The 59,782-nt window shown below is 48.8% G+C and overlaps 7 protein-coding genes and 2 pseudogenes across 12 annotated transcripts; 5 read left to right on the forward strand and 4 right to left on the reverse strand.

The window, feature by feature from the left end:
* Positions 1 to 5: 5 nt before the first annotated feature.
* Positions 6 to 2,434, forward strand: LOC121601953 (annotated as a pseudogene).
* An 88-nt stretch (positions 2,435 to 2,522) lies between these two features.
* Positions 2,523 to 3,621, forward strand: LOC121601950. The gene is made up of 2 exons (XM_041930748.1): positions 2,523 to 2,533; positions 3,126 to 3,621. Exons 1-2 carry the CDS (start codon positions 2,523 to 2,525, stop codon positions 3,619 to 3,621), a joined length of 507 nt encoding a protein of 168 aa, XP_041786682.1.
* A 498-nt stretch (positions 3,622 to 4,119) lies between these two features.
* On the forward strand, positions 4,120 to 4,692 carry LOC121601951. The gene has a single exon (XM_041930749.1). The coding sequence runs from the start codon at positions 4,120 to 4,122 to the stop codon at positions 4,690 to 4,692; it is 573 nt and encodes a 190-aa protein (XP_041786683.1).
* Positions 4,693 to 5,027: 335 nt separating this feature from the next.
* On the reverse strand, positions 5,028 to 6,097 carry LOC121601956. Its single transcript, XM_041930757.1, has 2 exons — positions 5,935 to 6,097; positions 5,028 to 5,817 (listed from the first exon to the last, which is right to left on the reverse strand). Exons 1-2 carry the CDS (start codon positions 5,945 to 5,947, stop codon positions 5,285 to 5,287), a joined length of 546 nt encoding a protein of 181 aa, XP_041786691.1. The 5' UTR covers positions 5,948 to 6,097; the 3' UTR covers positions 5,028 to 5,284.
* Positions 6,098 to 6,618: 521 nt separating this feature from the next.
* Positions 6,619 to 10,996, reverse strand: LOC121601955 (annotated as a pseudogene).
* A 1-nt stretch (position 10,997) lies between these two features.
* On the reverse strand, positions 10,998 to 20,873 carry LOC121601954 (mitochondrial uncoupling protein 4-like). 6 transcript variants are annotated; one of them, XR_006006228.1, is made up of 7 exons: positions 18,460 to 18,788; positions 14,674 to 14,936; positions 13,997 to 14,106; positions 13,422 to 13,907; positions 13,120 to 13,338; positions 11,252 to 11,558; positions 10,998 to 11,139 (listed from the first exon to the last, which is right to left on the reverse strand). XR_006006228.1 is itself a non-coding variant. In XM_041930755.1 (6 exons), the coding sequence occupies exons 3-6, from the start codon at positions 14,884 to 14,886 to the stop codon at positions 13,164 to 13,166; spliced, it is 984 nt and encodes a 327-aa protein (XP_041786689.1). In that variant the 5' UTR covers positions 14,887 to 14,936; positions 19,231 to 20,158; positions 20,292 to 20,873; the 3' UTR covers positions 11,765 to 13,163. The 6 variants fall into 6 exon arrangements, 5 of the variants coding, with proteins under 5 accessions (XP_041786689.1, XP_041786687.1, XP_041786686.1 ...); XM_041930755.1 differs by lacking the exons at positions 10,998 to 11,139; positions 11,252 to 11,558; positions 18,460 to 18,788 and adding exons at positions 19,231 to 20,158; positions 20,292 to 20,873 and having other exon boundaries at positions 11,765 to 13,338; XM_041930753.1 differs by lacking the exons at positions 10,998 to 11,139; positions 11,252 to 11,558; positions 18,460 to 18,788 and adding an exon at positions 19,231 to 20,873 and having other exon boundaries at positions 11,765 to 13,338.
* Positions 20,874 to 21,226: 353 nt separating this feature from the next.
* Positions 21,227 to 22,160, reverse strand: LOC121601957. Its single transcript, XM_041930758.1, has 3 exons — positions 21,767 to 22,160; positions 21,573 to 21,674; positions 21,227 to 21,442 (listed from the first exon to the last, which is right to left on the reverse strand). Exons 1-3 carry the CDS (start codon positions 22,013 to 22,015, stop codon positions 21,302 to 21,304), a joined length of 492 nt encoding a protein of 163 aa, XP_041786692.1. The 5' UTR covers positions 22,016 to 22,160; the 3' UTR covers positions 21,227 to 21,301.
* Positions 22,161 to 22,686: 526 nt separating this feature from the next.
* On the forward strand, positions 22,687 to 31,177 carry LOC121601959 (zinc finger protein swm-like). Its single transcript, XM_041930759.1, has 2 exons — positions 22,687 to 24,378; positions 26,671 to 31,177. Exons 1-2 carry the CDS (start codon positions 23,554 to 23,556, stop codon positions 29,779 to 29,781), a joined length of 3,936 nt encoding a protein of 1,311 aa, XP_041786693.1. The 5' UTR covers positions 22,687 to 23,553; the 3' UTR covers positions 29,782 to 31,177.
* A 990-nt stretch (positions 31,178 to 32,167) lies between these two features.
* Positions 32,168 to 35,677, forward strand: LOC121601952 (exosome RNA helicase MTR4-like). Its single transcript, XM_041930750.1, has 3 exons — positions 32,168 to 32,471; positions 32,536 to 32,646; positions 32,712 to 35,677. The coding sequence occupies exons 1-3, from the start codon at positions 32,335 to 32,337 to the stop codon at positions 35,572 to 35,574; spliced, it is 3,111 nt and encodes a 1,036-aa protein (XP_041786684.1). The 5' UTR covers positions 32,168 to 32,334; the 3' UTR covers positions 35,575 to 35,677.
* The last annotated feature ends 24,105 nt before the right edge of the window (positions 35,678 to 59,782 follow it).

Here is a 59,782-nt window from a genome sequence, read left to right on the forward strand (position 1 = left end):
CCACGTTTATCGAAAAGAACGCAGCAGTATATCTGAAACCGCACGAACTACACGACACAAATCTCGTGATCGATGTCGACAACCTGTGCGTGCAGCTGTTCAAAAGATCTCAAAAGGTTGGGCTCGCCTTGGGCGGCAACTACGACGCGTACTACGCACGGTGGTGGACTTTTTCGACAAGCTGCAGCTGGTGAACGTGGTCCCGTACGTGCTGCTCGACGGTGGCTACGAGTCGCGCAAGATCGCCATCGTGCGGTACCGGATGCAGCAGCGCATACTGAAGATGAAAGGCTTTCACGTGCCCGCGATCAACAGCGCAACGCCCCAGATGCTGCGAGAAGTGTTCGTCGACGCAATGCGCGAGTCGGGCGTTGCGTTCATGCTGCGCGCGTTCGAGGCGGACGATGAGGTGGCCATCCTGGCCGCAAGCTCGGCTGTCCCGTGCTGAGCTACGATTCGGACTTTTACATCCACGACGTGCAGTACATCCCGTACGTGACGCTGTCGAGCAAGGTGTACCGCAAGGTGTCGGACAGGGAGGGTGAAAACTTTAAGGTTGGCATTGTGGAGCGAAAGCAGACGAAAAAGGCGCGACAACGGGGCGATGGGGTAAAGTATATCGCTCAGTGCGGCGATCAGGACGTGGTGGAAGGTGAAGGAGAGGTGGAAACGTACTCCTACCTCGACTGTTGCCTGTACACGATCGACAATTTGACTGGGGCCGCACGACCAGCTAGGGAAAGAGATGATCCCACTGTTTGCCGTCCTGCTGGGGAATGACTACATCGAACGGAATGTGCTACGGGCGTTTTATGAGGCAATAAGTACTGGCCGGGTGAACCGGAAAATCAATCAGCAGGAGCGTCGTCTGAAGGTGATTCTGAAGTGGCTGCAGAACCACACGTTTGAATCTGCAACGCGGGCGATCATACGACACATTAAGGGCGAGCAAAAGCAGCAAGTGTACCGGCAGATACTGACGGCGATCCGTGGCTACAATTGTGAGGATTGCGTCGCGTTGCATTATTTCGTTTGCAGGATCAAACAGCGCAAGAAACGCCACTGGAAGACGATGAGATTGAAAAGGATCTTCAACACGTTTGGGAGCGATTGCTGATGGCGAAGAAACGATGGAAACGGTCGACGAGGCAAGCTTTCTCGATAGTGAGGAAGAGGAGGAGGAGGAGGAGGAGGAGGAAGCTGCATCGAACGAAGGACAAAAGGAGAAAAGCAAAGACGACCAGGAAGATGAATTGTCACGACACAACTCCTGTGATGAGGAGCACGACAAGGATGAAAATGATCTCGTACAAGAAGAATCTGACGCGGAAGAGATCATTATGGACGGACATGAGCCGTTGATTGGCCGGAGCTGAAGCGCAACAAGTTCACCGACCGGAACTGGCCGGACTGGTTCAAGCGCATCTATAGCGCGGCCCAAGTGCCACGCTTTTTGGCCGATTTGATCCTTCGAATTTGTACATCAACTATCCCCAGATCGAGGACGTTAAGCGGCAGGACAGTAACAGGCTAAGCGGTCCTATTTTGCGAACCGTGTTTGCGATCCTCAAACAAGCTTTAAAGTAAAAACGACCGAGTTTAAGTACGTTACGCGACGGGTGCCCGGTACGGTGTGTGGTGAACGCTACCGTTACCGATGCCTGTCTGCCCGCAGGGGTCGTATACGATCCTGCCAAGCTGCCAAACGTTACCATCCTGCGGAAGCTGTTCGAAGCCGCTGGGATCGAAAAGTGCGACGAGCTGTTTGAAACGATCCGCAGCGTGCCCAGCAATTTGCGGCTTTACTTTCTGGCGATCATCTACTGGGCGAAGAACTGTCCCGACGTAAACTTGGCGCACGTGCATGCGCTCGTGGTGTGCATTTTGCAGCTTCAATTGTGGATAAGGCGCTGAAAAGTTTGAACCGAAACGTGGACCAGTTTCGCCAGGCGCATCGGGAGTATTTGGAGCAACAGCGACAAACAAGCAAAACGACGAACAGTCTACAGGGAAGCCGGACGTGGCATTTAATCGAACGTTCTACAATAAGCTAGCGAGCGGAACTTCCCGTGCGTCGGCATTGCTCGCTTACGACCATTTGATACAACACTTTTCGTACAAAGAAGAGGAGGTCAGGGGAAGGCGTAAGATGTGGATCGAGGCCGGCACCATGCACACACTGGCCAGCTTCCAGTCGGTTTGCTTCAATCTGTACGCTCTCACGCCGTTGCTGGGCTATCCGGTGGAAAATCTACGCATGCACGAGCTGTACAACACGCTGTTCGTGTACAACGTGTACGAAGGGATGAAGAACCGGGCGGACCTTGGTGAGTACGAGCGTACGGTGATATTCCGCCACTCGCCAACACTTTACCGCGGCGGTTTGCGTGATGGTGCGGTTTGTGGAAACCTACGTACCGGAGCTGAAGAGTAGAACGGTGAGGGCGAAGACGGGAAGGCAGCGAAACGGAAGGAACAGTCGGTAGCGCACGTGCAACCGATCACGGTTCCACCGGCAAATGATGGGACGAAGGCAAGAAGGACGAGTCGAGCGAAAGCGATGATGGGGAGGGGTTCGTTGATGTGAACAATAAATTCAGTCAGCTTCTATTGGCAGGTTGAACTTTAGAAACAAAGTTGGGTGTTGTAAATTATATAGAAAACCGTTAAATTAAGTAAAAATTAAAAAAGATTTGTTTATATATTTTTTGAAAATTTTGTCGGTTAGTAATACGATATTTTCCATATTTAATGAAGCCCCTCAAATGTGTTTTGAATTTAATTAGGCAAAACGAAAATTATAAATGCGCATGCAACGAAGAGCATGAACACGTGAAGCCGCATGACCACGTGCTCTGGAATTTAAAACCGCTGTGAAAGGCCCTCCCCTCCCTCTATCATCAAAGCAACCGCGATGAGCATATTAGCAACGGTCGGTGGGGGGATGCAAGCATGCAGGGCATGCTGCCCGAGCGCAACATACATTTTGGGGGGTGTGCGTGCTTATTTTGGGGAGTGCGCATTTGATGGTGCTGTGTGTGTGTGTGTGTGTGTGTGTGTGTGTGTGTGTGTGTGTGTGTGCGTGTTATTATTGAACCAAAATTGCGACATCGCGGCGCCATCAGTCTGACATTCAGTGTGCGCTTGTGTTGGGAGGGAACGGAACGCATCCGCACCAGAAGAGATCCCCGAACGCCAGAGCAGTGCAGAGGCTATGTGGGGCGTAGTGAGCCACCACCGCTGTATCCGTCCTACGGCTACAACGACTGCTACAACTGGAGCGGTGCCCGGTGGGTACTGGCAGCGGAAGGTGTCGTACCGCCGGAAGCGGTCGTTGCAGGCTACGAGGGCGAAACGACCTACATCGGAAGGGCCAAGCATCGGAAAGCGATTGTCCCGGGGCGGGTGATACCATCGAAGAAGGCCTGTCTGATCGTGTCCGAGGGGTTGGAGCACGTCGTTCACGACTATCAGGTGCTGTGCGGGTACGACGGGCGGTTCGTGCAGACGAGCGGCGGGTACTGTCCGATAGGGTCCCTGCAGGGTGGCGTGACCAAGCGCGGCAAACCGATATTCATCGGGTTGGTGCGCATGGGGCTGGTGACGGTGTCGGAAGCATAGTGCCGGACGAGTTTTGCTGCCAGGCCGTATTAATGAATTCTGAGAAGATTCAACGATTACGAAATTTTCGTGTCCAAAGCGAAGTATAAGGGTGCCTTTGATGAGTCTTAAAAAAAGGGGGCGTTTGTGGTTCGTGTCGAACAAAAACACATTTAATATGCTTAACGGTGCAGTGCTAAGTGTAATCAAAATGTTTATTTAAAGACAAAATGCGAGTTGGTTTTTACAACCCCTAATTTCATAAATATCCCCTGACTCTGTGTTTGTGTGTGTTGAAGGCAATGCAAAATCTGCAACAACCAAAGCGAAGAAATATTCTCAACGGCGATAGTATGTGTGATATGTTTTCGCCGAATTCCACATATACATGTACCAAAAGAAGGATTAATGACGGCTTGATGGCTTGATCTTCTTGATACTCGTGCAACGAACAACATTGCTTAAGCGTGAACAAGTGTACTTTGATTGCGAAGTGTGAAACTTCCCCAGCAATTAACCATGTGTAACCGCCAGTTCACGCTCACTTTACGTACAACGTACAACCGTCGCAGGGGTACACCGAGCACGCCTACCTCGATAATGCCCGCTGGGTGCAGGCGGCCGAAGGGCTGGTACCGCCCGATGCGGTCGTCGGGGCTACGAAGGCGAAGTGACGTTCATCGGGCGGGCGAAGCATCGCGGCTCGATCGTGCCGGGCCGGATCGTACCCTCGAAGAAGGCGTGCTGCGTCGTGTGGGGTGGCGAGGAGCACACCAATCCGACTACCAGGTGCTGTGCGGGTACGAGGGCCACTTCGTACACGTCGGTGGCGGCTACATCCCGAACGGAGCGCTGCGGGGCGGTGTGTCCGAGCACGGCAAGCCGCTCTACATTGGGCTGGTGCGCCTGGGATCGACGACGGTCGTTGGCAAGGTGCAGCCGGAGCACTCCTGCTGCTACATCGCGGTCGGTGGGGTCGAGAAAGCTTTCCGCGAGTACGATGTTTACGTTCCACTGCCGGCTTTAATCAACCAGTGCCTGGGCGCTGAAAGCGCAACGTTTTCACGTCCACCCTCCGGGAACATGACATGACACCGGGAACACGACTACCTCCTCTGCTGCATTTTTTTGAATGATAAACCGTTTCGCGTCACCATACAACCAGCTTGTATTTAGCGTGCAGTTTAATAGTTTACAAATAATCTTTTGTTTTCTTTCTCCAGTCCCCAGTCCCTACAGCCGATAGTGCGCTATGCGTTTCACTATCTGGTTTGAAAATTTTTACACAGCCATTATCTAAGTTTCCCTTTTCGGTGGTGGCAACCTTCCATCCGATGCGATTTTATCGGACATTGCTGTCATACGCCATTTCGGTTAATATTGTGATTATTTGGATAATTTTAATATTTTAAACATTATAAAAAAAACTGATACTGTTCCTACATAACTTACACAATTACGATGACAGATAAGATCAGATGCGACGATCCGACGGAATCAAGGAGTTTTGATTCCGTCGTACGACGAAATCGCACGCCCGACATTATCGGTCAAATCCCATATAAATTTCGTCCGTTAAAATCGCATCGCATGGGCCAACGCCACCGCCCCCTTAAGCGTAATTCGTCACCGACATCGTCGCCGCACGAGTATAATATATCTATGTACCAGTCGGTGCCGTGTTTCACTGCTGAGATTTGATGAACACTTCAAAGTTGACGTGCGGTTCCTCCTTCCTGTTGTACGGTATGTAGCAGACGGAGTGCGATCGCTGCACCTTCCCGCAGACCAGCTGCCCGTCCACCGCTACCCGCCCGATGTACAGCGGTTCGCCCTGCTCGGACACACCGGCCGGCGTTGCCCGCAGCAGCACGTTCGTCTCGGTGCACGGCACAAACTCCCCGGCGGTGCACAGGATCTCGCACACCTTCTTCTCGTGCGCCTTGCCGCCCCACGGAATGTAGCACACCTTCTTGGCCGGGTTGATGAAACCGGGCGTGACCGAGCCGGCATGTTCGGCCCGGCCCAGGTACAGCTTCGTGCGCTTGCTGTTGCCACACTCGACGGCACTGGGCGGTAGCGGGCCACTGTCCTGGTACGGTACCCATTTCATGCTGTGCAGCGCGTCCCACCGGTGGAGCTGCTGCTTGCGGGCGGTGCGCGGGTACCGGTCGTCATCGTGAATGTCGTAGAAGTGGATGTGCCGCGGCGTGGACGCTGCAAAACGAATAGGTTAGCGGTGAGTCATCAGTCCACTACTCAGGGAAAGGTAACAGGCGCCAGGCACGGAGTTTTTAGCAATGGAAGAAACATAAAGCGAAGCGAAACACTTACTGTAATTCACCATGTTGTAGAATAAAGGCTACGGGTTTTGTTAGAACGCCCTTTCCGGAACGATCCTTAGGATTGCTTGATCAGCGCTCACTGCACCTGCATCGCAATTTCATGCACAACTTTTGCACAACTGGACATTCCACCTTGCGACGGCTGCTTTGAGATGATCGGAAGGGGTGAGCGCGCACTGTCATAACAAGTGAGCACGTCGTGAGTAAAGTCGATGCAGTGAGAAGCTTTGCTCATGGCAGGTGCAACAGGTTGGAATGGTATTTTGAGCTTTTATTAAATTACATTTTTTTTACGTGTGGCTATTTTGCTGTATTCTTACTACTTTTTGATAACTAGACACTAAAACTAGCCTGTTTATAAATTGTATGTTCATGAGCATTGCGGTGAGTTGCACTCATGAGTGAATGTAAACAAATGAGGAAGATGTAACTCACTCGTGAGCAATCGCCGAACGTTTGATTTGACCGTTATGTCGACAAAGTATTAGAGTTGGAGTGCATTGTGGATTGTTTGTAAATGTTTACATTTTGTTGACTAATAGAAACACGTATTTATATCCTTTTAAAGCCATTTCTTCTGATAAAGAGATTCTGTTTTATTATTTCCTTCAATGTGTGCATGCATTACACAAAAAGTGTGCTCACTGGCCAACAAAAATAAATAAATGCGCCGTTCCTGTTACTTTAGATCATTTATTTTAACGAACTGCCTCCCTGCTACTGCACTGAAAAGGGTTATTATACTGTTATCTCGTTGTGGGGTATCATAAATATCTAAAGCTACATCGCTTATAACATTTGCAGGCATGCGCTTTTTAAAAGTAAGCTCGACCCCGTTGCTCTGCTTCTCCTCCGACTTGACTATGTGTGCGTGTTTGACTGTGCGTTTAACTGCGTGCTGCGCCATGTTTACATGTAAGATGTGTTGGTGTGTGGGTGTATGTTTAAAGCATAATTCTAAAACATCTCCCTCGCCACCCCCTGCAAAGGCAGTGGCGCAAAGGGTTAACGCATATTGGTAACGGACCTCCCTGTGCCGCTTTGGACGCCCCCCCTAAGGACTGACGAAGATCTCGTACTCGGCGAACGCAAGCTCCTGACCGCCGTACGGAATGTAGCAAACGCCGTGGGACGGCTGCACCTTGCCCACCGTCACCGTGCCCTCGTGCGTCACCCGCCCAATGAACAGCGGCTCACCGTCCTCGGACTCGCCGGCCGGCAGGGCCGTGGGCGGAATGTCGCTACCACTCGCCGGCACAAACTCGCCCCCGAAATCGCACAGCACCTCGTACTCGGCCTTCGGGTTCTCGGCCCCACCCCACGCAATGTAGCACACACCGTGCGAGGCGACCACCTTGCCGGGGATGATGCCACCCTCGTGCTGGGCCCGCCCAATGTACATATCCTCACCGTCCGAACCACCGACCACTGCGTTCGGTGGAATTTCCCCATTAGCCGCCGCAACCCAGCAGGCAGCACCACCAGCACTCAGGGCGGCGGCCGTCGGGGCCGATGGGCTCGCCTGCTCCGAGGCCGGTTCAATCAGCCACGATCCGGTCGCACCCCAGCCCGTACAGAAACCGACACAGTTGATCGGGAACGGTTCCGGGTTCTCGTACGACAGGAAGGCAGCGGCCGATCCTTCATTACCGACCGTAACCACCTGAAAGGGAGGAGGAAATTTAAATTAACATTTATTTTGCTTCGATTCGACGCGACAAAACCGAAACTCACATTATCCTGCCAACGGATCCAGAAGCCCCGGAACTCGCCCGCATTCAGAATGTCGGGCGTTTCCACCTCCGCCACGTCCGGCTTGGTGCGGTTCTTGCGAATGACCGACTTGGTGTTCTTCCAGCCACCAATAAACACCTCCAGCATCGGGTCCGACTCCTCCGGTTGGTGGTGAGCGCGATGTGGGCATCGTTCGGTGCGCGCACCTTGAAGTTGACCACCCCGTTGCCGGTTGGCACGAAGCGGTACTCCAGCTTGTCCTCCGTTTCCAGCTCTAGGTAGTTTCGCAGTTCAGATGGTATGGAAATAGAAAAAAAATGGAACGGTTGTGGAACGATATTAAAGGGGCCGTGTCGGAGAAGGGAGAAAAGGGGGAAAACCTGCACAGTAGCACCTCATTCTCAGTTCCCATACATAAATCAAGCTACACAAGCGAAACTGTTAAAATCGCCACAAACCCCTCATAAACCTTTCTATATTTATGTTGCACCCTCAGGCACCATTAAACCGCCCCTGTATTGGCGCATTGTGTGTGTGAGAGACGAACGAAAAACGTACACGCGATCTACTTACCGATCGGGTCACGTCGTTCGATTGGTGCACCGGAAACAGTTTCAACGCTACCCCCCACTGGACAGCTTTGTTTGTGGTTGCTGTTGCTGTTCCAATGGTTCCTCCTCTACCACCGCTGCCTTTGCCGTCCCGTCATGCTCTTCAGCCACGTGGCCATCGTCACCGGCATCGGCAGCAGTACTAGCAGCAGCATGGTTAGTTACAATCTTTTTCTCCTTGTATCGACGGTGCGCAACCGGATCTTTTGCGATGTGTGGGTGCAGTATTAGATGATGAACAAGATGTGGATGATTTTTGCGACCAAATTGAAAACGGGAAGCGTTAGACAAATTTTGAATAAAAAGCGCCCACGTGGTGATGGTTGAAATGGTTTCAAAATCGCTCAATCTCTCTTTGGCTAGGTCTAGTACATTCCAGCAAACGGACCCATCATTGTTGACCTTATCTTAGTCAAAGCTAGTTTGTAACAATTGAAGGTGCTAATTGACCGTTTCTCCACCGCTTGCCGGCTGCCCAAGCATGAGTCGCTCGTTAGCGCGCGCATTGCTTTTGCGCTAAGCAGTCGAGTACTGTGTAAAATGTAACACCTAAGTGTATTGTTGTTATTCTAACTTTCTAACATGATGGTAAGGAAGAACATTTTTTCTTTTTTTTTTGTTAATAAAAAACTCGGAATCTGATTCATGATGTTTGGCACCGAACTTGGCACCACTTTCCAGAGAACGGAGCTTCTCATTCTGCGGTCCCCTTGCATACGCTCGTAAAATGGCACACTGGTACACACGCTTGGTTGGGCACAGCCGAAGTAGAACAGAGATTGTTTTCTTCTGCGCGTACTTTTGCATTTTTTTGTTCGATGTTTCTGACTGAAAATAGTTTTTTCTTCGTTCGTTCCCACTTTCCTCTTGATTGATTCAAAGCAAAGGGTCAACAACAGGTTATTGCTTCGTGGACCTCTTATTTCTATACACGAAACAGTACTGGCGAAATCGATACAAAAGCAAAACCTTAAAGGAATTTCTCCCAACAAAAACTCCAAAAACAAAACCGTCGCATTGCATCATCATCACCAAACCAACCGGTGAGATAAAAACTGGTGAACAAAAATCGATCGATTTTTGGGCATGTCGTCGTTTCGTGTTGTATTTTTCCTCTACGTTAGCTGCATAAATGAAAATAACACATCGTGTCCACATGGATTATCTTCTTTCGCTACTTTAAACTTCTTCTTCGAGATTGGCCATTAACATATCGATGTTGCGAAGTTTTTGGTATGCGGCAGGTGCAACCGGCCAGTTCCCCCAACTGCCCGGTGTCCATTTGGTCAACCATAATCGGCGATGGTGCGTACGAAGGAGGGAAAGGGAAAATATGCGCTTACCGGTGCACTTTCGGAATAATTTAGCCATTTTAGCGCTAGCCGCTAGCCGACTAACAACGATCACCATTGCACCGCACCGGGTTGTGGAACCATGATGATGACGACGATGAGGCAAAGGTAATGCTATAGCGTCATACCGACCGACCTTTTCCATAAAAAAAAGAAAAAAAAAACGTTCTCGAATAACAACCGCATTTTATTAGCAACGGGGGCCGCCAGCCACGCCAAGGAAAGTGGGAGTGCTGTGGGGCCACGTATTCCACAAAGCCCACAATAGTGGCTTGGTTGTGCAGTGGCGGCGGGGGAGTGTGATGGATGCCTACACCCGCGTTGAGCAGTGCACTATTCATGGCGACTTACTAGAGCCGCCTAGCACGAACGTGGAAGACGACGGTGACATCATCAACGTCATCATGGTCATCAAGGGAAAGAGATTTGATCGTATACAAGCAGTCACACGGCAGTCGTTCGACGATCGTGGGCAAATGTGGAATGTTTCGCGACGATAAGCCGGCAGGGAGAGGGTAGAGAGAGGTTGTTGTTGATTAAATTCAACTGCCGCTGACCTCATCGCGTTAAACAAAAATAACGCTTCGATGACCTTCCAAACAGACAAACAAGCAAAACAAAGTAGAAGGGCGACCCCATACGAGGGGAGGGCAGGATGATGTGCATACTTTCGATCGATAGCATCTTCCTACGGTTGGCGTTACCTACCACCGCAAGCTGTGCGGAAACTGTTTCCCTTTCTACCAATCCATATGCACTCGAGCTGACTCATTTGTCTGCAGCGAAAAATCACAAAATTCGCATTTATTTTAGAAACATCCACCTACAGCGGAATGGTGTTTTGTCGTTTTGTTCGGCCCCCCCCCCCCCCTCTCTCTCTCTCTCTCTCTCTCTCTCTCTCTCTCTCTCTCTCTCTCTACTACTTTCACCAAAATGCCGGTCGGGTGACTAGTGTGAAGTGGCCTCTGGGAAACATCTTGAGCGATGGAAGCTCGTTTGTGTTTTTCACACCTTACAAGTGGAAAGCCATCTGCATCATCTGACTCACTTAACTGCGTGATCTTTTTGATCCCTAATTCACTTAACCTAAAGCAGTTTTTCGTTTGTTCACGCTTTTCTGCCACGTTCAATCGACCACTTCCTTCCTTATAAAGCAGCAAACTCTCTCGTAGGTTAGTTCCCCTTTTGCTACTTACCAATGTTGGCCATATTTGTAGCGGTTGGAAAGAAGCTTCTTACGACGACACAATGTAATGGAACGCGCGGGTAGCAGGCAGCAGTGACAACACGACGACAACGCAAAACGAATACACCGACCGGCGTGTGGTTGCGATGTATGTACGAGACTATAACTGTTCGGCGGCTACAGTCGTAATATCCGTTACACTGGGGTTCGTTTTATTTCGCGGGTTAGAGAGAACCGGTCCCGGTGCGACACAACGGCCGCGCGGTAATGCACGAGGTGGCAAAAATCGACGAACGTTGGGATTGTTGTGGCTGCAACGGGAGATGAAAAGATAAATTGTTAGAAAATATTCAAATTCTCACATTATTTTTTCCTTAAATTAAATGGCTTATCTCTAGTATTAATGGTTTACAAGTATCTTACCAGTATCTAAAAATGTTAAAATCTTCGGGTTGATTTTTGATCATAGTGCGGATTGAACGGATTCACGAAATTAGCCATTCAGGTCAAAAGTATCTCTCGTTTTCTACCGCTCTGCCTTGCAGCTGGGCGCATTTTGCTCTCCGTAAAATGGCCCGTAGTCTCTCTGGTCAGCGCTCTGAACCGGCAACATACAGTGTTGTTCAAAAGATTCGCTTTGCCGTTCAATCCGTTCGGACTACGATCAATTATTTTCATGTTGATTTTTGACTTTGTATTATCCGCTTATGAGTAATTTTATGCTTTCTTTCTGAAAATTATACAACATTATATGAGTAAGTTTTGCGATAGCGTAATAAATAATTAGAATAAAAAAGTAATCTTGCGCAAATAAATCAAATATTGGCAAAATCACATCTAGTATACTACTTTAAGTTAGGAATAATGAAAATTAAAACAGAATCTTTAACACAGATGTGATATTCACTAAAGTTGCAATGGAATGTAAGCTCACCATTGGCTATTATTTTCATTTATTTGTCGTACGTTTTACTTCTCTATGTTGCAACCATTTCAAAACTGTAAACCCCTATCCCGTAGGTTGTTGTTGTTGACTAAAGTAATAATTAAACTGCACCAAAGTTCGCTTTATCTAACCTACTCTATGTACAATTTACAATAGTTTCGAGAAGATTCTATATACACGGCTAGTTATGGTTGTGTATAGTAAGGAGTTGATCGGTTGTTTTGGGGACAAACATAACGAATGTCTTCCGTTTCTTAGAGAAGAAGTGATCAGTGATAGCGCTAGATTTATCAACTTGCTTTTGGGCATACTATCGATTAAAACCAAACGATGGTCGTTTGCTAGATCTCACTACTTGCTTTTACCAAAATCCTCATTATTGCTACATGATACTACAGTAGTAACGCTCGTGTAACGAGTTCTGTGCCTTTTTATGCCTGCACCCTTTCCACCGTAAAACATTTAATGCTACATTTTATCGTACAAGGTTTGGTATTGTCGTCGTTGGTTTTCCTTTTTTTATCGTGGGAGTTTGCTAAGAGCTACATTAGGAGATGGTTCTTCCACTCACCGCAAGAAGGCGTAAGGTTACGATTACATATTTGCACATATGCTCGAAGGGTTAAGGAACTTTTAGGAAAAAAAAACATTCTTGCAGAGGAGGAGTGTTTTCGATACAATTTTCATTTTAGTTGACCGTTTCTTCGAGAGGATAGAGGAACATTACTGTTTTGTTTTACTGTACTCCCTGAGCCGTATTGATGTATGACCGGAGAGACGGTGATGATGAAAAACGGACGAATCGACCGCACTTCCAGATGCTGATACGCACATACCAATAATAAACGGAGCAGCAGTTAGGTGTGCTACTGTCGAGGTGAAACCAAAACTTTAATCCAAACACAATTAACCGTACACTAATTGGGACCAAGTTACCATCTACGGCAGCTACCATCAGACCGGCACCGAGCCGGTGCGCCCTTTCTACAAAGAGTCGTTGCTTGTTTTCTCTGACCAAACTATACTCTCTAAATCACAGTTTCAAATAAGAAAACAGCTGAACAACGATAGCTCTCGTTCGTAATTGAAAATGTAGCGAGGAGCTCCATAGCGTGTGGGGACATGCACACGTGAGCTGACAATAATATTTACAACTCAAAACACGCACAAAAGGACATAATACATATAATTAGCTAAAGGCTAAACGATGAAGAACAACGAATGGTGTAACGGAAATGGCACAAAAACGGAAAAATGTGCCAGACAAAAGGGAGCTACTAATCTGTTACTTCGGGATATTTCTGCGAAAAATTGAACGATCGGGAACAGTGTTTAACAAACCTACACTTTGTGCACTTTGTAGTAGCTGTGGTTTTCCTGCTCCTAATCCTAATATCCACTAGCACCAAGGCTGGCCCGTATCTGCTCGAACGAAAGCCAAAACGTTAGCGACCACGGTGCCATACGGATCCAGACAGGAAGGAACCCTTTGTACAGTGCGAAAAAGCCTTCCTTTCCGATGGTTTGCTGCAGACAATCGATCGAACCCTTGTACAGCAGTCCCCTGCAATGAAGCGCGCAATGGAATTAGTGCATGAAATCAGCGTGTGTGTGTGTGTGTTTTTTTTTAAATCTATATCAACTTACCTGCCACTAGCATCCGTCGGTTGGTTCATGATGCGCGTCTTCACGACATCCGCCGGCGTGCCCATCGTTGCCGCCACCAAACCCGCACAGATCGACGACATGATGTGCACCACGTGGCAATCGGGCAGTCCGGTTTTGTGCATGATAAAGTGTTTCACCGTGTCGTAGGTAGTCAGGTCGCCCAGATTCACCAGCGCGGCGCGCTGCACATTCGGCACGCTACCCTTCCACAGCCCAAACACACCGCCGCGGCTAACTATTTTGCGGAACGCGTGTGCCGCACTGTGCACGCGTGGTTCCAACCCCATCGCTCGCCGTTTGCCCTCCATCTGCACGTGCACCTTCACGAGATCGGCGGGCGAAGCGAGCCACTGGGCGAGTGCACCCGCCCCAACGCCGGACAGGGCCGACTGCCAGAGGGAAAAGGTTTCCTTCCCATTGCGCAGCTTCTTGCGGAGGGCGTCGTACGTTACGATGCGAACGCCGCTGGAAGAAAAGAAGATAAAAGTGTTATTTCGTGTTGCGACTTACTATTGCACTGTCCGCTGCAGACTGTTTGGCAGCGCAGTCCCTACCTGTACACAAGATGCCGGTATAGGGCGGGCGTGATACCTTGCCAAAGCTTTAGCGCTCCTTCCTCGCGGATGATGCCGGTAGCGGTTGCAAACATACCACGGTATTTGAGCTGGAAGTGGGAAGATATTGAAAATTCAGATTGTTATTTTGAACTACAAAGCAGGAGTAAGGTGTGGCCTTCTTCAAGAAATTTATCGTTTGACCTTTGACCTACATAAAAAGTCTAGAAAATTGGATTCAAAGTTCAGATAAAGCATAAAAATGTTTGATACATTTTCCAAAATTTCTTCAAAACAAATATTTTTGCCTAATTCTCCAAACAATCTCTACCTATCGTCATAGATCACGTTTTTGTTATTTCAGTTGATTAGGAACATGTCGCCAATTGACAAAATAAATAGTTACAATTGCACCCTTCTAGAACTTCTCAAAAACATCTTATCTCAGTTCCTCCGGGCAACATTGTACTTACTATCCAACATTTCACAATGCTAAACAACACAAACCTATCTCTAATTCTCATCTCTGTCTAAACCTATTGGCCACTTTATCTCGAACGAGTTTGCCCGATAATACGCCACAAAACAGCTCCACAACACAGCACCAGCCAGATTAGATAGGGCACGCGACAGCCACACACTTCGCACTCACACACACACACACACCACCTTCGTACCTTCTTGACGGCACCCTCGGCATCGACCGCTGTTGCCGCCGCCTCGCCCTGTATCTGGAGGCGCGTTTTGGTCAGATCGAGCGGGTAGGTGACCGTTTCGGCAATGCTGGCCGCAAACACCGACACCAGGTAGGTGCACCAGAACGAGTCGGCGTAATGGTACTTGACCGGACGCATCTCCGTCCGGCCGGTGGCCGCCGCCGTCTGCTGCATCGTCGTGTCGCCGTCGCTCGCTGCTGCAGCTGCCTCACCGGTCGATGGTTCTGGTAGGGAAGAAATTGAAAGCAACATATTAGAAGGATTGTTTCAATTATTTGTATCAAATAACTTCAAGCTTCACGTATGTATAAGAAAGGGAATTACGGTATTAAAGTGGTCACGGAATAGAGCGCACGGAAAGCGAACTTGAAGCCAGTGTATTTTAGCGACCTTTCAGACGCAGTGGGTTCATTATCACAGCTGATTCTTCGAGCAGCATGATAATTGCTTCATCAATAATAATGCCTCCACAATAGTGATGGGGAAAATGAAGATTTCGTCGGAATCAATTCCGGCTAGCTCCGAAATTTTATGGAATCGATTCTGGATAGTAGGTCCGGAATCAGTCTCCAGAATCGATTCGGGAACCAATATCGGAATCGGCTTCGGAACCAACTCCGAGATCGGCTCCGGAATTGGTTCCGGAATCGGCTCCGAAATTGGTTCCGGAATCGGCTCCGGAATTAGTTCGGGAATCGGCTCCGGAATTGAAATTGGAATCGGTTCCGGAATTGGCTTCGGAATCAAAATCGGTTCCGACATCGGAATTGGCTCCGAAATCAGAATTGGCTTCGAAACGGAGTCGGTTTGAGCATCTTCATAGTAATGGGCGTTTGGGTCCAATGATCCTATGTGTTGATAGCGACAGCGAAATAAAAATTTACTTGTAAATGATCTATTCACATGAAGACTCGCGGACTTATTTCGCTTTCCACACTTCTTATTTCAATTCAAACCATTCCATTTCTGGAGTCATGTTCTGATTCCGGAGCCGATTCCGATCCTGGAATCGATTTCGGAGTCAAATCCGGAGCCAATTCCGATCCTGGAATCGCTTCCGGAGTTAACTCCGGAATCGATTCCAGAATCGACTTTGGAATCGGCTCCGGATTCAACTCCGGAGTCAGCTCCGAAATCAACTCCGGAATAGGAATCGATTCCAGCATCGGAATCGGCTCCGAAATTGATTCCGAGCACGGAATCGGAATCGGGTAGGTCCGATTCCGAGCTCCCACCACTACTCCACAATCAAACCTTACAACCGAATGCTCTTCTCCGTCGGTGTCGACTTACATCTCGCAAGGTAAAGCCAAATTCCGGCGCAAATGTTCACGCGGACGCGCCACCCAGCACCCAGCCGGCACGGAACGACGGTGATAACTGCTTTGGTAGTGGTTGTATCATCGAGCTAGAGTTACTGTTTGTTGGTTACACACGCGATCGTTTGCCAATTTCATTCGACTCCTCTCCCTTGTATTACAAAACGCCACCCCGCGGAAAGGTGATAAGCCCAAGAGATGGGCGGACAAGGTGCGGTCTGTGTCGCGCGGGCAAGTGATAATGTGCATGAATGCTTTTCGAAAGCGGTAATATGTTTCGTCAATTAAGCTAATACGCAGATTTCGGTGAGATAATAATACTGGTTCGCGGTAGTATCGGCTGGGTGAGCCGACCGTGGACCGTGAAAGTGGCAACGGTTTTGCGGTTATCAGTGAAATTAATCAGGTGCTTCGTGTTTTACTATATGCGGCACAGCTTCTACCGGCTGTTATCAATGGCCATAGTTGTTATAAATAGTGCAAAAAATGCGATTTGTAACAGAATGCTGATCACCTGATCAATAATCAAATGGACAATCTTATTCTATGTCGTCATATTTCGACTGAGCTCATGTCCTATTCTGTACCACTTCTTTGATTTTCAGCTGATCACATCCACAATTACACTCCAACATGAGGCTATCGATTATCTTATCATAAAAAAACAAAAACATTTCGCATAAATCATTTGCTTTGTGTTTCAAACCCAACAGCTCATTAGAAAAGGTAAGCTGCACACCACACCCCCTCTGGTTTGAGTTTTCCATTCCGAAGTTCAACGACGTCACCCCATCCAGGGTGACCCCGATGGGACGATGACGCAAAAGCCTAAACCAGGCAGCGTTTCTTCGTTTGTTCGCTTTTTTTTTTTGGTCGCTCCAAACAATTTGCCGTTGCAAAAATAACAACGCCACAAACGGTGAATATTGTTATCGATACCGACCGACCCTCCCATGTCCATGTGGTGGTTGTTCGTGGTGGTGGTGTACAACATCTCTGACGCGTCCGTACCGTTTGACCTCCGCGAGAAGGGGGCTCGTCCGTTTCGCGGGCTGAAACGAGTGAGGAGACAACCGACAACCGGGGGTTGATGGGTTTTAATCGAAAAATTGATAGCAATTTATTGCGAGGCCAGGCGGCCTCAGTTGCCGAAAAGCAGCATACATCACCACACATCACCGACACCAATAGCAGGCGCAGCCAAGCACTAAAAGCCAAGCCCCAGAATGGTGCGCTGCCTCTCTATCGCCAAAAATAAACAATCGCATACCGAATCGCTTCCCGCTACTTGCCAAACCTGTGCAGGCTTCCCGAGCACATTGCACGCCCTTTTTCTTTCTTGTTGTTGTGACGCTGCTTTCCTGCTTCATTGTAGACATGTTTCAGACGTACGGAATTGATGCTTCTTTCTTATTCTCCGTTCGCCCCTTCGCACGATAAGACAGGAAGAATGCACGTTGTTCAGTAAACAACAGCAAAAAAAGGGCTCGTTGCCCTTCTTCGTCGCACTGAATACATTGAACTCAACTAGGGCGACGTCTTTGTAAGGCATAGAGAGAGAGCGGCTTAAAGCGACGCACCACAGCAAGACATTGCACTTGAGGGAAGAGATCCAATTATCTTCCTCAGAGGAATGGGAGAGATCATGTCAGTGATCGCGCTTGCAGCTGAGAATCACACACGGAATCACCGACACGGGAAAGGATTTGTTTTTAAATTTAGGTCCTCCCGTCACTTCCTTACTCTGCTAGATGCGGCTTTCGTCTATTCTGTTGTGTAAGAAGACGTGCACGTGCTGCATTTGAAGGACAGTTTCACACTGCAAACACGTTAGTAACACCTAGGCGAGTGCCGGAAAATATAGACATACTGCTTTCACGAGTCTTATTCCGGGTGTTGGATTTTTGTAAGTTTGCCAAAGTGACAGAAATCTTCACATTCCCCTCGATCTCACACGATCATCACCATCCCCATGGGATAGACAAATTGTCACTGCTATTCGAACGGCCCTCAATGTCCTTTGCCTCTTTTTGCCAGATCGGGTGAGTCACTGGAATTTTCCTTCCTACCGGACGCATGGGAGCGATTTCCTGTTTGAGGCAGCGTTAGCGTAACGATTTCCAATCGCATTAGCATACCCCCGGGTGCCTCGGTGCTTGCTTCCAAACGAACTGTCCTTTTGCGTTTAACGGACGAGGAAGGACTGGCATGAGAAATCGATTTGTTTCATGAATATTACAATCAGAAATGAAGCAAGTCGACACATCAGGTTAAGCCAATCGATGTTTTGTGTGTGTGTGCGGGGCTAACACTGTGTGGTCTAACCCTCGGTAGTGGTAAAAGGAAGGATGATAAAGCTATAGCGCACAATAGCAACGCTTCCACGGGATATGAACAATAGTGAGTTAACTTGCCGTTCGTAACTTACTGTCATTCTCCGCAACGTTGCGCGCCACCACCATGTTCGTTTCGTTACACTTCACTTCCGTTGTACCGGCGGTTACGGATCAAATCAAATTATCTGAAATCACTTTATATCCGATTCCGACCCGTTTCAGCGTGACCCGTCCATCGCCATATTGCTCATAGTGGCACCGGCAGAGAGACAACGATCGGACGCGACTACTTCTGGTGGCCGCCAGCAAACACACCACAACCGTGTCTAGGAACACGACTACCGTTCGGCTGCAACGCCTACTATACGCCGAGAATCTAGCGCTTCACGAGCTCTCCTGCGTTCGGGGATGATTGCATCCCTTCGAAACGTCGCCATCTAAGCAAGCGGACCCGCAAACATGCAAAAGAATCTCAAGCGTAAGGGCACCGGATGACTGCCGCAACGAGCGACTCGTGTACCGGCACACCAAAACCACACACACACACACACACACACCTACGGTTGCCTTCGGGAGGTTGGTTTATAAATAGGCTGTTTGTCGCCAAAATTGGTAGCCAAAAAAAAAAACGCAAACAAGACAACAACCACAAACCGGATGCGCCTGTTGGTCTGTGCTAGTCGATTGTGTTGCACGGCGATTTGCGGATGCTAAACATACAGCAGAAGGGGTTTAAAGGGTTTCAGTTGGCCGTTAATAATCCGACAGCCTGAATTCGACAAGAACAGTTTTTTGCATTTGCATACCCTAAAACTAGATCGACGCTAGAAATGGTTTACATGTAAAAAAAAAGATGAACTTACCGCTTGTGCAGCCGGGACCGCGTTGGAGTGCTCGTTAAAATGGACTAAAGGATCGCCCCGAATACCCTCCTCTTCCACAGGTGCATTCGACACGCCAGGCACCGGGATTTAATGGGCTGCTCGAGGAGATGATGCTGATGCCCTTTAAGAAATTTTCCTGTTTTTTCCTAGCTTAGGTCAGCTTTTTTGTCACCAAAAATCATCTAAATGTTCGATGCTCGCTGTTTTCACCATTCTCCGTTTTGTGGAACCGTTGATTGCCTCCAACCGTCCAAGCATCAATTTAAAAACAACTGCCTACTGCTTGGCCTATTTTTCTTAGCGGATTTGCAAAGCCTGAACCAGCCCGAAAATAGTACCTCCCCCCCGTGGGGCCGGGTGGGTTATGATTTTTGTTTATGTTTCTTCCTGCAAAATCCAACGGTTTCGTCGCCGTCCCGAGGAGTTGCCGGTTTATCGCACGGTTGTCATGGAGAAGGATGGAGTAAAATGCTCGCGCTGCCGTTGTGAGTGGCTATGTGTGCCCCCGTTGTTACAGCAGTGCTGGTAGTAGTAGTGGTGTTGTGGTGGTGGTGGTGGTGGTTGTGTTGTTTGGTGGTATCGTAGTAGAAGAAAGTGCGTAGTCGCGTTGCATTCACACTGGCATTACATAATAATGTTCGCTATTGCAACGGCTTTGGCAAATGAATGCAGCCGAGCGGCGAGCGAAGTCTCGTGTTTTAGGTCAGCAACCCTCGGCATTCAAGAGCCCTTCGAAGAGTGAAGGTGTTGGCGGTGATGAGGGGGTGGCGAGGGGGTGGAATGATGTTTTGAATCGATTATTGTACGCTGGGACAAAGGAAACTGGCAGTCGAACATCCAAAGACGAAAAGTATGATTTTACACATTTCGCACAGAGCAGAGCCGGTGGCCGCACCAATGCCAGGAACTTTCGAAACGGGGACAAACCGGAAAGAAACACTTATGTAAACATGTACACACATTCACCGACACACACACACACACACGCACGGTCGAACAAAAACGAACACACTTTGTTCTACACGCGCCAATTTCCTTACCAACCCTTTAACAACGTTCTAAAAGAAAGCTTTTCCTCAGGTTAATGATCAGCACGTACTGTCCACTGGTGGCCATCGTGGTGTGCCGTTGTGCTTGACACGATTGCACTCGCCCCCGCCGCCCTCGATACGGCACACGGAACTTTGGACTGGCTCGATGGCACCCCGCACTTCACAACCAAAAGCCACTCCACGACCCCGGAGAGCGGGTAAATATTTGGACACTTTGGTGGGTGTGCACGCGGTCGGCTAGCACAGCAAGCGGGTTCAGTTCGGTTCGAAACAAAACGGCGACATGTTTTCGCCCTCGCGGACGACACACAAATGATGGCGATGGTGGTGAGGTAGCCCGGAGCACGGTCCAATGTTTTCCATGCTGTGCGTGTGTGCCGCGAGTCAGCTGTTCCGCTCCGACTGCAGCTGTGTGCCGGCCTGGGGGATGGGGTAGGCGGGGACGAGTTTGTTTTTATGGATGAGCGGTCGGTTTTGGGAAGTAATAGCAGCTGATGTACGTTCGGTTGCGTTACTTTATGGCGAAAAAGTTAGAAATTCCGTGCTAATTTGTTGCCAAACAAATCGTATCGTGCGAGGGAAAACGGCTGTCAGGTTGGGGATTTGATTGCGAGCTGTCATTTGTCTGAACTGTATACACCTTTGGTGATAGGGTTGGTAGAAAAGTTTGGATTGCAATTTGTATTCTGTAATTTTAGTTCGATAAATTGCACGGAATGGGATTGAAATCGAATTTTGTGGCTTATTAGGATAAAATCGATGCTTTATGATGGATATCATTAGCATTTTAATTCAAATTATCAATTTGAAATATATTTTCAGATAGGGCGTTGCACGACTACCGGGGTGATATCAACCGAAAACTGAATAAATCGGGCCCTTGCACCAAGTTCCAGCTTTAATGAAGAGAAACCGTTTCCAGCTTCGTGCCGTTTCGTTATTTATTATCTACATACAAATCCAACCCGCTGCATTCGGTGCAATCCGTCCGGCAACATTTAGATGGGCGACTGCTTGAAGCCTCTGGCCGCGTAGTCGGCCGGAGTGTCGCGCTTCGGGAAGTTAGGATAGCCAGCATCTCCGGGCACCACCGCTTCACGCGAGTGAATCACACGCCAGCCTCCCTTACGAGTCCAATCCTGCGAGCGAATGAGAAAGGGAAAACATGTTCAAACCACAATTGCAACCGAAGCGAATGGAACTCATACGATGATGGATGTAAACAAAACGTGACGTGTTGAAACCACCAGCCCCCATCGCCATACTTACATTCTGGTTGTACTTAAAGTAGTAGGCAGTGGACAGAATGGCAAACGCAGTGATCGCCACCTTGCCCGTCCAGAAACGGACCGCGTGTGCCCACTCGAGACCCTGTGGAAAAAAAACGATGAAAAACGGGGTTTGAGAATAATCATTACATAACAACGTCCGGCTGGACTACTGTGGTCGCGCAAAAAACCTACAATAACGGGCGTCAGTACGTTCTGGACCATGTTGAGCGGGGCGCGGTATGCCCGGCGGATCGGGTTGTACCGCTCCTTCCAGTATTCCGGCACGTACTTCGGTTCGTTCGGCGAAAGGTGCTGATCCTTCAGCCACTGGGCCCGCCAGGCTCGCTCCTCGGGGCTCATGCCCAGCAGCCGCTCCCGCTCACGGACCATCCGGCCCGTGATGGACATCGGCTTGACGCCACCGGTGTCGGAGGAGGCCATTGTCTTTCCGGTGTGGATTTCCGCGGGATTACGCGAAACGAACGGATGGCGAGATGCGAATCAAAATAAACCGTAATCGTCGTGAGGATTTTCTCCGCACGAACCTTTTCGATCCGCGGCGCTGTCAGATTTGGTAGAAAGAAAAACACAAAAAACAACAACTCGAGCAAGTTCGAATATGGTAGCAGAAACGTCAAAAGCTGTGCGAGTGCCTGGTGGGGGTACCATGCCAAGGTGTGGTAAGAAAATTTCCAAAATTTTACAATAAAATGACATTCACACACTTAAATGACGAAGAAAAGAATGCAGTTTGAGCAATTTTATTTTATTTCACAGATTTAAGTAAAAATAAACCCAATCCACGGAAAAATAACAACATACAAAGGTCACGAAAGCAAAAACATCTCACTCTAGCAACCTTGTGTTCGAAACAGCGCGCTTGGTCCATGTGTTTACAGCACTTGAGGTATAGCCAACAGGCGCACCGCTGTCTGTTCCCAGTTTTCCCAGCGCCAGAGAGTTTTTTCTGGAACAGCGCAGAAAGGCAAAGGCTCCCAAAATAGAGCTCGAACCAAGCGTAAAGCGACCAGCAGAAAATCCGTGTTCTTCAACTAGTCGATCGGTGCGAGGAGAAAAGTGCGTGAAGAACGAGCGCACAGAGTGCGTTTGTGATTAGTGGGAACGCACGAAATCACGAACGATAGCCAATCGCTAGGCCCTGAAGGTGCCACACATCACCAGTTCGTTATCTGACACGGACACACGCACACATACACACGGACAAACAGCGACACATACGGCAGTGGCAGCAACCTCACGCAGCAGGAGGGGGTTCAGGGTACAGGATTTCCCCTGTCATGGCGGATTCGTGCGAGTGAAACCCGATTTTCTTGTCCCGACTTTTCACCATCGATCTCACAGCACACACACACACACACTCTCAAACAGTGCGTGAGTGCGTGCGGACGTGCACGTCGGAAAGGTGAAGAGAAAGGAGAGAGCGCACGGTGTGGTGGTGCGCGGCAAGAGACAGCGGACCGAACTTACAGTGCCTGCCTGCCCCATAGAGGTGTGTACAGTGTGTGTGCGCGCGCGATCCGTCGTGTGGTAGCAGCAGCACGCGGGACAACCATTATTACACAATCGCCTGAAACGTAGCGTGGACGACGACCACGACGACGACCATCGTCGTCATTTGTGCGTGTGTGAGTTGGCAAGATAGAGGCGCAAAAGGGGGTGTGCAGGTTTAGTGAACGCGTGGTCACGCAAGCGGCCAGAATTCCGTACGCCACCCGTTTGTGAGGTGTGGGTTGGTTTCGGGTTATTTCGTCCAAAGTGAAGTTGCAGTAGCCCAACAGCATCAGCAGCAGCAAAGCAAGCGGAGGAAGAAGGTGGAAGTGCGTTTTCCATCTGGTGTGTACAGCAGGCAAAAGTAGGCGCTAAAGTGTAAAAAGGAGAGCGAGAAAAACACACACACATACACGCATTAGCAGGCACGCTTCAAACCAACACTCACACACACACACAGACGCGCAGTCATGTTCATCAACAACACGGAAGCGCTGAAGGTATGGCTGACGGCGGTGCTGGAACCGCTGTGCGATGCGGATCCGGCCGCCCTCGCCCGGTACGTGCTGGCGCTGCTGAAGAAGGACAAGCCGGAGAAGGATCTGATCGTGTCGATGAAGGAGCAGCTGGACGTGTTCCTGTCGGAAGAAACGCAACCGTTCCTGGACCGGCTGTTCCGGGTGATCAAGAGCGAGGAGTATCTGAAGTGTGCGCCGGCCCCGGCAGTCCCATCCGCTCCGGCTGTGGTGAGCAACGGTGCGACGGTCGGCGCTGTGCCATCGTCCACTACCAGCAGCAGTAGCACCGCCCAAGCACAGGCGGCTTCCACGACACCCGCCGGCGCTTCCACGAACCACCATCACGCCGAGGAGGTGACCAGCAGCTCCCGGACGACGATTAAGCGCGAGTTTACGCCACCGCTGCAGGAGTCGTCGTCGTCCGGCACGGGGGGGCGATCGTCGAAAGCGGTCGCCAGCTCGGCCGGCTCCAACTATTCGTCCGGCTCGTCGGCAGCTGGCAGTGGTGGAGTGACGGCTACCAGCGGCTCGATCACGTCGGAACGATCCACCTCCTCGTCCCATCATTACCATCATCATCACAGTGGCGGTGGTGGCACCAGTGAGCGGTCGGAGAAGGGACGCGGCAGCGAAACGACCTCTTCCAGCGGCGCACCATCCGTTAGCAGCAGTAGCGGAGGAGCAGGAACGCTTGGTGGCGGTGCCAGCAGCCAAAAGTCTTCTTCCACCCACCATCAGCAGCACTCGCCCATCAAAGGATCCGGCAAGGATGATCATGTAAGTGTGTTGAGATGCGTTGCAAAGGGCAACATTATGCTTGCAATGGCAACCCCCCCCCCCCCCCTCATCCCACTCTGGTACCTTGTTGCTGCGTGGGAGACCACAAGACACCCCAACCCCACACGAGGGGTGGTGGTGGTCCACACGAGAGAGAGAGAGCGAGACGAACGATGAGTTGGGTGCTAAATTTATCCCGCGCGTTGCTGGGCTGACTATAAATATTATTAACAGCAAATGAAAATGGTCGGCTTTCACGGGTGCACCACCGCCACAGCAATGGCAATGGGGGAGCGCACGGATTTGGATTCTGTTGGACACCCGGGGTGTGAGGTGTGTTGATGATGTGGTGGCAAACACACCGAGAGACGGTTTCTGTGTTATACGCATGGAGTAAAAATAATGCGTGCGCTTCCATGTAGGAGGCGCAGTCGTTCATTGTATTTTAGTTAATTTGCTTTTTATTATTTAAATTCAAACGAGTTGCTGCTACCCGCATTTACAACAATTTAAGTGCACTATATTGGCCATTTTGAATATATTGTGTTGTTTTTCACTAGAAATTTCACCTATGCTCAGGGGCAACAAGCAGACAGCTTCTTGCAACTAGTTTGTCAATTCCATTTATTTATTTTTTAAATTATACTTTACACACCAGTAAGCTCTATGTAAAAAATAGATCAATTTTAATGGACTGGATTGGTTGTGGTCCGATGACATTTAGGCACGGCTCGATCAGCAAAAACCAGTATCGATTGATTGTTTCTTATTGAAAAATTAACCACTCTCCATACTGGAGCACACGAAACTGCTTAATTTACAAGCGAACAACACCCCGCAGCCCAGTCCAGTCCAGCCAGGCAGGCTGCTAGATGCTTGGACAGATTGTGCTCGCAAGGCGAAAGGGAATGTATGTGAACGAATGAATAAGAATGGCTATCCTTGACCTCCTTCTCATTTGGTTTGACAATTTTCCCTCCTTTGCGTCGCTTGCTGCTGTTGCTTCTGCACTGAGCGTTGAGCGTTGATTATTAAGCTGTGTTTGCTGTGTGACGGTAAAAGCATGCCGAAAAGTAAAGAAAGATTATCTGAGAAATCTTATTGGAATTTTGAATCGTTTTGTGTGTGCCACGTTGTGGAAGGGTTTTTTTTATGTCTGAAAATTGCTTTTAATTGAAGGCGTTTAAACACAAATGAGCTAGCGATGACAACAACACAGCGTGCACAGAAAGATCGCCCTATGTTCAGAGATCTTGATCACATAAACACACACACACAAACACAGTTCTAGGCAATATGCAAACATTGTTGAGCCGTTGTGCTGCTGTCCGGATCGTTGTTAGATGCATTCATCATCATTACGATCAACAATAAAAGGCACATTCAATTCATCAACTCCATCCCGCACCTAACTGAGCTGCGAGAGTGCGTAATTCCTGTGTGTCTAGAGTAGGGAATGTGTGTGTGTGTGTTTGAAATGGTTTTTTATTCTGAGATGAATTTTGCATATTTTGAATTGTTTTTTTTTTGTCTGAGGATGTATGGTGTATGCTTGTAGCAAATAGAAGATCATCGCTAACAATCAATATTCCTACAAATTAAATGCTGCCTCGATGAAAATGAACTCAAATTATTTAATTGCGTGGCATCATTTGTTTTTTTTATGCTTATTAAAATTACAATCACGTGTATCTGTAGCACCAAAATCCAACTACGGCATAGAATAATAAAGCAAACGCCATTACCGCAGCAGCAACGACGGTGCAATCATCCTATTTACGTGTGGGATTGCCATTGCTCCTCAGTATGCTCTCCTCCCAATGGATGCCGCGCGTTGATGACTGCGCGCGCACCTCACCGCCGGAGCGCACATCGTGCATGAACTTGTTCGAACCTGCCCGAGCCAGCAGCATCATTCATCCACTTCTGTGTTACGTATTTCAAACGCTCACAGCTCGAGCAAAAGGGAGATTAAGGCCCCCGGTTTTTGTTGACCCGACCCGCCGGCGGGTGGGATGGGATGATAGTTTTGCGTTTATTTACCCTGGCGGAAGGCCGTGTATGTATGTACCAAGAGTGGTGACGATGGAATATGTATTTATTCTCTTCGTTTAATGATTTGAGCAATGATGAAAGCAGCAGCTGCGCTGCGAACGGATGTGCTTTTATTTGTACGCATCAACATATGCTGCTGTGCGCAGTGTGCACGTGCGCAACAGTATGTTAAAAGCTTTGAATATGTGTGTGTGTGTTTACTAAATCTGTTGTACACATTTCTTTTCCATCCCGCAGGGCAAAGAGAGCAGCAGCAGCAACAACACCCGCCGAAGCCGCCGGACGCAGAATCGATCGCGCAGCCGCTCCCGGTCCCGGTCGCGATCGTTCGAGCGGCCGCGAGATACGCGTCGATCCCGCTCGCGCGAACTGCAGCAGCGTCCTCGGGGTGGTGGTGCTGGAGGTGGCAGCCTCGGTGGCAGCGGTAATGATTCAAAGTCCAGCGGAAGCCGTTCGTCCTCGTACCGCAACAAGTCGCCGCTCCGTGGAAGCGATTCGTTCCGTCGGTACGAGCGGAAGGGGTACAGTGATCGGCGTAACAGCGGTCCGAATGCCAGTGGCACGATGGCAGGATCGGGCGCCGGCACGAATGCAGCATCGTCGGGAGGCGGTGGTAGCAGCGGCGGCGGCAACGGTGTAGGCAGCAGCCGCTCGCAAAGGATCCGTTCGCACTCGCGCAGCCGTTCGCCGTCCCCGAACTCGGACCGTCGAAAGATGGCCCGCTCGATGACGCCGGTCCGTCAGGCGGCGGTAGCAGCAGCCCGAGCGGTGGGTGGTGCTTTGGTGGCGGGTGACACGGTGGCATCGGCCGGTGGCGGCATGGTGGTGGATGGAGCGGCCGTAGTCAATCCGGTATCGGCGCTGGTTGGACCGCCCGGCGTTACGGGCGGTGTGCCGATCATTCCCGTCGGCGGGGTGGTACCGACGGTCGCACCCGTACCGCCACCGTCCGTCGGAGCGCTCGATCGCGTGCTGAATGCGGCGGCGGGCGAGGGAGGAGCAGCAACGGCCGTCCCGCTGGGCGGTGGAGGAGGTTCGGTGAAGCGTCAGCGGTGCCGCGACTTCGACGAGAAAGGGTACTGCATGCGCGGCGAAACCTGCCCCTGGGATCACGGGGCCGATCCGCTCGTGCTGGAAGGTCTGAACAATCCGGCCATGATTGCACAGATCCGCGGCCCGATTGCGGCCGAGTACAGTCCGGATTCGCCCGCCCTGTGGAACAAACACCCGAACGTGCAGCAGGGACCACCGGGGATGGGTGGAGGCGCCGGCGGCGGCGGCGGCGTGGCGACCGGTATACGACCCGCGCTGGCCCAGCGCCTCGGCGGCGGAGGATTTGGACCCCGCGGAGGACCGGGACCGGGTGGTATGGGTGTACAGTTCCGTGGCGTGTCGCCCGGCTTCCCGATGCAGGGCGGTGGTGGCTTCGCGGGCAATCCGATCGGTGCGACGCCGCTGCAGCGCGAACTGATCTCCGTACCGGTGGTGGACGCGAACAAGGGCGGAGATGTGTCGGCCGACCATCGCAGCAATCGGTTCGAGCCGGAGGATGCGGTCGCCATCGCGGACGCAGGGCCCATGATGATGGGCGGTGGCGGCAAGCGCAAGATGCCGATGCACAACCGGCACGGACCTAGGCCGGGCGGGGGACACGGTGGCGGCCCGGGCGGCCCCGGCTCGATGCAGATGATGAATACGCAGCACAACTGCTCGCTGGAGCTGCGCAAGATTCCGCGCGGGCTGAACGAGATATCGCACCTGAACGATCACTTTTCGAAGTTCGGGAAGATTACCAACATTCAGATCCGGTACGATAACGATCCGGAGGCGGCAATTGTGACGTTTTCGTCGCACGCGGAAGCGAACGTCGCGTACCGGAGTACCGAGGCCGTGCTGAACAATCGGTTTATTAAGGTGTTTTGGCACACGCCACCGGCGGGCGGTGATCAGCCGGCCATCACGGCGTCGGCAAAGACGGAACACTCGCTGCGGAGGACGTACCCGAACCAGTACAGCATCAACAACAATCTAAGCTCGGCGGGTGCGACCGGCACGACACAGACCGGCCCGATCGTGGCAGGCGGCAAAACGCTCCAAGCGAAGGACGACGCGAATCCGTTGGCAAACGGGAACGAGAATCTCGCACCGCAGCAGCAGCAGCAGCAGCCCGGTGGCCCGAAAGCACACGGTGGCAATAACGCGAACAAGTACATCAGCCCCGGTATGGGCGCGCCGTTGCAGGGTGGTAACGCCGGCGGCAACAAAGGGGCCCGTGCGCAGAACGAAATACTGCGCAAGCGGCAGGAACAGTTCACCAAGGGCATCAACGAGCGGAAGGTATTCCTGATGGACGGGTACCTGAAGGAGCAGCGCAAGCTGCTGGAGCTGATCGTGACGTACGAGGTGAGCGATCCGCGCCGACCCCAGCTGAAGGAGTCGCTCGACGAGCTGCAGGTGAAGATCAACAATCTGCGCAAGGAGATCGAGCAGGACCACCAGCTGCTGAAGGCGAATACGGCGCGCGGCCCCGGACCCCACGGCCCGAAGCACAAGACGAAGGAGCAGCACGACAAGGAGATGCTGGACGCGGAGCTGGAGCAGATTGCGCAGGAAACCCGCACGTTCCGCACGCCGGACGGTCCGGCGGCGGCGGCGGCGGCGGCAACGATCGCGCCCGGCCAGAAGGGACCGTACGGCGGTGGTGGGCGCAAGGGCGGTCCCGTTGGGCGGGTAGCACCGCCCGGCTCGACCAGCGTCGATCGCCGCCCAACGACCATCCTGATCACCGGGTTCGTCGAGGAGGAGGCGGACTCGCTGCTGGACCATTTCAAGCAGTTCGGCGAGGTGACAAAGCACCAGCTCGACAAGGCGGAACCGTCGCTGACGATCGGGTTCAGCACGCGACCGGTGGCGGAGAAGGCACTCGCGCGCGGTAAGCTATTTAACAAGAAAACGCTCACGATAGTGTGGCAGACGACGGTGGCTGCAGCGGCACCGGGACCGGCGGCGGCGGCGGCATCACTGGCCGGCGCATCGGCTGGTGGAGCGGGCATGACGGCGACAACCGCCGACTCGGGTAAGGAGCAGGGCGGCCGGGGCGACGGCAATCCGCTCGTCCATTCTAGCAGTGGCAGCAGCGACGGTGGGGACGGTGCGTCCCTGAAGCAGCACGACAGTGACGGTGCGGATCGGATGGGGCTCGGCAGCGGGGGCAGTGCGGCCGACCAACTGCACTCCTCCTCGATGGAAACGCTGACCGAGACGGACGAGCTGATCGAGATGCCGATCATGGTGGAGGAGGAGGAGGAAGAGGACGACATTGAGCCGGAACGTTCCTGGCGCCGTTAAGGGGCAGCGAGAAAATCGACACCTACCTACCAGGCGTGAAGATGGAAATGTAACTTTCCATTCGGTTAGGGCTTTTCGTTCCCGTTTTCGATAGGAATTAGCAGAGTGTGCGTGTGCCGTGCCGCGTGTTGCGTGTGTGAAACCCCCCGCTTTTTTAAAATGCTAAAATCCACTACCTTACAATCGTCGTTAACTTCGTTCATTTTTAGATTGAAGCGTTTATTTTGTTATTATATTAATTGGACGATAATTAATGCTCTTTCAATGCTTGGGCGTGTTTCTTTGTGGTTTGTTAGAGTGGCCAAGTCTTTTTTTTTTTAGCAGTAGAAAGTGGGCGCAAGCGGTTACGAGGTAGGAATATGCATATGCTTTATAACGCATAACAGTGTGGGTTCTTTTGTTTGTTGGTTTGAAATTGGCACAGGCAAGAGTGGCCGCCACACCCCACAGTCGATTAGGAAAATAGATGATTACTTTTATTGTGTTTGTTTTAATGAAAATCAGTTGCTTTATTTTGCGATCTGCGCGATCTCTCGGATGTTTTATCTTTTCCTTTTGGTTCGGATTTAAGGCGCGGATGAGGGAAACCAACCACCATGCGTGTAGGCGCTTGAGATTGTTAGCTGCACGTGTTTGGTTGTTTTATGATGAACGTATCCATACAGTAGCAGTACACTGCCGACTGTTGCATTCTTCCTTTCGTCCTTTCTTTTTTTTTTAAAGCTATGATTTGTGAGCCATTTTAAATTGCGTTCGGCAGTTGTGCGCGCTGCGCACCGAACGTCAACCAAGCGTTTGCGCTGGTGTGCGCAAAACAAAATAATATAACACACGAATCAATGTTGTCGTTAGAAGCTATCGGAGTTGTGTTTAAAAAAAGTACGTGACAAAAAGAGCACTTGAAAGGCAAGAACTAGATAGAAGTAGCTGTTGTGTGATGTAAAGAAAACCTTCCCCAATTTTTGTAATTGGTTTAGCAGAGAGAACAGAAGCGAGTCAAATGCGTCTGCGTTTTACTTTAGAGAGTCGAGTGATTAAACCAATCAAGCGAACGATACCGAATGATGATGCGGTTACATTGTAAAGCAATTGTAAGACCAACTGCGCCTCGTTTGCTTTTGTATGTCGTCGCTCGAATTACAATACGAAACGATTACTACACCAACTGGTTAAAAGGAATAAGACGCATCTCTTCAAGCAGCAGTTGTAATCCTTCGTATCGTGCGATTTCGGGCGATGATCATACTAACAAGTTAGTAGTGGCGCGATTGGTCCTCGAAACGTAAGCGTACGAATTGTAGTAGCTTTTAAGTATAAGCCAAACGAAAAAAACAACATTCTGGATTTGGCAAAACACACGAAAAAAATGAAAAGAAAGAAAGAAAAGAATGAACTGTGAGATGCAAAGTAAGAGCAAAAAAACATCAACAATCTCTCTAAAAAAAGATGAATCAAAAGAAGAGAAAACAAAAAAGAAACGAAACAAAAAAGAACAGCAAATCACAGTCACATAAAACAAAAGAGAACAAAAGGTAATTGAAAAAAAAACAACAACGCATACTTGTGAAAGCATAATATGAAGAGAGAGAGAGAGAGAGAGAGCAAACAAGCAAACAACAAAAGCAAATCGCAAAATGGTAACATTTGCATGATCGATATATAACAAGTAATTACAACAAACAAATTAGCATTCTTGAGTATGATAATAATAATACTATTAATAAAATGAGTTAAGGAACGATTTCAAGGCAGAGATTGCAAAGCGAACAACTCAAATTTGCGATAGGAGTTGTAATAGTCATACAAAACAAAACGAATGTGTTTTATTTCTGGGCAATGGGCGCTGGGTGGGAGAGGGAAAGGGCAACAATTGGGAGGGGAGTAGAAGGTATTTACTATGTTGGCATATTTTCCCTTTTCGTGGCACCAAGTTGGTATGGATGGTGATATTTAATTTGTTTTGGCATTTCTTAGCATGATTGGTTCCAGCCTTATTAACTCCTTGATATTGATGTCATTTAGTATCATATAAAAGTATGTTCTTGGCAAAAAATTATTTATTTTATGAAAATAGTCAATGATCTGTATTTGTGTGAAAGGCTCTAACGCAATACGGTGAAATTTGTCGAAACTGGAGCAAAAATGCTAAAGGTTTAAGTTATGTATTTTTTTCATATTTAATGCTCACTTATTTTGCTGGTATTAATGAAATAATAGATGTTTTTCGCTAAACGACCAATTTCGTGAAAATAAAAATAATCCTTCTCTGTAATTCAACAAGAAATATACACGATTCAACTGTCATTTTAACTTCACCAAAGTTTGTCATCCGCGCGATCATTCTTGCTTCATCATCTCCTTCTTTGGTTTCCAATCTGTCAGTTCGACGAAAGGGCAAACATATCAACATCAACAACCATCGCACGTGCGTACGCTGTACTCTACACGCTTCTGCACTAGGAAAAGGTTGAAATTTCCATCGCTGCTAAGTTGTATTAATAAATCTGTGTGCAACAAAGTGTACGTTTCTCGTAGAAAAAGCGCAACCCGAAGATGTCGAATGTGGACGATTTGTTCAGTGTGTTTGACGAGCAGAACGACGACGACAATGGGCCCGTGCCGGTGGTCGAACCAGCGTCCTCGGCACCGGCCAAGCAGCCAAGCAACGATGCGGCGACCAGCAAGAAAAGGTTTGTTTCGAACGCGTTGAACCATCAGCACGAGTTTGGTTTAATTGCAAATGAATGTTTTCAGAGAGTCAACAACCGCAGCTCCTAAGCGTGAGCTGGAGGTGGTGGATGTGCTGAGCGACGAGGAACAGGTGGCGAAAAAGGCAAAGGTGGAATCGATACTGGACGATATTAAGTAAGTGACACTCTGTCCGTATGAAATCGTTCGTTTTGTAACACCATGCTATTATGCTTCTGCAGCTTGGACAACATTGAAAGCCGCATCAAGGTACACACGATACAGTCGCCGGAGGCATGCACACACGAGGTGGCCGTTTACCCGGACCAGAAGTACATGCCGCTCGCACCGGCCACCGGTAAACCGGCGAAAGAGTACGCCTTCGTGCTGGATCCGTTCCAGAAGGAAGCGATCCTGTGCATCGAAAACAATCAGTCCGTGCTGGTGTCCGCTCACACGTCCGCCGGCAAGACGGTGGTGGCCGAGTACGCGATCGCGAAATCGCTCGCGGACAAGCAGCGCGTCATCTACACCACCCCGATTAAGGCACTTTCGAACCAAAAGTATCGCGAGTTTCACGAAGAGTTCAAGGACGTCGGTCTGGTGACGGGCGACGTGACGATCAATCCGAGCGCCTCGTGCCTGATCATGACGACGGAAATTCTGCGCAACATGCTGTACCGTGGGTCGGAGATTATGCGCGAGGTCGGTTGGGTGATATTCGACGAAATCCATTACATGCGCGACAAAGAGCGGGGCGTGGTGTGGGAGGAAACGCTGATCCTGCTGCCGGACAATGTGCATTACGTGTTTCTGTCCGCCACGATACCGAATGCGCGCCAGTTCGCCGAGTGGGTGTGCCATCTGCACAAGCAGCCGTGCCACGTGGTGTACACGGACTATCGGCCGACGCCGCTGCAGCACTACCTGTTTCCGGCCGGTGGCGACGGGATACATTTGGTGGTGGACGAGCGAGGCCAGTTTAAGGAGGACAACTTTAACACGGCAATGAACGTGCTGCAAACGGCGGGCGAAGCGGCCAAGGGTGATCAGAAGGGCAGGAAGGGTGGCCTGAAGGCTTCGAATGCGGGCGAAACGAACATCTTCAAGATCGTGAAGATGATCATGGAGCGCAGCTTTGCGCCGGTCATCATATTCTCGTTCAGCAAGAAGGACTGCGAGGTGTACGCGATGCAGATGGCCAAGCTGGACTTTAACTCGAGCACGGAGAAGAAGCTGGTGGACGAGGTGTTTAACAACGCGATGGACGTGCTGACGGAGGAGGATCGTCAGCTGCCGCAGGTGGAGAATGTGCTGCCACTGTTGCGCCGCGGCATCGGCATCCATCACGGTGGGCTGTTGCCCATACTGAAGGAAACGATTGAAATCCTGTTTGGCGAAGGGTTGATAAAGGCACTGTTTGCGACGGAAACGTTCGCGATGGGGCTGAACATGCCGGCCCGCACGGTGCTGTTCACTAGCCCGCGCAAGTTCGACGGCAAAGACTTCCGCTGGGTGACGTCGGGCGAGTACATCCAGATGTCGGGCCGGGCGGGACGACGCGGTCTGGACGACAAGGGTATCGTTATCTTGATGATCGACGAGGCCGTGTCGCCCGCGGTCGGCAAGGACATTGTGCAGGGCCGGGCGGATCCGATCAATTCCGCGTTCCACCTGACGTACAACATGGTGCTGAACTTGCTGCGCGTGGAAGAGATCAACCCGGAGTACATGCTGGAACGGTCGTTCTTCCAGTTTCAGAACCAATCGTCCATACCGGAAATTTACAAGCGCGTGCAGAAAAAACAGAAGCAACTGCTGGCGGTAGAGATCAAGGACGAGCAGTCGATCATCTCGTACCACCACGTGCGGGAGCAGCTCGATCGGCTGGGGCAGGAGTTCCGCGAGTACATCACGCGGCCGGTCTATTTGGTGCCGTTCCTGCAGCCGGGACGCATGATAAAGATTCAATCGGACGCGGGAGAGTTCGAGTGGGGCATTATCGTGAACTTTAAGAAGGAGAACGCTGACTCGAAGCAGAATCCACTCAAGACGGAGCAGAAGGTGGTCATCGATGTGTTACTGCACGTGGCCGATGGGTTCGAGAAGGAGGGCATCCCCAAACCGTGCCCACCGGGCAAGCGCGGCTCGGTCGAGGTCGTTCCGGTGCTGCACAAGCTCGTGTCGCGCATTAGCTCGCTGCGCGTTTACTACCCGAACGATCTGCGCCCGGCGGACAATCGCCGCTCGGTGCTGAAAACGATCGAGGAGGTGAAGAAGCGTTTCCCGCAGGGTCCGCCACTGCTGAACCCGATCACCGATATGCACATCAAGGAGAAGGAGTTCCAGGGCATAGTGGACATGATCGATAAGTTCGAGAAGCGCCTGTTCGCCCACCCGCTGCACGAGTCGGCCGGGCTCGAGCGGCTGTACGCGCAGTACATGAGCAAGCTGGAGCTGGAGAAGGAGCTGCGCAACGAGAAGAATGCGCTGCGTGAAGCGCGCAGCCTGCTGCAGATGAGCGAGCTGAAGCACCGGAAGCGGGTGCTGCGACGATTGGGCTACTGTACGGCGGCGGACGTGATCGAGTTCAAGGGGCGCGTTGCGTGCGAGCTGAGCTGTGCGGACGAGCTGCTCATCACCGAGATGGTGTTTAACGGTACGTTTACCGACCTGACGCCGTCGCAATCGTGCGCCCTGCTGAGCTGCTTCGTGTGCGATGAGAAGAGCAACGAAATGCCGGCAGCGACCCACGAGCTTTCCGGTCCGCTGCGGCAGATGCAGGATCTGGCGCGACGCATTGCGAAGGTGTCGAACGAGTGCAAGGTGGAGGTGGACGAGGAGCGCTACGTGGAGTCGTTCAAACCTTTCCTGATGGATGTGGTGCTGTGCTGGTGCAAGGGCGCCTCGTTCGCGCAGCTCTGCAAGATGACGGACATCTTCGAGGGCTCCATCATTCGCTGTATGCGCCGGCTGGAGGAGCTGCTGCGCCAGATGGTGCAGGCGTCGAAAACGATCGGCAACACGGATCTGGAGAATAAGTTCTCCGAAGCGATCCGGTTGCTGAAGCGTGATATCGTGTTTGCCGCCTCGCTCTACTTGTAGAGTTAGTGGACAAGGAGGGGGGGGGGGCAGTGTACGAGGATGATTGGGTATGATGAAGGACGAATGTAATAAAAGATAAATAAATGAATAAAGGATAAGAAGATCATATTTTAGTATATTTTTATTTGTGCCCATTGTTCGATGTTAATCGTTTGTCATTGTAATTTTAATCTAGTTACCAATGGACGTATCTGAGGTTTAAGAAATCATAAAATCTCATCGTAGTACACAGAGAGAAGCAATCTCGAAGTTTAGTACGAGATTGATAACTAAAGAAAGCAGTTGAAGAATCAGGAGCAGTTGTTGAACTAATTCTGGGTTCGTCGCTTGAGACCTTGGAGCAGTTGGCAAGTGTTAAAAGCTTTAGGACGTTCTTGTAATTGCTGCAATTGGTTCCAGAGTCCTCAGGTTCCTGTGTGAGGGTCATGTCATACTTACAACACCGGAGGATCCAGCCCAGAAAGTCATCCGAAGTTGTTAACCAGGATAAAATCCTGTGACACACGGTTCGTTTCGAGATTTAAACCCAAAATGGGTGCAAGCCGTGCATTTAACCGCAATAGCAAGAGACTACAAGTAGGTAAGTATATTATTGTAAGAAAAAGTATTAAAAGATAATATTCTTCAAACAAAAAAATTGGCGAGCCTTGAAACGGTCATTTTAAAAGTGTCTCTCACCGGTACAATCCTTGCGGCGAGAGCGTGAAAAGGCTTTTCCTGCTGGAGCTACACCAGACCAGACCACCCACCGTGATGAACACCCATCATCGCCTTTTGTCAAAAAAAGGACATTTCAGACGCGTCTATCGATCCGCAGCCCCAAAGTGTCAGTGTTTGGCAGAGTCGTTCCCCCAATTCTGCAGAAGGAAAAAAGCGCTCGACAGTGGCGGCGTCGTTCACCCGTGCGTGTTCCCGTGCTCGTTTGGGAGCCCATTTGTTCGGGGAATCTTGTATCCAGCTTCGCTGCAGCGCTGATTCAAGCAAGGTGTGTGTGTGTGTGTGCGTGTTGAAAAAGTGTGACTTTAGTGAAAAAGTTCAAGTAGGCAGTGTGAAAAGTGTTGTAACAGTTCCCTAAAAGAACGGCATCGCTCTTGGGGTGCTACCGATGGTTGGGTTGGGTAGCTGTATTTTTTTTGTTTAAAGTTTCTGATCCATCCCCCCTCGACCCTGCTGTACCTACGATGACTGTTCTGCAAGGGAAGCAATGGTGGTAACCGGTGGAAAAAAGGCTCTCCCAATTTTCTGTCTCTTCTTCGCTCGCAGCCGCTCTCTGGTTGGGAGAGTTGGGCAGCGCCTGCGCGCGCGGCACTGTGTCTCGCGCAAAAACGAAGCACCGCGTTTTTAGCGATGGCGAAGAGGCGGCGGTACGCTACCTGCAAGCGGAGCGAGTGGGGCATTCTCTCACGGGGTCGGGGCGGAAGAAAAACGGGTTTCAAGGAATACGCGCGTATCACATCGACGGTCTCGGTAGTATCGGCTAGCGTACGGTACGGGTTCGTGCTCGCTGTCATCCATCGTGCTGCTCCGTGTCTACGCCTGGTCTACGGCCCACAACGGTGTTGGTGTAGGGACGCTTACACCCGCACCCGCCAACCCTCCCTCTGGATTACTGAAAAGTTGTGGCTGTTGGGGTGGACGGGGTGGTACAGTATTGGAAAGGGACATCAAATTCAGCAGAAAAACGAACGCACCCTGTGAGTTTGGAGACGGGAAAAACTGCAACTCTGCAAGGACAAGGAGGAAGTTGAGTGCAGTTTAACTAGTTCAGTTGAAAGCTGTTCGCAAACTAAAAAGAACAAAAAAAAACGACCAAAAAGGGCACTTCACCAAAGGACTATGATTTGGTCTGGATGGAGAGTCCTTTTTCTACAATTTGTATGTGTCAGTGTGTGTGAGTGGTGGAGCTGTTGGTTCAAATTCGGCCGTGATTGGTGGGGGTGGGTGGTTGTGCAAATTTATATCCATACCGAAATCTGCTCCAAAGTAAATCGGCATCGCCTTCCATCCCGCTTCATGAGAATGGGAAAAACCCTGCGTTTCACAAATGAGTGCAACAAAACACAGACAAAAGACAGGCACGAACAAAAAAACATCTAATCGCGCTTTTTTCCACGCCTGGTGAAACTCTCATCCACACACACACACACACACACAGTCGTTCTTTCTCTTGATCGGTTGGTTGCTTTTCTTACTGCCGCCAAACTTTTGCAACGTTCCAGAGCGCCTACCCGCCCCCTCGTGATGGTACATCCATCCCAAACCCCCCCCCCCTCCCCCTCCAAAAGAGCGGACGGGCTGGCTTCAACGAAGGTAGCTGAACCGAAAAATCGTTTCCATTTCGCTCCCCGCGCTCTCTCCGGCGGTAGTGGATCGTTGGGGTGGTGATTACACTAACTCGATTAGACGGATGTTAGACGACGGTGCCGAACGGACGCTTGCCTGTCCTGCTCTCTCTCTCTCGCTACGCGTCCCGTTTTCGGTCTCCCTGTTTTGCCACTCTCCACGTGTAAGGCTCGCTCGCGCGCTGTTGTGGCTGGCTGGCTGGTGAAGGGCAGGTCCTTCTTCCCGTGTGGCACGCGTGCGTGCCTGTGATCATGTGCTTGCCGTGCCCGTATCGTTGCCGAAGAACGGAACGAGACGGCACGAGCCTTGCCCCAATCATCGCTCCCTGTGTGCCTTCGTGTCTTCGCGCGGTAGCTGAAGCTGAAAGCATCCTTCATCCCCGAGGCTGAAGGTGGTGTGGGATGAGGTGACAGAAAATGTATGTAAGTGCAGCAGTAGTAGTAGTAGTAGCAGCAGCAGCAGGAGCAGCAGCAGCATCAGCAGCACCAGAAGGCACCACAGAAAGGTGTCGTACCACTGCCACCCGCCAACGAACAGATTGAATTCTCGCTGCGTGCACTGCGTCTGCAAGAGCTGATGAAGCTGACGAGATTACAAATCATTCCCATCGTCGTGCCAGTGTTGTGCAGCGTGTTTTGTGCAGTGGAAAGTTGCATTTTGCGCTTCAAGGCCATGTGATCTGTAAGCTTTTCAGTGTGTGTATTTTCGGACGGATATTGAGTTACAGATCCCCAGCGCTATGATTGACGGTGTGATGTTTTGTGGTGCCTTTTTTGTCGCTTACATGTCCAAAGGATATGCGTATGATATGTGTGTAAACGTGTGTTCTTTGTGTTCAGGCTGTGCGAAATACTATTCTTACGCTTACGCTCTACGATAAGCCTGCATAGAGAAGTAGTAGTAGGTGTAGATGGCAAATAGTAAATGATGAAAAGGCTCGTATCCGGGCAGTCAGTGCGTGTGTGTCTGTGTCGGTGTTGTAAAGCTGTTTGCTGAAGCTAGCAGATGCTGAGAAGAATTGCATTTGCTTTGTAAGAAGAGGAGAACAAGCTATACACGAAAAACTACAGATTATCTTCGCCCATAACCTCCAACCGTACGCGCGATGAAGATTTCGTGTGTGACCGTGATGGAAGATGGCTTCGTTTGTTGAAACAGAGAAAGAAAGAGAGAGAGAGGGAGAGCAAGAGAAAAAGAGCAAAAGAGAGTAATATTCACAAGAAGAGAACTCTTGGTACATTGTGTGTTTTATATCTGTGGAAAAATAGCAAAGAAATACGTACGTATGTGCGTGTGTGTGTGTGTGTGGCTGGGAGGGAGAAGCATCATCAAATCGGTAGTGAAGCATTAATCAAACTCCATTGGCTACGGGATTGTGCTGAAGTGGTTCACAACAGTGTAGAGGTGGGGCTAGAACGTTTGCAATTGAGAAGAAAAAACGAAGAAACAATTGTAGTTTTTGTCTAGAATGGTGCGTGTGTGTGTTTTTTTGTTGTTGCAAACATCTTTACGCTTTGCTAAGAGTGTTATGGCGATTTTGTTAAATGGATTTTGTTAAAAAAAATTATTGTTTTTGAAATTGTTAAATTTTTATTCGTTTATTCGTTTTATTCGTTTTTTGGTTTCTAATCTCTAAATTTTGTACCTTATTATTTGTCTTTTTCCCTCTTTTTATCCCAAACACTGGAGCTTTACTTTGTACATCCATCTGCACCGTTATTCAACCTGCAAGTGTAATTGCGTTGCAGGCCGAAAAATGGATCGCGTTTGTACCGTGCACCATGCGCCTCCACCAGAATTCTTCAAAAAGTTGTGAGCACACACACACATAGCGCTTAAAACCACCACAAGGTCATTGCGTATGGATAAAACACTACGCAAGGAGTAAAAGCAAAAAGAAAAAAGAGAAAAGAAGTCAGTTGAATCGATGATGGTTGGTTATTGTACGAATGTGTTATGGTGTTAGGCGCACCAGCCACAGAGCCACAGGCGAGCGAGAGTGTCGTTGAAATTTCCGCATCCTACGCACCACACATCGGAGACGCCACAGACGACGACCACGCACCACGTGCTCTTACGCTGCACTTCCGGACCGTTGCGTGGGCTGCCAAACGGGCCGAGTACGGTACGGTACGGTGTGTTTGTGTTGGTTGGATTGCTTGCGTGAGTGAGAGTTGTGAATTTGCTCCCCTGCCCTGCTGCTGCACCGTAGTGTAGTATGTTGCAAGCAGGTGCACGTGTGTGTGCAACTGCAGTTTGTTCAAGAGTGTGTGTGTGTGTGAGAGAGTAGGGAAGCGTAGAACCCGCTCTGGGCGCGGTGGTGTGTATTGGATGCAGCCTGCACTCAGAGAGCTGCCTGAAGGTTTGCTGAAACGTTTTATCAGGTTCGTGCATTATCGCGCTGTGTCACAAAAAGAGAGCTCATTCGTTGGAAATTGAGCCGAAATTTCTGCTAAAAACGTTTCAATACTACTGTAACAGCCAGAGAAGGTGTAAAAATACTCGGTAGCTGTGGTAAAGGGGCTATTTCGGTGCTACCAAGAAACCGCTAGTGTGCCATAAAACGTTATGATGACCAAAAAACGCTCGATGTCGCTCCATTCTTGTACGGCATGGGGCGCGCGCGCGTGATGTGGTGTAATTTATATTTAAATTGTATGTTTTATTGATAAACACGAATCCTGTTCTGTTCCTTCCCTGTCGCATAGGTTACGTATTCTTGCAGGTTCTTTGCACGACACAAAAGAAGGAGGTGGTACAATGCTCTTCCTTGGCGATGTGTTTTGTGAACCGGATCGCACACTGATCTTTACCGTAATGTGCATGCATTAACCCCAATGTGTGTGTGTGTGAGCATGTGTTTACGCGCGCTTAGTGTATATGAAATTGTGTGTTAGTGTGTGTGTGTGCGCGAATATATCGTGAGCCCACGCGTTACGAGGCGCTGTTGTCTCTGGCCTGGTGGGTCATAAACCAAAGATAAATAAACCATAAACCAGTAGGGTAGTTCCTAATATTGGCCCAAGAAAAGTGTCGTTCGCTACCAAAGAAAAGCCTAGAAGTCATCCTTTCATCGGTGAAGGTGCGTGTGTGTGTGTGACGAGTGTGTGGCTTGTGGCACGCGGGCCCCCCGGGTGTTTGGCGGTGAGTGCTGCACGAAATTGAAACAGTGACATCGATCGATCTTTGCTTGCACCCGGTGTGTTCCCGGTTGGCCGATCGGCACGTGTGGTCGGAGTGTGATGGAGCCTCTGCCCCAGAGTAGGTGGTGGCGCTGGAGACGGCGCCATTTGCTGACGGGCTCGCTGTTGCTGCTGGTGTGTTTGCTGCTAGCGATCGATCCGACCCCCGTCAGTGCCGACCCGGACGAGGATATTCCGCATAACGAGTAAGTAATGTTGTTTTAGTGGAATATTGCGGGGCATATTGTGTTACAGGGATTGTGATAATTTTGGACAATGAAAACTGTGGCATTTGTAGGTGTTATTTTGCAATGAAAAAATCATTCAAATGCTTGGTGATAGTTTTGAAGTTGAAGGAGACTTGACAAAGCATTCTAAATAGTCATTTAAACTAATAGAAACATCATTTCTTCTTGGTGATTTGCAATTACACACACACACAGCTTTGTCCACCGATTTGCATTTAAATACTAATGCTAGGAACATTACGAACCGATTCGATCGATGCCACACCACACGGTTGCAAAACACGATCATGGACCGTTTTGTGTTTGCACTTGTTTCCCTCCCGACTCCCTGGAGGGTGCTTGGGTTCGCTGTTTTATCCCATTATTGCCGAGCACGGCATCACAACGGTGCACCCGCACAATCCCGTCATTTTGAGTCGTTTGCTCGGTGCATGCCCCGGTGCAGAATTTTCGAGTGTTGCAGCACGTAGCGCGCGCTTTGCTTGCTACACCCGCGAGCGCAATCGTTGGGCGTGTTCCCCGTAGGATTGTCTCAGCGTGGGGCCGAAAGCAGTGTAGTCTCCTTTATCCGTTCGTTGGTGGCTGCCGGCTGGTGTGCTGAAGGTGGAGGAGGAGCAGGAGTAGTTGAAAAGTTTAAATTGTTTAAATTATCTCGACAAAAGCGCAGGGATGGATTCTCCTGCCGAGTACTCGTTCGTTCCGCAGGCTTCGAGGAGAGGACGTCATGCTGCACAAAAAATACATAATCACCTTGGGCGGGGGCTGTGGGAAAGTGTGGTCTCTTGGGAACGGGTTGTGTAGTTTGCATGCTGCGGCGATAGCTCTCTGGAAAGTGTGGCCTAGGACCGGACGCGCGTTGAATGGCGTGTCGCTTTTCCGGCCAGCGCCGCAATCGGATCGTGATTGGGAAGTAGTTTCGAAATACTTCATCGACCACCGAAACCGTTGTCTGGGGGAATCCGTGGAAAGTCAAACATTCTCGCGGGTTTGCGGGTAACGGATGACCCGAAACATGAATGGATGTTTGTCGCCGATTTTGTTGAAACCAAAAGGAGAAGTGGAAATGGATCCGTTAGGAAGATTCATTACAGCTCCTGCTCGTGGCTCGACAATGGCGTGGCGATGACAATGATGTTCTCGAAGTCAACATATGGATGCAACTTCGCCAGAGTTTTCAAGAGGGTATTAGTGCATAGTGCACAGTGAAGTAAGACGAAAGCATGCACTCACTCTCTTTTGGTACAAGTATAAAGTTAGATTATACAGCACGGCAAATACTTGGAGCCTATCAACTGCCATCATCTTCTTCAAGAGGACTGCTTACTTCACATGCATGCAATCCACAGCTATTTGTGTAGAGCTTCTCAACCGTTACAGAATGTCACGGTGTAGAATTGCACACTGATCTAAAAAAAGAGAGAAATTAACACATCGCACATGTCATCCATCATCGTGTAGATGATGAAATTGAAGAAAAAACAGTTGCTAACACACACAGACCAACGAACGTATAACAGCATTCTAGCATTAGCGTTATGTTGCGTAATACGACCGCGATTGATTCGCCGGCCCGCCCGAAAACGTCACTTGCATCTTTTTGCTGCGAATTTTTATCGGTTTTACGCTGGAAGCGATGAGCGGCGGGCCAAACCCCCGACGTTAAGATTGATGGAGCGTGCAGGCAATAAAACAAACGCAACAGCAACAGTCATAACGGAGAATGTCGTTGTTGTTGGTGTTTTCCACGCCGTTTATTGGATGTAGTAACGTTAGCGTTATTATATTTTTGTTTTTTGTTGTTGCTTCTTCCCCAACATCAAAAACAAAGAAAGGAAAATGAATATTCCCGGTCGTAACGGTCATAACTTTGCGCAAAGCGTTTTATCGCTGTTTAAGGTTTCGGGGCAAAAGGGGGCGAATCGATCGAACGACAAACGCGTATCGTATCGGAGGGCCGGTGGCATATTGGGTTGGAATGCATTCGAATATTGTTGCCCGTGAACGCTTTAAAGAAGGCAGGATGATGGAGGCTTTAATGTTCGACATTTGTACTGTACGCTAGTCACCATTACAGTACAAATCAACATCTTTACATACAGCCCTATATATTTCTATGACAGGGGCCCTTTTCGTTTTAAGTTCGTACGTTGAAATTTCAGCCTGTCAGCAGTTTGCATTGTACAGCTGTTTTCGAGCAGCTATCTAAGTGGGTATAATATACAGGTGGGCTTATCCCACGGTGTATGGAGGAGGTATCTAGAAGGTTGATTTTTATCGCTTCTGCTTCTGAATGAAGATTTTAAGAGTGTTTTGTGTATTCTTCAAGCTACCAAAAAGCCTGTTTGAGCAAAAGTTTTCACCCGTCCTGTCAAAAAATGATATTCAAATTTGATTATGAAAAATATGCGATGAGACCACCTGGTCTATATGCACTTTGATTCTAGATTTCACCACCTGATCTCTTTAATGCAACTTGGGATAAATGAAAACATTACTTAGTTTGGGCATGTTTTCGAGCAGGTACTCGAATTTAATTCTAGCTTTGAGGCTGAAGTAATCTAGACTGAATATCGCAGTCTAGTTTTGTGTTTGGTTTTGTATGGAGTGTTTACATGATTTCTGCAACTGTCAAACTGTCAAATTTCATGTAAAAAAGCTGACTAGAATCGTAAAGGGCCCCATAATTGATGTTTTAAAAACTTTTTTTAAGGCCATTAATGTTGAAGTTTTTTATATTTAAGTAAGATTTAAGTAATATTTAAGTAGGATTTTTTTCGTATATTAAATTGACAATCAAAAATCATTTGATTGTTTGCTTAAAATCGAATCGTCTCAAATGATTAAAGAAAGTATGTGAAAATGTATCAACAGATATTTTCCATTTCTATATTTCTTTCTTTTTTTATGGCTCAACAATCGTTGTCGGTCAAGGTCTGCCTGTACCACTTGTGGGGTTGGCTTTCGGTGACTTTTTGGATTACCCCCCACAGTAGGATAGTCAGTCCTACACGTATGGCGGCACGGTCTATGTGGGGCTTGAACCAATGATGGGCATGTTGTTAAGTCGTGCGAGTTGACGACTGTACCATGAGACTGGCTATGTTCCATTTAAGGTATTATTAAAAGTCACAACATGCCAAGTCTTTATTTGTTTATTTGTTTATTAGTAAATGTTAAGTGATTGGCCATCATTGGCCTTATCACTGATCTTATAAACTAAACTTATAATAACATAAAGCATCACGGTACAATGTAACATCAGCACAAAATAAATAACACAGAGTATCACAGCAAGAAAAACAGGTTAACTTAGGGAATTCCAGTCAAAAGAGTCATAATGTGCATTAAATCTAAAAGCCATCGCAGTCAAAGGTTCATTATCGCTATATGCACGTCTAGTTTGGTCAACTCTTAGTAGCCTAAAGTTTCTTAAAATACGAGCAGGTACGTGGAAATTAACTCTAGCTAAAAGGTCCGGTGAATCTATCTCTCCTAGGATGATTTTTTTCATAAACAAGATTTGCGCCGTTTCGCGACGAGTAGCGAGAGACTCGAGTCCAAAAATTAAACACCGGGCATGATAACTAGGTCTTGCTGCTACGTTACGCCAGGGTGTGAACCGTAAGACCAAACGGGTGAATTTTTTCTGCACTGACTCAATCTTATTCGACCATAACGACGACGATGGGCACCAAACTACTGAGGAGTATTCTAAGATGGATCTGACTAGTGATTTGTAGAGTGCGACAAGACAATGTGGGTCGGAGAATTCTCTCGACTGCCTGCGTATAAATCCTAGCATTCTGTTCGCTCTATCAATAATTTCGTTATGGTGCACATGAAAGTCAAGTTTACGGTCAAGGGTAACTCCTAAGTCTTTTACTGCACTGTGTCGTTGTAATTGTGTACCGGAGATGCAGTAGTTAAACACTGCTGGACAATTAGAACGGTGAAACGACATGGACAAACATTTATCAACAGAAATTTGTAGGTCGTTGTTCAGACACCAGTCAGAAAAAGAGTCGATCGATGCTTGCAGGACAAGACAATCACCAAAACACCTCACAGGAAAAAAAAGTCTAAGATCGTCCGCATACAATAAACATTCAGATTCCCTTACTACAGTAGTAACGTCATTGAAAAATAGAGAAAACAGCAAAGGTCCAAGGTTACTACCCTGTGGCACGCCTGAACAACTCACGAATTCCCTAGATGTCATACATTCAACTTTCACGCGATATCGACGATTGGTGAGATAAGATTCGAACCACTCAACTAAAGGGGTAGAGAATCCAAGACGAGCAAGCTTCGCCAACAGCAAGCGATGATTCACCCGATCAAAGGCAGCCTTAAGGTCGGTATAGATGACATCCATCTGGGCTCCCGAAGCGAATGCAGCATGGCAGTGAGATACAAACTCCACCAAATTAGTGGTCACACTGCGGCGAGGGAAGAACCCGTGTTGGCGTGTTGATATCAGCGAGCGGCAACAGTTCAAGAGCGAGTTCTGGACGACGACTTCAAAAACCTTAGCACCTGCAGGCAAAGTAGTAATACCACGGTAGTTTTCCACTAAGCTCTTATCCCCCTTTTATGCACAGGAAACATGTAGGACGATTTCCATGCTCCTGGAAACATACGCTGATTGAGCGAGAGTGTGAAGATACGAGCCAGAGGTCCGGCCAAAACTTCGCTACATTTGGCAAGAACTGCGGTCGGAAAACCATCAGGTCCAGGGTTGTAGGATGGTTTGACCTGCTTGAGCGCCTTTAGCACAGAATCTCTGGAGATGTTTATGTCACGCACATTAACATCGACAGCGTCGGAGGGCACGTTGTTGAGAGCAGCATCCAATGAGAAGCCAGGAGCTTCAGTGGCAAACGAACTCATGAAACGATCGGCAAATAAATTGCAGGTTTCCTCTTTGGTACACGAAGTTGTTCCATTAGAGGAAACTATAGCTGGCAAGGAGCTGTTTTTCCGTTTTGTGTCGACATACCTCCAAAATTTTTTCGGTTTTCTTCTTAAGCTGAACTGTATACGAATCAAAAAACGAGAGTGTAGTTGTCTATTATAGCTTCTATATACATTGTGTGCTGCGATGAACCGCAATCTCGATTGTTGTGTTCCACTGTTTTGGTAAAACCGATAGCAGGAAGATTTGTTTCGTTTTAAACGGCGTAATTGAGCATTACCCCACGGTGGACCCTGTCGTGGGCGTTTTATAGGGCAACAGGCAGATAAATGTACCGTAAATTTCCGATTGAACATATCGAGTGCATGGTTTACGTCCGGGTTTCCATCAAGGAATGACCAGTCAGAGGATTGCAGTAGATCATTAAGAATCAAGAAGTTTGTGCGACTGTAGTCGAGCATGCCTGATTCTTGATGTGATGTTGTGTGATGTTCTGCTTTGGCTAAGCCGTTCGGCAGGCAGAGCTCTATAGGCGGATGATAGCCATCAATAGCAACTATGGGGAAGGGTGTTATTGCCGGTGAAGAGCATTGTTGCAGGGTATCGTCGCATACAAAGATCAAATCGAGGTAGTTATTCGACGCATTATGAATTTTGTTAATCTGGTATAGTCCGTTGCTATTCATACAATCAAGAAGAAGGCGACAGTTGTCCGTGATCCTCGAGCATTCGTAGTCAACTTGGAGCATAAGTGGATTTGTTTCATCGGGTATCCAATTCAGGTTTGACAAATTGAAGTCCCCGAATAACAAACACATTTCATTAGCTTTACACGCTACGTCGTCAATAGTTGAACAGATTGTGTGAATAACCGACGTGTTATTTGTCATGTCAGGAGGAACATACATTGCGCCGATAACATACGTTTTCTTAATGCTGTAAATCTTTAACCAAAGTTGCTCGACAGTGTCTGATGTAGAACATAAGAGTACTCGCAAATGTGAGGCGACAGCTATGAGAACCCCACCACCTTTGGTTTTCCTACTATTTCTGTCATTACGGTCCTTTCTGAAGACGATATAATGGTCCGGAAACAACTGTGACGAGTTAATAGAGGAGTCCAACCATGTTTCAGTCAGGATAATGACGTCGTAATGAGTAGTAGAAACATAATCGAATACCTCATGACATTTAGTTTTTAGTCCTCTTACATTTTGATATAAAAATAACAAATCGTCAGTATTATTTAAGGAGGCAACCCCTGCAGGAAAGACATGACCGTCGTGCGTTTGTGTGAGTGTAGGATCTGTACTGTAGCAATAGTGCTGCTGAAGTTGCGTAGTGTTGGGTTCACGATCGTTAAGTAGCCTGCACGAGATGCCGTTACTACAGACTGCTTCAGTGGTGGTAAAGTTGTTTGTTGTTGGAGGAACAATCATCAGGTGAGTGCGTAAATTATCAACAAAAGTTGTTTCGGCGTTATTTGGCTCATATGCGGTGTACAGCTGATTAGCGAGCGTGCGAGTGTGCGTGATGTGTGTGGATTGTTTATCGGTGTTGATAATTAGTGGGTTTGCGGTGTGGGTGAAGTGCGTGGAGTGTGTGCTGAAAGTATTGTGTGATCCAACAGCTGTGGTGATCGAATATCCTGCGCTGTAGATAGGGTTGTGGGTGTTGAAAGTCTCATTGGCGGTAGACGAAAATTTGCACCTGGTTGTTGAGCTCGGTAGTCGACAAATTCACGCACCGATAGACCAAGCGGCCAAGTATCGGGGGAAAGAGCCCTTTCACGTTGAGTAAGAGGCACTAACACCTTAAATGATAGAAATGAGAGTGTTGCTGTGTTTGTGCCTTGTCGTATAAGGCAATATGCAGTGACATCCTCAATGGACAAAGCATGTTTGACCATTTGCACTATTTGGTCACTGGATGTATCTGGAGCGAGCCGGGAAATATACAATGCGCACTTCTGCACCGTAGACTGAGCGGGGACTATTTTGATCGGAAATGTAGTTGTATCTTTGTTTGTGCCTGTGATGATGGGTGGAGCTCGATTTTTGCGATACATATCATCGATCGGCTTATTATTTTGGTTCTGGTTGTTATTGTTTTGGGTGTTGATGGGTCTGGCGCCAAATGTAAACAAAGTACGGTTGTCAGTAGCGACTTCCGAGAACAAACGTTTTGACCGATTTATGCGACGAATTTTTGCGGGAGGGTGACTGCTACGTGGAGTTTTTAGATCAAGTTGGCTCATCCGTGCAAACCCAGTTTTGATTTCGTTAGTCAATGGCTCCATAACGGTCTTGATGCTTTCGGCTACTGTTGTAATTGCCGCCTGGAAGCCAGATTGCATGGCTGCGTCTTTTACGAACTTGGTGCGCGGATTCATAAATACGTTGTTGCAGCCAATACAGCACCAGTGTAATTGTTTATATTCCGCAATGCGCAGGAACAGATCAGCAGGAACCGAAGTGCAGCGCTGGTGAAATGGAGAGTCGCACAGGCAGCAGCTGATAGATGCCTCCACAATTTCCATAGTGCAGGCGTTGCAAATACGGGCCATTATACGGGAGCGGTGCAGGTTTTCGTTGCAGCAACAAGAGCGATGGCGGTTAGGACGCGCGAACTCAGATGCGATCCGAAAAACGAAATTTACGCGAATTTTTTGGTCAGCAGAGATAAACGCACTATTGAACGATAATGGAACGGTGTTCTAAAATACTGTGATTATACAGAAACCGGAAAATAGTGTGATAAACAGCGCGATTTTCAAGAAAATATACAGAGCGAAATGCGAATGCGACTTTTACGTTAAACGTCAAACGTCTTTATTCACTTACGAATAAGTAAATCAAAACTGGAGGTTAAATTGTCACATAAACATTAATATACAACACTTGCCAGAATCCAATTACTGAATTCAACAAATAAGTTCCATCTTACCTTTCCGGGCGAAAACTCTGGTTTGTTGAAATACCCGCCCACCAAGTATCCATTAGTGCTAAGAAATGCGCTCCGTCCAACCAGTTACCAGTGTGTGCAGTTTCCGATCTTAATTAAGCTTAAAGCTCTTGAGCCTCGACTTCTTGCCTTTGTTCACTTTGAAACCTATATACTCCGTTGCAACACATCCTGCCCACTTGTGAGCAACCTGAACACTGCCAGGGGGAGTAGGGCGGGTAAGCGGGTGCACTGTGTTCATCAATGTCCGGATCCAATCAATCCACTTCACCGCCGGGGTTGAAGTGATTTAACAGTTGTGCCCGGTGTGCTGGCAACGCTGGTGGCCGGAATTGAATGCCAAGCCCACCATAACTGGCACTGGTCCCTTTTCGGACCGGCCTCGGAAAGGATGCTCTCTGCAAAAGCCCGGATGTTGTGTTGGGGTTTGTGCGGGGGTAAAGTGTGTGGAACTCTAGACTTCCGATTACTTGCGGCTGACAGCCGGAGCTTTTGAGGAAGAATTTTCAATAAATCTCTCCAACCGTATCGAACGCCTGTTCGCTTGCTACTACCAGCCTCTCTCTGCGTGTGTGTGTGTGTGGCATTGTTTGGTGGTGTAGTGTGAAATGTCTTTTCCTTTCTTTCCCCCTGCTTGCGCTCCAAGCTGCTGTCATGTGGCAAACTGTGTATGAGAAAAAGAAAAGCCCCTCTTCACGAAAACTTGCCTGGATGAATTTGAAAATCTTTGCAAAAGTTCTTCTTTACCATCGATACATTTTGCATCCTAAGGCTCTATGTGTGTGTGTGTGTGTGTGTGTGTGTGTGTGTATTTGTATCTTTTTTTTTATGTCACTCGCGCTATATTGCTCGCAGGCTTTGAGGTTAGGGTAGTTCCCGGATATCGCCCGGAATAGTGTGCGCCATCCGGTGCGACAACAGCACACAGACAAACTCACACACACACACCCTTGCAGCCGTGCGTATGTGTGTGTGTGTGTGTTGCAGTGTGAATTGCAAAGAGTCTCCACCAATAGCGCGAATATCTGTGTTTCCCTCCAGCGTTACCGCCGATCAGCCGAGTGATGGTGGTGGTTTGGTGGAAAATTTATGTAGGAATTTGAATAGAAAGGAATGCTATCGTCCGTTCAGTCGTTGTGGCCTGCAGCACACCCCTCGTCCCGTTCATTCGCTGCACCGACCACCGAGCACTTTGCAGTGTATTGACAGATATTACATTACTGCTTCGTCGCCGTCCGTGTTAGCTGTGCTCCCGTGTGCTTCTTTACTCAAACAGACCGAGAGATAGAGATAGAGAGAGAGAGAGAGAGAGAGAGAGAGAGAGAGAGAGAGAGAGAGAGAGAGAGAGAGAGAGAGAGGGGGGATTTGCTGCAAAGTTTCAGCACAGCCCACCCACAGCCAATCATAGTTCCGTGGTCGCTTCCTGCTGTTCGAGATTCGGGAATCCCGGTGTCCCGGTTTGCGCTGGGGAATGCTTCGCGCGGGCGTTCGCAATCATCTCATCGATAATAGACATGATAAATTTCACCTTCAGTGTGAACGGCGAAAGTGAGTAGCAGGATATCCTCCTTCATTTCGCTCGCGCTGGTGCATCGAGGATATAAGCCATGCATTATTTTTTCACTTTTTTTCTCTTTCTTGAAATAACTAATTTTTTCTTCTATTTCCTTCCCCCCCCCCTCATTTTTTCTTCTCCAGAGTACGAAACTGGGCCATCCGCTTCGGTGTCGACCTGTGGGAGTTTGGACGACAGTTTACCAAAGTGAACGACATCAGAAATGTAAGTATACTGCTGCCATTTGCTTGCCAGCTGGCATGATTTTAGCTCGAAGTCAATGCGCGCCTCCTGCTCGTCACAAAAGCCGAGAGAAAGTGACAGGGATTAATTCTGTACAGCGTTGCAGCGTCCTTGTGGTGGAGAGAAGGGAGCCATTTTCCTGCTATTTTTAGCCCCATTGAACACCTGCTCATAGACTTTCAAGGCAGACTCCTAAAAGAGGAGATTAACAGGGATGTAGTTTCCGTCGCTAGCAACCATTGATTGGCTCACGCCAGTGCCGGAATGGTTCTACGTTTAGGGAAAGGCGATGGGCTTTTTAAATGATTCGGCTATGCGGTTAGTGTGTGTCTGTGTGTCTGTGCGCTGTAAGCCAACAAAGGCATTTTACCTGAAGACCCAATAATGTGAAGGTGGTATCCCTAACCTTTTAGGGAGTGCCTCACCGTGCTGCTGCTGCTGCTGGTGGAAAAGCGGTCAAGATTAGTCAAGCGCTACTATACAACGAGGCACATCGGAGGCGGAGAGGAATCCGAAATCCTTGGGTTTGGTCCTAAAAACGGGAAAACTGAGTGTCTGGAGGGAACTGGGAAAGGGAAAAAGGGTTCTCGCAGAGATTTGCCGTGGCTGTGGCAGGTTGCTGTGGAGTGTATGTAACAGCTTTGCTAGTTTGGTGAGAACGGCCCTGCTTGCGATGTTCCATCCGTATTTTCACCGACTCTGCTAGACTCTTTGCAATGTATGTGTTCGTGTGTGTGTGTGTGCGTGAGGTGATGTTCGTGAACGAGGTACTGTACACGTGTACATGTGTGTGTGTGTGTGTGTGTGTGTGTGTGTGTGTGTGTGTGTGTGTCAACAAACCGTTGAGTATATTTTGGGGCAAACCCGTCTTCATCCACCTTCTAGCGGTAGTTGAAGCTTTGTGGAAAATTTGTGAAGCCAAAGTGAAGCTATCTCGATGTGGCCTCCGCACACTCACTCTCTCTCACATACATACACACACACACACACACACACACACACACACACATACAAATACTGCGCGCAATGCCTGAGGCATCTGGAAGGCGTTGTCTAGCGCAGGATATGTGCTGAAAGTTTTTACTTTCCTCCTTACCCCTGCGTGCCACCCTGTGGCAATTTTTCTGGCACGTGTGTGTCACTGTGCATACAGTGTTGGAGCTGCTGCAGCCCCATGCGGGGAGAAAAAGGTGAGGCTACAGTGCGCTGTCGGTGCTGTCGCGCTGCTACACATTGACAGAGCGTTTTGTATCGTTGCCTGCCTGGGGCATAATCGCGGGTGGAAGCGTGCAAGACCAGTTTTCCTTGCTTGTTCGCAAAAGGGTGGCTACCTGACGACGTTGTGGCACGGATTTTCACGGTCCCTCGGAGAATCGATTTTGCGTCGAGTGTGGAGGATTTCCCTTGGGTTGTCAATTCTTCCCTGGGGGGGGGGGGGGGGGGGGGGTGAGTTGGGTTGCCAGAGGGTATGTGTTGTTGTTGGGGCTGTAAAGATAGAAATTTGATGTATCAGAAAGGCTTTACCGGGGTGGTGGTAAGCAGGTGGGAAGGAAGGGGTCGCACGAGAATGAGATTTATGGTGCAGCTGAAGGTTTTAAAGCGATGAAAAACCTTGAAGGCGGTGCCCCGTATCGACCAAAGGGTAGTGCAGGTGAAAAGCATACGCTCAGTGTGTGGTGTGTTGTGTGTGTGTGGTGTGTTGTGTGTGTGTGTGTGTGTGTGGTGTGTGTTGTAGTGTGTGTGTGTGTTGTGTGTGTGTGTGTGTTGTGTGTGGTGTTGTGTGGTGTGTGTGTGTGTGTGGTGTGTGTGTGTGTGTGGTGTGGTGTGTTGTGTGTGTGGTGTGGTGTGTGTGTGTGTGTGGTTGTGTGTGTGTGTGTGTGTGTGTGTGTGTGTGTGTGTGGTGTTGTGTGTGTGTGTGTGTGTGTGTGTGTGTGTGTGTGTGTGTGTGTGTGTGTGTGTGGGTGTGTTGTGTGTGTGTGTGTGTGTGTGTGGTGTGTGTGTGTGTGTGTTGTGGGTCAGGTGTGCGTTCCATGTGTTACGACAGCCGAGGAAAGGGTGGTGCTCGGGATGGGAAATTAGTTCTCGACGTAACGAGGCTCGGCAGGACGAGGATGCAACGACGGTGGAATGTGATGCAACGTTTTGAGCCAATTTTCAACCAAGAAAACTAGTCGGTATGTGGAAAACTTCTCCCAGGTTGGCATTGAGATTGATGTGCTTCTGCTCGTTTGGGCGCCTTTTTCTTGTGAGCTCTTTGGATGAACACTTGCAGCCATGGTTGCAATACACTGTGGGTTGGGTTGAATATGTGGCTTGTACAAACATGATTTTGTGTGAAAGTGAGACAGAAAGAGCATTTACTTTGTCGTATCCATGAAGCTTTTTATGTTTGTGATAGTTGATTTGCTATACATAATTGAAATGCGAAATGTATTGAGTTGAATTTTTTTAAATTTTTTTGTGCTTAATTGTGCGATTCGTATTCGATAGCTTTGATCACTGATAAATAACTGTTAAATATCAAGCTTGATTGCTACTTTTCATCATAATCCTTTGAAATGGAACATTTTGAAAACGATTTCCACTGAATTAGAAAACACCATGCGCCTCCATGAAGCACATGGCAAAGCAACAACGACCACGCGCCTCCATCTTATTCTTATTTCATTTTTGTTAAAACCACAATGTTTTTTTTTTTATTAATCAACACTTTCTGATAAATTGCCAAAAACGCATGTCTCTTTTCGATATAAAGGAAAAGTGAAGCTTTCTTCAAGCAAGAAAAATACGCGCCCAACACGGTACAGTACATCCGCCCCTGTCAGTCTTATTCCCACGCTACTGCTCCACCTCAGCGTGCAACCGTGAATGCAAACGTGATTTCCTGCCTCAACACGCTTTCCCACCACGGCACGCCAAGAGGAACACGATAAGCGTGAAGCCTAGAAAACAATGATTGTTAACGTGTTCATGAGGTGTTCGAGTAAAATGTTGATTGCGATGTAGCACTTAACCGGTGCAAAGCCGGTGCCTGCTGCAACGGTTCTCAGAAACAAATGGCAGAGTGTGAAAACAAGGAAGTGGAATATATTCGTGTATGTGTGTGTGTGTGTATGCGCTGTAAAAGGGTGCAACTTTTTTCTCAGTATCGCTCGCATACTCGCCACGCGTTGATGCTGCAGCACTGGGCGAAGGTGTGCAAACAATGTGTGCCAGCAGCGTACATTGTGTGCGCGCACAGGAATCGCATTTACAGTGTCCAGCGTTCGTGTGGATGGTGCCAGAAGACGGTTAATGTGCAAACCGTGGGTACGGTGTTTACCTTCTGCTACACATCGTTAGCCACGTCCGTTCGCGCCGCCGTTCGTACGTCGAACGCTGACCAGCGAAATGATGGGAAGTTTGGTGCCGGAATTTTTTTGCTCATTTGTTCGTGTTTTGTGTTTGCTCTACCTTCATGCACATATTTACTTCACGGTGCGTGATGAAGTAAAAACAGTGCATTAACATCTTGTGCATGTATCGTGCTACGACAGCGTTTGGGGGTATAGCGATGGAACAGGGAATGCGGATAAGAATGATGATAAGAGTAAAATTTGATGGAGTAAGGTTATTATAACATTCTCTTGTATGTATCTGGTGATAAACATACGTTTTAACATTTTGTTTGCTTTAAAATTTGGTACAGTTTTAAAATCTATAAAACAAAGTAATTATTTAAGTTTTAAACCTTATTTGCTGTTCAAAATTGAAACAAAACATTGTATCATGTAATATTTCCGAATAAACCTAATAAAGCCATATTTGTTCATTGCTCTTCTGCAACGCCGTCAATTGAATCCACAAAACGCGTGTCAAAGAGCAACTGTAAAAGAGTTTTTTGGTTTTAAATTACTGCCATACCTAATGCACAGCTTTTCTCGGCAAACGGTGGCCAAGATTTATCCTCCAGCGAGTTACTAAACTAGCAAAAAAAAAAAACAATAACAAAAAACAACCACCGGTACATGGGACGCATCCGCTAGTGTGGAAGTGCAAAATTCGGCATCTTTTAGCACCATTTGGGGAAGTGTTTTATTTCGGGTGAAATGGAAAAGGTTAACAGGTTATGGTTGGGGTTGCCCCAGTCCACGAGAGCTCCTTGAGAGTCGGAGCCCGTGTGGCATAAAATATTTGCCACGCTCCGGCACTTAGCAAACGAATATATATTGAATATTTTATCCACCCCGGGACGTAGATTAATGGTGGCTCGTGCCTGTCGATCGTGTTTTTGCCCTGCTTGAGCGAGAGTGCATTTACTGAGAAACAGAATGGGAGGGGGAGACACTGGGAGAGAACGTACCAAGAAAAAAGTAAACACATCCTGTTTATGTTTGAGTGCGTGGTGTGTGCGTATGTGTGTTTGTGTGTGCACAGGTCCATCAAAGTCGCTGGAACGGGGTGACGGGTGGGAATGTATGCCGAGGTGGATTCAAAAAGGGATTTCGGACGGTTTTGCGAGGGAGCGAGCCGAAGAACTAGGGGCTTAGCGATCTAGCGCCCATTACCGCTAGAAACGACGATTGTCCCGGTGATACGTGATCCGGGTGCAGAAGCAAGCTACAGCTTTAGTGAGTCCCTCACGCTCCAATCTCCAGGCAGCGAGCACCGAACGCGCATTCACCGTTTTGCCCACTACATAACTCGTCGTGGGAAAGTGCTGGGTGCTTCTGGGCCGGTGCTGGCAAATCACTAAATTAAGTCTCATGGGCAGGGTGTGGTGGCATGTTTGTGTGTTGTCTGTGTGTGTGTGAATGCTTTGGAAGTCCTTGCAAAACGGCGTCAGCGCGCTGGGAGGATATCTACGAGGTGTGCAGTAGATGTACTCAAGATCCAGTCGCGAATTGTAGCTTTTGTAAGCTGTAAGATGTGTCTAGGTGTGGTTTGTGCTTGTGGATAAAATCGTCTGTACGTTGGATGGAAAACGTTCACCTTGTGGCAGTCGCCTTAGCAGGCGACACCCGCCGACTCGGTAGCACTGTAGGTCCAGTCCTTGGCAAACTGTACACGAAGCGCAAAACTGTTCCACCACGTGAGAGAATGTTTGCCTGCGCAGATAAGCGTTTGCTGCAATCTCGAGCTGTCTGTGGTGGATTTCGGTGGATGCAGACAGCTACTGCTGCGGGGGCTGATTTGTTGATGGTAGCAATTTGGAACATTTTATCAATGGCTGTGGCAGAGCGTGCCAGATGGATGCAACACACACGCGCTAACAACGCTGTTTGCAGCAGTCAATTGCAGTGCCGTGATTCGGCATTCCTGCCGTCGCAAATAGCGCCTTGGAGCACATTGGAGGCGTGTGTGGGTAAGGGTTAGTTTTGTTGCGAAGATTGCAGATGAAAGTGTTGTTTGGAGGATTAAGTCGTTGGTCTGATTTTAAATCCAGCAAACGAAAAAAGCGATAAAGAGGGTTGCCATGCTGCTTTTGGTGACTTTAACCTTAAATTTCAGCTTCTACACGATAAAGATCGCTATCCGAGAGAAAAAAATATTGATGATAACAAACTAACTCTATCCAAGCATGTGCACTTGGTGCCGTGACTAGGATTTACGATCGGCAACCTTCATTGAACCTTAATTTCGTTGAACCGAAATTATTTCATTCACAGTTAAAAAGCACACCACAAAGCAAGCGCTCTACTTTTTCCCACCGTAAATTGAATCTTGGGATCATGTACCGGGACGTCATTAGCAAAAGCCCAGGCCCAGGCACCCGAGCATGGAAACGGCTTTAAACGTTCGCGGTCTGTTCGTGAATGGTTTTTGACTTCGCTTTGAAGTATCCACGGTACAAGTAGTGGTAGAGTGGGTAAAGAGTTGTCTGGCTGCGAAAAGGTCTGCTTCCCACCTGTGTGTGTGTATGCTTGTGTGTGTGTGTGTCTCATCCTAAAACGGTACCCCGAGGGGCAGAATTCACCGAACGATTCCATTTACCGGAACGGAACCAGGATGGTGGAAGGGGCACTACTGCGCCAGGTAAATTGGGGGGAAAAATTTCGCTCATTTTCCTTCCGTTCATCATTGACACCATGGAATATCGGTGGCCATGCTTGGGCGAACAGCGCTGGAAGGAAGGGGTGCTCAAGGCTGGGGCGCCCATTGGCAGTAGTTTTAATTGCCTCGCTCTTGATTCGTGCATCCATTCGTCAGGGTTCGGTGAATGAATTCCGGGAACGCTTTGCCTGCAGGGCGCGATGGCGTGGCGAAGGGGGTGTTTTTCGGGGAGTAAAAGAAGTAAGGTAGTTAAGGTTTACAGGAAAATAGGGAAGAGCGTATTTCATGCCCCATTGTTCGTCTCACGACCATCTGTCTTTGGGCATTTCGAACCCTCCCAATGTGCAAAGCTGAAGCTGTTGTTTTTCCAAACGGTCGAGTTTTGTTTTCCCCAACCTCTTTCATTGGTGTATTTGCTCGCATTTTCGTACACCCATTGTCTCGCTCTGTTGTGAAGAGAGAGAGAGAGGAGAGAGAGACAGAGAGAGAGAGAGAGAGAGAGAGAGAGAGAGAGGAGAGAGAGAGAGAGAGCGAGCGATTTCATGTCCAGTCAACTAAGCGCGAAACGTTGTTGGCTGTGGTCGACGTTAAGGACGCCAAAGGATGAGCCCATCTTGGGTGGGATATTGTTTTTTCGCTGTGTTTTCCCTGGGACCTGGGGGCACTGGGAGAGCAACATTGCGAGCAGCTGTGGATGAGAAGGTTAGACCAAACAAAACAAAAAAAGCGTAAAGAGAAAAGGATGAAACGGGGACGCGTTTTTCCGCGAAATCATTTCCATGGCATTAAAATTCAAATTGAATGGATAATTGTTATTAGTGTTTTCGCGTTTTCTTCGCGTCCATCCGAAGTTCCGTGTCCTTTTTTTGAGGATGTTTTTCGTCGGAAATGAAGGATGCTTGAGTGCCGAGTGCACTCACCCACAGGTACAGCAGCAGCAGCATCGGCAGCGTGGTGGCACTGTTTTCTTGGAAAATCTTCCTCTTACCTTAGTTGCTGCATTGCGCAACGACCAGCGAGTAGGGACGACAACAGCCCGGTGGCGTTGCGATGCGATGCCCGGAGCACTGAAATGCTGGGATTAATTTGCTGAAGCCGACGGTTTTATTGGCAGGTGTCAGCGTTAATCGCGCCCTGTCGCCGGTGACGGATGATGACGGGTCCATCCACTTCCCTCCCTCCGTGGGGCTGACAACGGATGACGGATCGAAAAAGTATGCAATCCCATTTTGTGTCCTGCCAATGATGCCGCCGCCGCGATCGCCGCAGGCAAGGATCTAATTAAACCAAACGAAACTCGTTTTGCCTGCCGGCCTGGCTGATGCGAATCGGACCACGTGCGTAATGGCCGTTTCGTGAAGGATTACTGTGCTTGTGTCTGTTTTGTTTTTTCGGTAGGAAAGTAGCACTATTTTGGTGGAAATGTTAGGGGTGGATATTTCATATTTGTTTGTGCGGGAATTTCCTTGGCTGGATAAATTTGTTGCAACTGTTGGTTATATTTTAAAGCTTTTTGCATTTCATGAAGCTTCCTTTTGGGATGGTTTCAAATCAATCATATTTTGTGAATACAGAAAAACATTCTGTCTGTTATTGTGTTTTAAAAGTGTATTTATAAAAAGTGATGTGAGTGCCGATGAGGCAGACTCATTAACCAACTTATCTATTTTACAAACATATTAATGTGGCCAATTTCCTTATAAACCATGATACTCGAAATCCGTAACCTCGCTAAACGGGCATTAAATAATTTAACAATAACGATCTGTTGTCGTCGCGTCATTGTTGCGCTCGCTGCTACGGTTTGGCACTACTGCAATTTTCTCACCCAGATAGGTCAAAATGGGCAGGACACGACGGGGGCCAGTAACTTGACATAATAACCAAATCCAGACATTCGCCATCAGAGATTCAGACTAACGAGCGGATTTCTACACCAATGGTTGGCTAATAGGCCACAGCTAGAGACCGCATTCCGCACACCGTACGGGGGACCGCATTTGCACATAACTCCCGAGTCTCGAGGCATTAGAGCGCAGACACCCTGCGGAGGAAAGCAGCGAAGGGTGCAGTGTTGCAGAGAAACATCTCGTACGTAATCGGTTATGGTTTGAGCATTTACGCACACACACACACACACATACATTGGCAAGGCAAAAGCGTTCGGCCCGGTTCGATCATCCGGTCCGTTTTGCGACCACTTTTCGCTTAGATTCGCATTCTCGGCGTTTGGGTGGGCGGGCCGTAGGAAAAGGGAGTTGCTGCGGTGGGTGGTTGGTAGACGACAGCATCGATTAGCGCAGACTTTAACGTCTTTTCGATCGTGTCCCTTTCGGGATCGTGACCCGTCCCGAACAAAAGGCCTGTAATGCGTTCCTTTCCCCGGTGCGTAATGTGCGCTAGAACAAAGATCCGGCCACACGGCCACATTTCGGTCCTTTTGCGCACCCGTGCTCATACCGATGGGACGTGATTGTTTCCGTTTTACGCACCCAGAACACACACCACACACACAAGTGAAGCACGAGCGTACGGTAAAAGCGTCAAGTCACCCAAAGTGTTTGAGAACGCGTGGTGGCGTGGCTGGCTGGTGGTGTCAGGCGTGCAGGAAAAGCGTACTGCAGGACAATGCCATCGAATGGTGCGAGGGATAGGAGATGAGGGAAAGCAGTGCAGCGGTGGCGTGTCGATTTGATGCGATGGCCGAGCTAACGAACCGAAACCC

Source organism: Anopheles merus, unplaced genomic scaffold (genome assembly GCF_017562075.2).
Source record: "Anopheles merus strain MAF unplaced genomic scaffold, AmerM5.1 LNR4000242, whole genome shotgun sequence".
NCBI lineage: Eukaryota > Metazoa > Arthropoda > Insecta > Diptera > Culicidae > Anopheles > Anopheles merus.

Excerpts from the sequence above, each read along its gene's own strand:
- LOC121601951 (XM_041930749.1), top strand. The coding sequence starts at position 4,120 with ATGTGTAACCGCCAGTTCACGCTCACTTTACGTACAACGTACAACCGT.
- LOC121601954 (XM_041930752.1), bottom strand. The coding sequence starts at position 18,493 with ATGGTGGTGGCGCGCAACGTTGCGGAGAATGACA. Across the intron at positions 14,107-14,673 it reads CCGAGGGTGCCGTCAAGAAG|CTCAAATACCGTGGTATGTT; the intron begins GTACGAAGGTGG and ends TCCCACTTCCAG. Across the intron at positions 13,339-13,421 it reads CCGACGGATGCTAGTGGCAG|GGGACTGCTGTACAAGGGTT; the intron begins GTAAGTTGATAT and ends GCTTCATTGCAG.
- LOC121601957 (XM_041930758.1), bottom strand. The coding sequence starts at position 22,015 with ATGGCCTCCTCCGACACCGGTGGCGTCAAGCCGATGTCCATCACGGGC. Across the intron at positions 21,675-21,766 it reads ACGTACTGACGCCCGTTATT|GGTCTCGAGTGGGCACACGC; the intron begins GTAGGTTTTTTG and ends TTTTTTCCACAG. Across the intron at positions 21,443-21,572 it reads ACTTTAAGTACAACCAGAAT|GATTGGACTCGTAAGGGAGG; the intron begins GTAAGTATGGCG and ends ATTCGCTCGCAG.
- LOC121601959 (XM_041930759.1), top strand. The coding sequence starts at position 23,554 with ATGTTCATCAACAACACGGAAGCGCTGAAGGTATGGCTGACGGCGGTG. Across the intron at positions 24,379-26,670 it reads GATCCGGCAAGGATGATCAT|GGCAAAGAGAGCAGCAGCAG; the intron begins GTAAGTGTGTTG and ends TCCATCCCGCAG.
- LOC121601952 (XM_041930750.1), top strand. The coding sequence starts at position 32,335 with ATGTCGAATGTGGACGATTTGTTCAGTGTGTTTGACGAGCAGAACGAC. Across the intron at positions 32,472-32,535 it reads GCGGCGACCAGCAAGAAAAG|AGAGTCAACAACCGCAGCTC; the intron begins GTTTGTTTCGAA and ends GAATGTTTTCAG. Across the intron at positions 32,647-32,711 it reads TCGATACTGGACGATATTAA|CTTGGACAACATTGAAAGCC; the intron begins GTAAGTGACACT and ends ATGCTTCTGCAG.